The sequence below is a fragment of the Beta vulgaris genome, chromosome 2 (genome assembly GCF_026745355.1).
Source record: "Beta vulgaris subsp. vulgaris cultivar EL10 chromosome 2, EL10.2, whole genome shotgun sequence".
Lineage (NCBI taxonomy): Eukaryota > Viridiplantae > Streptophyta > Magnoliopsida > Caryophyllales > Amaranthaceae > Beta > Beta vulgaris.
In genome coordinates, this window is record NC_079203.1 from 18,668,087 (window position 1) to 18,740,175 (window position 72,089).

Genomic DNA, 72,089 nt, shown 5'->3' on the forward strand with positions numbered 1-72,089 from the left:
TTTGATTGAACTCCCCCGACCAAAGGCTCTAATCTTGCTTTGGCATGAAGAGATATCATATTCTTGGCCTTAACCCTAATTTCATAGTACAGTAAGAGGTCGTGAAGAGTAAAGGCTTCTTCCCAAGACGCCGTCACTCTGTCGATGTCGCTCAGAATTCGCCAAACTTGGGGCATTATCAGCCCTGGGCTGATCTGATAAATCTGCATCAAGTCTCTGGCTAGGGGGGAGAAAGGAAGTCTCAGACCTATCTTAAAGGGGTATTCGTAAAGCACCACCCAGGTGGTGGGGCATGTCTCCGGTAATTCAGACGATTCTACATTCCTAATAACTGTGTCGACAAACAAGTTTCCTAACTCTAGGAACCTCATCATATCTTCCTCAGTCATGGCCGACTGTTTATCCTCGTTTTCACTCCTTTTTTCTACGACCTTTTCTTTTCCCCTCGGCTTTTCCTAGTTTTTCACAAAAGTCCTAATACTATGCCTACTAGGGGCCATGGACGCGATTGAAGAAGAAAGAAAAGTGCGAAACAAAAAAATTAACAAGCAATAGGAATTTACCTGGCACTAGAGATCGGTTTTCCGACGGAGAAACTTATGAAAGTTATGGAAGTATTTTTGCTTTAGAGAGAGAAAGATCGGGTGGATTGAACTTTCAATCACATGCGGTATTTATACCCCTAAGAGTAATCATTACTCTAGGGTAATGGGTAGAAATTAACAGCTCTTTAAAATTATCTTTTTGCGGTGTAACCTTTGGGTTGCCTTGTGGGTATTTTTTATCTAGGTTACACCACAATATCTTTTCCTTATCTGACGCTCAAGATTTTTTAGCTAAATATTTTGATTACGTTACAAACATTTCATTTGACAGGGTTTTTTGATTTTTTAACAATTGTCTCATGGTCTTTGTGTTACCCCGTTTCGGTAATTGGGGGCAAATTGTTATGGCTGATTTTTGCAGGATGACATTGACGTGATGACATAGTGACTTTGACAATAAGACGTGACAGGAAGATGCGAAGACTAAGTCAACTAAAATCAGTAACCGATTGTCCAAGAAAGGAAGGTGTTTTACCCGACGATAATTCAGCTAATGCAGCCGTTGGAGAAAATCAATTACATGAAGAAAGGAAGTAGATTCCGTCAGTTGAAGCTTTGATTAGGAGAAAATATCCTATAATCAAGGAACGGTTACTATTGTAATTGCTTAGGAGATTAATAGTGCATTTAATCAGAAAAAGCCAAAGAGAAATATATGGCATATGATATACAAAAGATAAGAAAAAAGGAGGATTATCCAACTAGACGACATTTTACACTTGTACTTAGAGAAAAACTTAAGCTGTAACGATTGTCGCTCATCTGGAACGACAGTCCTTGATAGTAGATTGGTGGAACCATCTCCACCCGCGGTATTTACCTACCTTCATTGGGGTTTTCCGCGTCACCATCTCTGTGTGTTCATCTTTTTATTCCCCTTTGCATTCATTCCTTGCATTGTCATATTCATAATCTGGTTAAATCGTCCCTAACTTTAATTCTGTCGTACGAGGCGAATTTCAGCATAAACATTCTGGTAATTTCTGCTAGCCGCTAGAGTACCAAGTTTGGAAGCAGAAAGAGAAGTGGTCGAGCACCTGTTTTTTAACAATGAGACTCCATCATGTTTAGGGAAGTTTTTCTTTAATTTTTTAATTATCATAACTCTAACTCTGCATAAATTACTTTATGTGTTCCCCTTGCTTATGTAATACTAGCCTTCTATGCACGCGATGCGTGCGTCGATTGTTTGGGTCTGTTCTGAATAAATTTCATTTAGATATAATTTTAGAAGTGTGATTTATAATTATTATGTTACAAACGAATGGAAAGTGCTTAGAAATTGTAATGAATATTTAGATGTAAGGTCTTATAGTCAAATTTAATTTGTAATTTTTTTAAATTAAATAACCATTTTTATCATTGTGTCAAGTTACTTTGTTAATGCTTATTTAGTTTAATTTATCATTAAATTTTTTACCACATCTTTAAATTAGGAAAGGATTTTATCGAATTACATATTTAGCCAAGGACAAAAATGATTTTTTAAAAGGGGACACCGTAACTCCTCCCTTGGCTTATATAATAGAGATTTGTGTTTGCTGATATGTTAGTCAACATGGGGGAAGAGTTAAAGTTGAGACACCCAAGCAAGTAAACGGGAGTTAAAGGAGTGGCAACTGTGTGGAACTCAAAACACCTTTTGGCAAAAGGGAAGTTCAAATCTTTTAGCTTATTTGCATAATTAATTTTATGTGACCCTCTGCCTAGTATTTGTTATATACTTCAGTTTTGGCCATTATTGTGTTTTTTTTGGAAAATAAGTTAATATATGGGATTATCAACTTATTTAGTTAACCTCATAAGGTGATTGTGGGGGGAGGAAGACAACTTCCGTGGGACTTAATAATGTTTGGAACTCCTGTTTTGTTTCTTTCTTTGAGTTATGAGTTTTTTTTATACTTCTGCTTGTTGTATTCTATATGTTGAATACATGACCTACTTTTGGTTTTTTAGAGTTGCCTTACAGTATTCTTGTAGAGTTTAAATTATGAACCCTGCTTAGTCAACTGGACTTTTGGATTGAGTGAATAACCTTTCGGGTTTAGTAGCTGGAACTCTAGTGCTAAGTCGTGTCTCGAAGTGATACCATACTTGTGTCTATTAGGGTTATTGAATTATTTGAGTTAATTCTTAAGGACTTAGTTTCTTTGGTAAACTTGGAGTAATGATTGGTAAATGTTATCACGTTTCATGTGTTGATTGATTAGAGGCTAGCATTCCTTTTGCTAAGGGTCTAGGTGAGACCATTTGGGACTCCATGTTTGAAAGCAGAAGTTTGATATTAAATGTGACTTTGTGCCAAGTGAGTAAAATCATTCAAGGTTGAAGGGACATGAGGGTTTTAAGAGGATTATGAGTATTCTTCAAACCATCTTTGAGTGTTGTATCTCATGTGGGGGTTGTCGTCATTTTTACCAAGTTATGGCTTGTGTAAGATAAGCTAAGGAGTTTGTTGGTTATTCCCCCCCTGTGTGAACAGGGTTAAGGTAGTAACCTGGAATGTTCATACTGTGGGGTTTCTAACTATGGTTGGATTTCCATCGTTCTTTCGTAAAGATGGCATGAGGATTTAGTTCTCTATGGTTGTTGTTGTGCTGAATCTGATGATGTGTTTATTTCTTCTTGAATGAACTTTGTTGGATGAATCTCATGATATTGTTGATGATTTGTTTGTTACTGTTATGATTGTTCAGTAGTCATGATTATGTGTTTGCTGCCTGATTATCTTCAGTGTCTCTCCTAGTAATGTTGATGTGTAGTTTAGCAAAGGAGTAACAACAGGTCAATTCTCTAAGTTAGCAAAGTCCAGTCTTGCTTGTAACCTTCGTGGTTAGAAAGTTGACATTGTTGATCAACTATGTGAAGTCTAGGGCTTAGTCTCTAGGGGTGATGATCAATTCACAAAGGGATTTTATGACTTATGATTGGGGTTAGTGCTTAGAGAGAAGCAAGCTTGAACATGACTCATTAGTGATCTGTCATACTCGTTGTATATGTCTTTGCCGAACCATAGTTGATACTCTAGCTGTGTGTTGACCTTCAATAGACTTTGAACTTGTAAGCTTGAAAAGCTATGGGCAAAATACATGATTATGAGGTTCATTAATGTTTTGATATTAACCTATGTAGTTATCTCACCTGTTGCTAAGTTTGCCTAGGCCAGTGGCTGTTTTTGCACTTGGGATCGTGTTTTTTGATTGCGTATCAATTTGATTCGTAAAGTGCATACATGAGTGGCATCTTAAAGAAGGAAGACTCATTAGATCTTTCGAGATTTGGAGCTGACCTGTGAGGTTTCCTTGGTGAAAAGACTTGAATGGTCTGTAGGTGGTTTATGGTTTATACCACTATCTTATTTGTTCGGTGTTCACACTCTTGATGTCTTTATGAAAATGAAGGTTTCAACTCTTAAGTCAAGATGGAAGTTAGAGATGAGGTAATCCATGTGGTTCATGGATGGAAAACATGGTTTGAAACAGGTTCAACTTGAAGGTTGAATAGTTAGCATGAAATGCTATGTGTTGTATACATGTTTATGAACTAGTTTCAGAAAGTGATTTTCTAAATGATTATGCGTATATATGTTATCATATTATTCTTGACTTGTTGCATTGTTGAGGAAATGCAAAGTAAGATGTGTTACAGAGTCAACCATAAGATTAAGTTCATTGAGTTGAAGTGCTTGAGTTAAGAAGTCGACGGGTAAGGAAATCATTGACATATAGACACATTGTGGCATACAATGTGATGTTGTACGTGGCATACAATCCAATTTTCCCTCCATCGTACTCAAACTTCATTAACATCGGATGGGTTACAATAACAACTTTGATGTGGTTCAAGGTGGGTCGTCCGAGAATGACATTGTAAGCCGTCAAATCTCGTACCACCAAGAACTTAACAAACAGCGTCCTGGAAGCCTCTTTGTCCCCTACCCTGACGGGCAAGGTGACAGTTCCTATTGGGTGAATGATTCCTCCCCGAGATCCAATGATGGAATGGTTGACTGGGACCAAGTTATTTTCGTCAAACTTCAATCTTGACAGACGATCCGCACTGATGATATCGGTAGAACTTCCCGCATTAATCAAAATTCGTCTTACCCTCAGGTTTGCTATTTTCATCTCTACCACCAACGGGTCGTCATAGGGAGTTCTTATCTTCCCGCGATCCAGCTCGCTGACAACAATCTTAAGGAAAGGGTTTGATTCTGCCTGATTAGTAAGCATTACCTGGCCGAGTTCCCGTAAGTAATTATTATGGTCGCGGTTGGTAGGACCTCCTACTGCAAAACCTCCAGATATCACTAGCACTACATCTTCATCAGTGCTTTCATCCTCCTTTCTTCGGCCTTGATAATTATCTCTCTTCTGAAATTTTCTACCCGCTTGAGGTATATAGAAATTCATCTTACCTTTGCGAGCTAAATCTTCCAAAGCTCTTTTCAAATGCTTGCATTCGTTTGTTTCGTGGCCACAATCCTTATGGAAATGGCAATATTTGCTTTTAACCCTATTTTTGTAAGGAGTCTTCATTTTGGCTGGCGCTTTTAGCTCATACGGATCTTTTATCTCCATAAGAATGGAGTATTGATCTTCGCTGAATTCTATCGGCTCGGCCGATGTTGCTGGTTCAGTTCTTTTGCTTCTCTTAGATGAGGTTGTCATTGAGGTCACCGCCCAAGTTTCAGCTTTCTTGGGGTTGCTTTTCTTTGGCTGAATTGCCTCTTCAATATTTTTTGTTTCCGGATGCTTTGCTTCCGCACAAACTTCCGTAGCATGTATAAATGCCTCTGCTTCTTGAAGAGCTTCGGTTAGGGTGGAGATCTTCTTCTTTACCAACTCAAACTTAAAGCTTCTTGGCCTTAGACCCCTAATGAAGGCGTCAAAGGCCACCCCTGCATTCAGATACTGGATCTGCAATGCTTCTAGGTTAAATCTCTTCACATAGCTTCTCAAGGCTTCTTTACGCCCTTGGATGACCTTCCCCAAATGCATGATGGTCTTCTGCTCCTGCCGGTTTGCTACAAAGTGGCTAGTAAACAAGATACTAAGCTTAGTGAAATTATTCACCGAGTAAGGGGGAAGATTATTGAACCACTTTGACTGCTGCTTGCTTCCCTTTTGACAGTTGCTTGGTCATTTCCTGCCTAGGAGGCTGGCTTGTCCCTGGATGATTCTCCTAAGACTGCCCCCTATTCGGCACCACAGCGGCTGATCTGGGTTAACCTGAAAAAACAGCATGTTGTTTTTGATTTGTTCCTCCATGACAGCGGCCATCCTAGTCTGGAAGTCATTCAAGACAGTTTCTAGATGGGCATCTCTCACTGGACGCTCAGGATTTCCTTGAATGACGATCCCTGCTCCGTTCAGAGAGACGGACAGCAGCAAAGGGCCTATCCCTTCCTCTAGGTGGCCTTTCATCACCCACCGTATCTTCCACTTGAATATGAAAACTTCTATTCCTAATAATATTAGATGAGTGACAATCAGTCATTGTTGCGTCTCCCCATAGACGGGGCCAAATGTTACGTAGTGCTTGACTCGTAAATAATACTAGTATCCTCAACAGTAGGTTCAACAATATGAGACTTGTGCAACAATGCCTGTACTCAAAATCCGATCCTGAGCTCTGCCTTCAAACCTGCAAAAAGGGACCCACCCTGGAGGTTTGGGTGGTATTTCCCCCTCTAAAGCTTAAGTCAGGTATTAGGAGTATAAAGGAACTTTAAGAGAGAGAGAGTATTTATGGCATAATAACAGTACTGTGCTCTGAAAAACGTAGCTTTCCCCTGATTTCAAGGACTATTTATAGTGTTTGAAATGACTGATGTACTTTGTTGTCACCCTAATTTGGGAGCACCTGATTGGCTAAGCAATAATGCTGTGACATGTTGCGATCACTGATTGAAGAGTAGACATCACCCTTTTACACAAAGATGCTCTTTGTGTTTACTGGGCCTAAGTACAGTTTGGGCCATAAGAAGGGCTTTAGTACACCTTTCTTCAGAAAAATGTACTTTAGTCCATACAAGCTTATGATCCATGTACTTTACCACAGTAGAAAAGTGCCAATTGTAGGGCTGCGATGGGGCCACGTGTCACATTTATAGCCGTTGATTTTTAGGCTACAACAAATGCATTTCAATATTTTATAGGAAAAAAAAATATATAAATTGGATAAGCCTATAGTTATAATTTAAATATATAACCTAGTTTTGTACCTAATTATATTAAAGTTTAATTTTGTTTTATTTTTGAAATAAATAAAATAATAAATCGGATTTTGAGTTGAAAATAGATCCTTTTAAACTTAGGATTCTCATCCTATAAATAAGAGAAGAAGAAAAAAAAAGAAATTAAAACCCTAAGTTTTCTAATCAGTTGTAACTTATTTTCTCTCCCAAGAAACTTTTCTCTCTCCTCCTATTCTCCTTTTGTGTTCTTTTCTTTCTTCTCCCCTACACTTCCTCATTCTTCCCTTTGTGTTGTGCTAAGCCTTCAAAAGCATGCGAGGATCTACTGTGGGAGTGTTGTTCAAAGCCATCGAAGGTGTGATGTGTGTGTGTTGTGTGCGAAGCGCTGTGCGAGATTCAGGAGGGTGAAGGTGCGAGGCTTCGAGTGTGGTGTACAGGGGCAGACCTATTAAGGGTCCTGGGTGGCACGTGCCCCACCAAAAAAAATCGGATTCTTTCGACTTTTAAAGTCAAGCGAATTGTTATAATAGCTTAAAATTAAAACGCACGCAATATATACATATGATGCAACTTGGTCTTGTGGTTCTCTTAGTAACTTGTAATTTGCTAGTTATTGCGGCACAGGTTCGACTCCCCTATACGCAATTTTGCTTCCTTTCTTTTCTTTGTCTTTTTTTTTTCTTTTCTATCTTATTTGCTTGATATCTTTTCTTTTCTTTACTTTTTTCTTTTGTTTTTTCTTTTTCTTTTTTACTTCTTACTCTTTCTCTTCTTTATTTTAGCATTTTTTTCTTCGCCATTTCGAATCTACATTTCATATTTTAAATAATATCCATCTTCGTGAATTCTAGCTCTAAGTTTAACCATTTTTTTGGTTTATGATATAACGATTACTTTTTCCTTCATTTACAAATAAATGCAACAATTTGACTTTCGATATTATTCAAATATATTAATTATGACCCAGATTTATTTACAAATATTTAAATATAAATTTTACTATTTAAAATTTTGTTTTGATTTCTATTTATATTAAATAAATTTATATCAGCTTCTTATAAACTTTAGTAACAAATTGAAATAAAAGTTGCATCTCTTGATGAATGTGAAAGTCAATATGTTAAATATATTAAAAATGGAGATAGTATTGAATACTTAATATTATTTATTAAGGTTGTGAAAATTAAAGTGTTGCATTGTTTTAAAATATGATATTATGATTTTTCTTTTGTAATTTGGTGCCCCACCAAATTCAAAATCCTGGATCCGCTCCTGGTGGTGTGCAAAGCGATGTGCAAGAATCAGGAATACCGATATGCGAGGCTTCAAGTGTGCGTGCGAGTCGTGGTCGTGCGAGGCCTGGAGGGTGTGTGCAATGTCGTGCTAGTTGACGAGTGGTGCGGGTGTGCGAAGTGTGGTTCGAGGTTTGCGGGTTGAGTAGAGGATTGTGCGAGTTGTTGTCGAGCGCGAGGTTCGAGTTTCTCGAGTTGTGACTCGCGGTCCGCTGCCTAAGGCCGACCAGTTACAATTTGTACTCGCCGGTGGTGCCGCGTGGTGGTCGGCGTTAGTCGAGTTCTTCGGTGGCCATTCTTTCTCTTTCACTACTACAAAAAATGGCAAAGATAACTGTTAAATAAGGCTTTACATAACACTTATGAGGTGTTATCCAAGTCAATGTAATGTAAAGTAAACATAACACCTGACAAAAGTGTTATGTTTGCCAGAGAAAACATAACAGCCATTTATAATACACGTTATACCGTAGATAACAATTTTGTAAATAAGTGTTATGTTTGCTATTTATATGACAAATTGGAAGAAGGAAAATTTAACACTTATCTTGAATAACTGTTATGTTTTCCTATAATATATTAACATATATTACCTATAACTGTTATCTATGATATTTGTTTTTTTAATTATCATATTCTCACCTGTGAGCAGGCGTTAATTGCAGCAGCTCAAAAATTTCGTACAGTACCTGCTATATAATACAAACCCATAGGATCTTACAACCAACAAATTGAATCCCAAAATTTTTATTTCACAATATAATTCAACGAATATTCATAATTCTAAACATCCAAAAACTACTATATATACAAATCAATATTAATCTAAATCATAAACAATCAAATCTAGACTAGCCACATCCACATGATATTAATATCCAAATCCAAAAATATAATGTACATCCAAAAATGGATTAAGGTAAAAAAAATTAGGCGGGAAGTTAGAACTCATTCATCATTTGTGCTTCTTGTTGATCTCCGACATATGTAATCCACAACTCTTTGAGTTCATCAATTTTCTCGTGAGAATAGGTTCGACCAATGCCGTAATAATACTGCAATAAAGGTAATTACATAATAAGTATTCATAAAACAATTATGCATTTGTATGTATGTGCCACAAATTGTCAAATATCTACAACAACATCTTGAGACTCAAACAATAAGATTGTATATTAATTCAGGTGCCACTACATTCACCTTGAAAGAGACGGGCTTTCTAGTTTCTAAACTACATGCTTCAGTTCAAAGTATTAATTATGAGTTGGGCCTTCATTTCCTTATCACTTCATAGATATATATGTATGGGATGCATTAAGGTTTAAACAATCTCATTGCATGTTTGTCTACTAATGTTCTTTTCATAAGATAAGAAAAGAAAGTAACCTGATTGCTAATCCGAACCTACTGACCTGACATTGTCAACTTCTCTAATTCTTTCCAGCAAGCCTCCTACCTACACCCTCTTAACTCTTCCTTGTGCCCATCAAAGATTCAAGTTTGTCTATAGTTTTGTGGGTGATAACGTCAATTTATTCAAATTAACCATCGAGGGTCCAGTTTTTGAACCTCTAACCAAATGTGATGTAGAAAAAAGGTCGGTTTTTAGCATTATGACGATGAAATTATATAACCTCACATGTTATTGGGAAAAGATTATATACTTGGCCTTCTTTGCCTCCATATACTTCAGATCTCTTTTGTCGCTTTCTTAAACTTTTGTCGTTTTCTTATTAGTTTTTATATCTTGATTCTTCTCAATTCGTTCCTGAAGAGGAATCTGTTTAAGAAAGTTATGGTTTTCTTTTCTCTGCAACTCAGTTTAAATTTCATTCAAAACTCATGAGATACATTCAGATAGACTGCTTTGATATCCATGGGAAACAAAAGCAGACTACCAGGACAACAACATGCAAGAATCACACTTTAGAACCAAATCATTGGCTTATTATCATGCAAAGGGAACAAACCCATAGATTATAAGAAATAAAAACTCACAACATCTGCTTCTATGGTAGAGCCATTTTAAAGTTTAACTGCAGCCACTCTTCCATCAGAACCAGCTTCTAGGTTTTTAATCATATTACCCTATTGCATTTACAAATCACTAGGTGTTATAGTCAGTTGAAATGCATGTAAAATTAAAACTAGATTATAACTAAAACAACCATAATAGAAATGATTTACATATGATGGGAGATAAACATATTGCCAACCTTCACAAATTTGACACCACTTTGCTCATACAGCTCTTCGTACTGCTTAGCTAGCGAAGGAGTAAATAATCTTTGCAAAAGATGGTCTTCAGGGAATATGATGCAATGTTTAGTACTATATAGTTTTACTTGGGGTTCATGAAGATTTAAGCTCTCCACTAGGCACTAGAACGATTGCTGTTAAATAGTGGCTAACTTGGTGGTGGGCTTGGTCAATAAGCTAAATGATCATTTGTCAACACTAGAATGCAATTTGTTCCTTTCTCTCCCCCCTCCCTCCCTCCTTCCCTCCCTCCCAAGTATCTTTCTTGGTGGTGGTGTTTGGAAAGACTGAAATCGTGTCCCTCCATACAATTTCCTCTTTACCTGGTGCTGCCTGAGCAAAAAAGATGAACTTATTTCAATTTTGACAAGCACATCCCTGCATATGAGTAAACTTTTGTGCTCATAGCTGGCTCCTTCTAGTACTCAAGTGTTTGGAGCTGACTTAACTGCATTAAGTTGTAATCAGGACTTGCTGCTATCATTTTTTACAATCTGGATTGGAACGGATAGTTAGACTGGGTCCAGTTAATGTCCGAGGAAAATTTGACTCCAAAATGTTATGTGAGCAATTGGAGTAATAATACAAACTTACTAAAGTTGACCTGTATAACACTATAAACCATAACAAAAGTTGTCTGGATTTCAATATATGAAAATTAACAAAAAAATATTACTTCAAGTTTTAGATGACTCTGTAGACGAATTCTTGTTCATAATATATCTTCAATTTTTGGACTTGAATGGTTGAATAGCACAGTGTTGTATACTTGAATGGTTATTGCATAAACTATATTCACCAGTTATTGAGTGTATATTTCAGAAGTGGTATAACCTACTCTAATGATATGCAGCCCTCTATAGCTGATTTTGAGATTTCTGAAGGCATATTTTCACGAGCTCGAATTGAAGATTCAGATTCAGTGTGCTTATGGCTTGGGGCAAATGTGATGCTACAGTATTCACGTGAAGAGGTGGCCCATTCTTCCTCAATATTCTTGCAGAACCAAATTACCATATTGTGTGCTAGTCTCAATATATGCAAAGATATTTTCATATGGCAAAAGACGGCATACAATGAGCTAGAAACAAAACTGTAGTCTAACAATCAATACCCTGATTCAATTATACTATCCCTGGGAACTGAATGAGTTCAATTATAAATCAACTCATATTTACAATATCCTAATTACAAATTCGAAATTGCAAACTAACAATTTCGAAAATCATGAGTTCATGACCAATTCCAAATACAACCATAAATCCACAATCACAAATTCACATTTCACAAGTATATAATTCACAACCAAACAATGTGAATATTACCTTTAAAAAAAAATTAAAACTAAAACTTAGGTTTGAAAACTTACGGACTGACTGGAGTGACAATGAGTGAGTGTTGGGCGCTGGGAGGTCCGTGACGTCGAATGGATGTGGCGGTGTGGGTGCGCGTCGCTTCGCCTCCTGACTCCATCGCTTCGTGGCTTCGTTCCTCTTCGTCTCTTCCTCACCGCTCCTGACTCCATCGTTCGAAGTTCAAAGTACGTGACTTCGTTCCTCTTCCTCACTGCTCGTCATCGTCGTCTCCGGCGAATGCGAATGTGCTGTCGACTGTCGTCGTTCCTCCACTGCCGAGCTTAGGGTTTCGTTCTTCAATTTCTCTCTTCCTCGGTTTCTCTCTTCCTTTCAGCGTGTTTGTTCTTTTAGGGGAGTAGAAACCTTGTTCCTAAAAGTAATTGAAAATAAAACGGTTCTTTTTTCAACATAATTATTTTAAGTGATTTTTTATTATTAATATAAATTCACCACATTCTCATAAAAGAATAAAATAAAACACAATAAACTAATTTCATAGCAAAGATAACATACATTAAGATAAGTGTTAAGTGGAATATTTTCTATACAAGCTAAGATAACAGTTCTTTTGTTAAAACGTTAAATTAAGACTTTACATAACAGTTGATAAAATAAGAGTTAATTTAGGGGTGTTATCTTTGCCCTTTTTTGTAGTAGTGTTTTCTCCTTTACATCAATTTATATAATCTGATTTGATTATTCTTATGTATTTTTGTGTAAGTTTTGTAATTATAAAATACTCCCTCCGTCCCAAAATATAGTTCCCATTTCTATTTTGGGAGTCAAAATTTAAAATATTTGACCAAAGATTCTCATTAATGTATACAAGAAAACATATTCATGTGGGGTCTTGTTGGATTCGTCTCAACGTGTACATTTATAATATCAATTTTTTTATATTTTTTACTAATATGAAATAGAAGATATAATAGGTCAAAGATACGTCTCGGAGACTGTGCAAAAAGAAATGGGAACTATATTTTGGGACGGAGGGAGTAGTATAGAATAAAGTAAAAGAGATATGATATATAATTATGTTGTAGTTCTTATGATAATTTTATTTGTCAAATCTGATTTTTGTAATAATTGTCTATATAATGGTTTATGTTGGGTTTGTAACTAAAGTATAGTAAAAGTTAAAGAAATTCAGATTCTTGATTCTACTATTAGTTCTTAGGATGATTTTAATTCTCAATTCTGATTTTATCACACTCATGTATATTTGTGTAAGTTTTGTTATTATAAACCAAGTATAGTATAAGTTAACAAAAACCAGATTAACAAGCATAATATTATATATTAAGTCCTAAATATGTTAATTTCAACAAAGTTTATGAAAAGAAAGTTTAAACAACAAGAATGTTTATTTTATTATTCGAAACTTAAGTTTTACATAGTTAGTTAAGCTGATTTTTATTTTAATAATATCAAGGACTTAGCACTTAAATAATTTTATTATTTTGATAGGGTCCCAATTTTATAAGCGGGACGTTTAAGTAGTCAACAAAGATTCTCCTTTACAATATACGTAAGCATATTAGTTCAATTGGATATGTTTGTCTCATGTTAATTAGGTTATGAATTCTTTCATGGGGACCTAGTAACATGATAGGGAACAATTGTATGATTATGATTGAAGAGATTTTTTAGTAACATGAATTCGATTGGAAATTTGTATGTATTTACTGGTTGTATGACTTGTGAATTGGGTTACATTATTATTGGAATGCGTAATTCTATCGTATCACAAGCATGAATTGAATTGTCTTGGAATCCTATGATTTATTGTGGTAGCAAGGATGTTACAAGAGGTTGCCCAAATTAAAGAATTAAGCAATGTAGCTAAGAAAGAACATTAAATAATTATAAGTTTAATGGTATGTAAATGAATAACACTAAGAAGGATATTTGGCGGTAAACTTATAGTTGGAATCTCTATAAGTAATGAACAATAATGAGGGGTTGTGTGGAACTTGTTCTACACTCCGCAGGCATACTGTGACGACAATAGTGTCCTTATAAATTTTAATAACTCAAGTAGGTGGAAGGTTCTGTACGATCTTGGGCGTATGCATGCTAAGGTGATGGGTATGAAGCGGAAATAAACCACATTTGTATTCCATCTAATGGACCAAGTTGTCTATTAAGGATTAAGTAGCCGGTATGATTCTAAAAAGATGACAATACCCGTTGTTGCCAACTAAATTATAAAAGTAATAAAATGTAATACTCTCGTAGTATCATGTCTAAGGATGGTTCTTATTATTTTGATTATGCTTAGTATATTATTTCACTATTTAAGTACGTACTCAGCATAGTAGATGGTTTGTTCATTGTGTTGTTTGTTGACCTATGATGAACCATTGATATTCAATGGGGAGCATATTAGGTATATTGTTGATGTTGTAAGAGTTCCAGGATACAGGGCATACTCTTTGTTTTCTAAACTTTTAAAAGTGTTTTTATTGAACCTTCTAGAGTTTATTTATGAACTACTTAGTTAAAGGTTTTAAATAAAAATGGGTCAATAATGATTTCCGAGTTATAATTAACATTTTATTTCCGCTGCATTTTAGTTTTCATAACAGGGAGTAAGTTAATGTTTTGAGTTAATGTCTTCATTTCAATAAGTCTTGCGTTTTACCGCGACGGTAACACTCCCAAAGTCGATGCCACGTAGTTTAGACGTGTATGGATTTTGGGGGTGTTAGAAGAGTCATTAGTAACGTTATTCACGAGCATCATGATGTGCTAGTTTAATATCAATACACACTTGAAATGGACGTAATAACATCTATACATTTGGGGATTACGCAATCTTAAGTCCGAATAAAACGTTAATAGTTGTTGATGTAAGATTTCACCTATATTAAATTACACGAGTGGTGGTTAAAGTAGCGAATAGCGCGACTAAGTCTTATCCATCCACAACATATGTAGTGGTGTCAGAAACAGATCTGACCCCTGGGTCAACCTGATTCTGACCTCACTTGAACCTGGTTCGACCTGTGAGGGTCAGTCTCCAGATCTGACCGAAACCTGACCTAGGTTACCCAGACATGACCGGCATCCGACAAGATTATATCCTGACCTGTTCAGATAGACCTGCTTTCAAATTTGAAATTGACCGTAACCTAACAAGATATTAACTCAAAATCCAACCAGACCCTGCAAATATGTGATTCAATCCGATTTATTTACGATATACCCGAATTCAACTATAATTCAGTTGAACCAAATAAAATAATATCTATTTAATTTGATCCAATTTTTCAAACCAACCTATTTTGACGACTAAATCATACCAAAATTATTATAAGTTGGTATATCATGCTTATATGCAATATCATTCCTTTATAACTATTTATAAGTTGGTACTACTTAAAAATATATTTCTTAATAACATGATTATTTTAGTATGTTGCAATCGATACATATAAAAACTTATATAAAAATTAAAATATTAAGAAAAAGAGGCAAGTAAAATTCTTTCACTCTTGATATATTAATATTTGACATTGCAACATAATTCTAACTCAATCATTCCAACTCAATTACAACCAACAAATTTGGGACCTAAATCTAAATAAATATTATTATTTTTACCAAATAAATCCAATTTGATTAATAATCAATTATAAAAACAATTACGCAAATTCAAAAATTACAATAAAAAATACACACATTACACAGAAAAATAATAAAAAAATAATTAGCGAAATTAAATAACAATATCCTCCTTGATTGAGATGGAAGCAATTGGGTTCCACGAACCCAACGACACCACCACCACCTCTACCAGCCCAGGTAGTCGCACCACCACCACCTATGCCAGCCCAGGTAGTCGCACCACCAGCACCGCCTACCATACCCAACAACCATCGTTATCAAAAAAATTAGACAAACCCTAATTACCAAAAAAAACTAAGAAAATTTCGAAAAAAAATCTACAACACTAATTACCTAAAAAACTAAGAAAATTTAAAAAAAAAACCGAAAGAATTTCGGTGATTCCGATGAAACAAATTAAAATTTCATAATTCAGGTAGATCTGGTGATTTCATCAACTCCGTATCGAATGAAGACACCAAATCCTTTAAGGTTTCGCAAATTGAAATTTAATAATTCACGAAGATCTGGCGATTTCATCAACTCTGTATCGAATGAAGACACCAAATCCTTGAAGGTTTCGCTCTGTCTCGTCTCAACCAGAGGTTAGCGTCGACCGAATTTCTCACCTCCATCCTCCCCTTCAAAATGAAGGAAAACGCGTTTGCCGGCGATTCACAACACGTTATTCCCAGCGAAGTTCGCAACATCGCCGACGATGTCATTGCTTGAGAAATCTAGGGTTTCCTGGGTGAGAGTGACGTGAGTGACTGCGGTGGTGGAGCGATGCAGGGGAGGGGATCGGAGAGAGAAAGAGGACATCGACAAAGGGATGCGTGTATGGTGGTGGTCGCTGAATTCCGATAAGTAGGATGGAGGGAGGAAGCAACGAGAGAAGAGAGGAAAAGAGTAGGAGTTTTGGGTGGGAAAGATGGATTTCGAGGAGAGAGAAGGAAGAAGGTGATAGATTAAGGAGGATCTAACGGTTCACTTTGTTTTGTGGCTTCTATCCGACGGCTAATATTGATAATCTGTGTGCTTTGTGTTTTTTTTTTTTTTTTGCCTTTGATTGTGATGATCTAACTGTTTAGATATTGTTTATTATATGGTTTTGGATTTTGCCTTAAAAAAACAAATAATCTTACTAAACTATTAGATGATTAGATTTTGATCCTTCTCAAATTAAGGGTTCTAATTCATGATCCATGATATTCATCTTTGGCCAATAGGAAAAGTGAATGATCTAACACATGGATTGATGACTTATCACTTGATTGACAATCTTATATTTTTTATAATCTTACTAATTCTTGTCTTGGTTTAGTAACTTCTAAGTTTAATAATTAGTCAATTATTTTATTAATTTGAAATTTTGTTTATTTTTATTGAAATTAATATGATTAGTATGTAAGTATTATTTAACTAGAGTTATGAATTGAGTTTCTAAATTTTAGTTAGACATTTTATAGCATTACTTATACAACTATCAATCTATTACTCAATTAAGTAATAGTATAATTATATTTACTTAAATAAACTTATATGTAGTGTTACATTGATGTAGGTTATCGACATACAATGATACGTTTGTTGTCAAATAACAACTTGTTTCAATCCAAATACATGTTTTTAGTTTCGAAATGCATTTCACATGAAGACAATTAGATAAAATATTGTATTGTTCTCGAATTAGCTTGCTTATAATCTACATTGATATATTCATTATCTTATCTAGTAACAACTTGTTTTAATTATCGTGGAACAAGTTAGTGAGTTACTAAGTTGGTAGAGTTCTAAGTGAGTAACTGACTAAATGTTAAGTTAACATATGGTTACTAACATGTTACTAACTAGTAAGTACTTGTTAACTTAATGACTTATGATTGTTATGTTTACCATCATTTACATAAACTATTGTTATATTTATTGTTGGCTATGTTTTTATTCTTGCAAGTACATAATTGTTGTGACCATTATTTGTTGATTAACACTATCTCATTATTACTAAGCTGGAACGCTTTAACTTTCTGTAATTTTCACCAACGGAGAACTAAAGATGTTAATGGTCTCGTTAAAAAAAAAAAAAAAAAGATGCTAATGGTCAAAGGTTCTACATTGGCAAACATAAAAGTCAAAACGTTGCAACTAATGAAAACCGGGAATTATTACAATCTCCAACTGCAAAATGTTGCTTTTGTTCTACTTCCCAAGTACTCCTTTCTCTTTGTCTGCATTTGTGCAATACGGACTTTGCAGCCATAGATCCTCCGCTGTTTGAATCTATAGAAAAGTTCAATATGTGTGACTGTGATGGAATCTTTATTTGTGTCTTGTCAAGCATTCTGCACAATACACATTTGGCTAACTCTTCATCTCTTGCAGTTTTCACTACCTTTACCCCAAGGTGGAAGAGATGACATATCCAAGAATCCCGTTTTAAGGGAAGACCAGCTCCCACAGAAGTTCTTGTACCCCAATACAAAGAAGAATCAAATAAGGTCAGTTTGTGTTTTTAACATCAGAGCTCTTTCGAGTTACTACTCTTCCTCTTTTTCCCTTCGCTCTTCGTTCCATATAAATTTATTCTATATAATTAACTCATGCAAGTTTAAAATTGTTTAGGACGATGATTTTTGTGCTATGGACAGCATCTCCCTCAGTCACCATGCTGAAAAGAAAGCTTCTCACAGGCTTCCTGTGAGACAAGCATTAGTTGTCTTTAGTGGTAAAAGAAATCCAACCATTACTCTCGTGCAAAGCATTGAGGTATCGTTGCTGGAAATGTTAGATGTGGTAGGAATATCTTATACTTTGTGCGGTTATCTGTTTCTGACATCTCCTTCGTGCATTCACTACCTGTGTATTGAGCTACATTCGAAATTGGTACCTTGTTTCTAATTGTTATTTATATGATATGTTAAGTATTCTTGTTCATTCTCTCGCTATTTACAGAATGATTTACCATATTTTGTATTACTTTGGCTTAACCATTTGAATAAGTAAGAGTATTTATATTCATTTAGAGATCTGATTTTTCAGACCATCGCTCTCGTATTCCTAACTCATTCTTGATGGATGATCAAGGAGAATATGTCAACATAACACTATAGTTAAGTTTGATATAAGAAATAGCTGGAATTATGTGATTTGGGTTAGCTGTGAAGTTCGCCACTGGTTTTTTCTTCCGAATACCATGGTGAAACTGGTTATATTGACTGATGCTTCTTTTCTATCAGTTGGATTCAATTATGTACATCATTTCTTTCAATGAGAGAGAGTTTGTAGTTTTCATAAGATTTTCCTTACTAAGATTGTTTATATTGATGGCAGACTATTTCCTTGCTAAGATTTTCCATCCAAACATTGCAAATAATGGTGAAATTTGTGTTAACACTTTGAACAGGAGGTGGTGGAGAGGAATAAGTATAGTCGGCTATGGTTTATTTTGAGATTAATAAATGGTGGGACTGTTTATAGAAGATCACCCAAAGGTGGGATTATTCTTATCAATTTTTCTTAATATTATTTGATATAGATTTTTGATTTTCTTTGATTTTTTTTTTATTTTTTTCTGTTTCTAATTGTGATTTTTTTTTCTTTTGTAGGTTTGTTTGAGTTTGATAGGATGCCTTTGGAAAAGTTGAAGATTGAAGATTTGTATATTGAAGAAGAAATGATTTCTTTCTAATGTATTAGATAGATTTTTTGTTATTGTTTATTTAAGTAAGGTTGTAAATTATTCACAAATTTTGATTTATCATTTCTATTTATATTCACTAGTATGGAATTGACTTTTAGCAACGCACCAAAATAGCCTACTGCAACGCTATAAAGCGTCGCCAGCACTTTTACAAGCGCACTAAGAAGTGCTCCTCTTGCCTGTGTCGCTACACCCTGTAGCTACGCTTTATTTCTGCGTCGGTATAGCTAGGATAAATGCGTCGCTAGTTCGAAACGCTTTTAAGAACGCTCCTGGGACACTTTATTAGCGTTGTAATAAGGTAGCTACGCTCCTAAAGCGTTGAACAAGATCTGATACAATTTACTATTTTCTTTAGCTATGGAGACCCACTAAAAGCGTCGTATAATCCTTTCCGTACTTTTAAAGTGCCGCTAGAGTTAATTTATGATCTCAATGCTAAAATTACAAATTGGTTTAACATTTGCAAGTGAACCAAAATATAATATATTGATTAATGAAAAAAATTAATCGTTTAATACTCTATATAAAATCTTCAAACTAAAAATAACCAAAAAGTATAACTCATTTTGACAAACTCAAGGCACAACCTAATGTATGTAGAACAACAAATGTTAAAATTTATAATCCAACTAAATAATAACAAAACTTAATATATCTTCATTCTTGTGCCCAAACGAAGTTCCAATGTCCTCAAATCTTCAACATTCACTTTTTCGTTTTGGTGCATCCAAAATTAATCTGAGGGGCAAAAAAAAATGTCCACAAAAGTAATTAAAAAAAAGGCCACAAACATGCAACATACTAGTTTAACAAACAATAAAAAAGATCTACTAGGAATGTTACCTTTCGACAAAAATTCAACTAGCGAATTAAATAATTAATGAGAGTTGTCATTTCCGGAAGATGAAGCTTTATTAACAGCCTACATCCAACAAGCATAAAACAAACGATTAGCATAGAACATTTATGAATCATATGACAAATTTGCATGCATGAGTATTTTTGCAAAAGTTTGGGTAGCATATCCTCGTAAAAGTGCATATTTTGCAGAAATTTCGACAACGCATCCCCATAAAAGTGGTTAACCCAAACAACTCAAAGTTGTTTTCCAAACCTGTGCACTAAGAATATGAATCCCAGCATTGACATAAACATAATTTCAACTCAATTACCCACATTTACACAACAAACAAGGATTTTTTGTTTCCTATTTCACCATAGGAGTACCATCATTCTTTAACAATGTAAATGACTTCAATTGTACCTCTATACAATCCTACATTGGTAATTGCATTAGAAAAAGAAGGTTTGATCGTACCTTATCAATAGTAGGGATGTCAAAATCTTCTTCTTGGTTTGAATCAGTACCATCTGAACCAGATTCAGTTAAGTCATCACTTAAGTCATCAAATTCAGAATCATCAAAGTCTGAACCTAAATGCTCTTGGAGCTTCCTTCTCAGCTTCAATATTGTTGCCCCCTGATTTTTAACACACCTCCTTAGTTCGCGTAGATAATACAATATTGCTCCTTCATCTTTAGAGGACATCTTTAGGCCTTTACAATAGGAAGGAACAGAAGGTTCTACAAAATTTGATGGCTTAACACCTAACAATCCTAAACCACGAACGCGACCATATTTATCCTTGCCCAATACCTTTGAAACAGGATCATTATCTAAGTTAACTGATTGATCCCCTTGTTCAGCAACAATGTTCTTAATTTGATTCTACAAATCAAATAGACAACAAACTTAATGAATAAAAATAACTCGTCAACATAAGATTAATTGATATTGATATGCAAATTATAAGTCACATTTAAGATCATAGACACGCACCGTTATTTCTGCTTCATTTTCATGTTGGTGACACTCTAAATAAAGTTCAGTTCTTGTTGGACTCCTATTCAGCTTTTGTTTCTTTAAAATATACCAAATTAGGATAAAATGTTAGAATATGGTAGGAATGGAAGAATAAATATGTACTCAAATAAAAAATAAACCAAAACTGTACCAATTCTTCACGAACTCGAGCATGACTCTTTGTACCAGTTGTAGAGATTGGCTTTGCTTTAGCCTTTGCAAGTGATTCTTTTCCCGTTTGCTTCTCTTCTGTAAAAATCAACATGCATAAGAATGTACATGTCATGGTTCCCAATTCACAAAATAATATTCAACACTTTAAATAAATGAACACAAATAAACGCACCTGTCCCTCATCGGATCTCCAGAAATTAACAAGGCTAATCCACTGATTATTATCTACATCCGTTGGACACCGATTATGCAAAATGGTAATGTCTTCATCGTCATTATAATATTTTCCTTTCAAGTAACACTTGTAATCCTTCCATTTAAATCCAACTGATTTCAATATCCAATACTCACTAGCTTTTGGATAAAGAAATCGTGCCTGAAAAATACACGAGTAAAAAGGATACTAGTATATAAGGGAGTTTGAAACAATAATTAATGTTTAATCTTTCGATAAGTAAAAATATAAAAATTGATATTGTAATTTTGATTACCTCGACTTCCTTCAATATCATCTTTTCATTGTTCTTATTGCAGCCTTTTTTCAGATGATCCCATCTTGTATAGCTTAGAGAGCAAAGATCCCCATTTTTTGCAATTGTCCCTAAAAAAGCACCAAGTACCCCCCCTTCTTCTCCTACAGGTTGCATCTCCTTATTGACATCAACAACAATTTGATGGCCTATAGGTAGATTCCATATATCTGCTAACACAGTTTTTCCACGCTTTCTATTTCCATTGGAATCTGTTTTCATTAAAAGTGCAACATAGATATCTATACTTTAAATACTCTGAATAACTAAAAAGCAATACTCTGAATAGAAAGAGAACTAGGGAGGGGGGGTGAGAGAGAGGGAGAGAGAGAAGGAGAGAGATTATGGAAAGGAGTGGTTCATTTGTAAAGCACTAAATTATTAAACTTCAGCACACATATCATAGATATCTATGATATTATACAAATGGCAGTTCTTTTACACATTACTTGAAAGTTAACCAAGAACTTTCTTTTTGAAGCATTCCACTAAACCAACCACATGAAGTGCATGTTTTGATTGTTCTCACATCCTCAAAATACGACCCATGAGGCCATTAATTAAAAAATGTCTGGAATCTACAAGGCATTGCAAGTTGATATACCATATTTACATTACTTAATATTTCCCAACTTCTTCATACCCACTAATTCCATTATACGAAGGCATCACAGTCAAGAAAGAATAGAGTTGTTCTGGCTTTAATTTAACACTAGTGATTTTGTCTACATTTTATCCCTTCGAGCACAACTCTGCTGGGAAATGGGGATGCAAGAGTAAACTAGGGAGCGGAGCTCCTTAATTAGACTACAAAAGCGAGGAAGAAATTCAATCACTTAGAACATTACTAGTTAAAAAACATCACAAGAATTAACTTAGAGATAGTTAAAAACCTTGCACAATATAATCATAAACTCGATGTTCTTCAGGTTGATCATGAGATGTAGACCCTTCAATATTTCCTTGATTTTGGGCAGAAGAAACACTTTGATGCTGCTGAATCTCATCCCTAATTCTTGAGTTATTTGACTCTAAATTGTTTGGTTGCACTACACTTCTACCACTTGTTTCATTCATAGTTGTATTAACCGCAGTCCTTCGCAACCTCTTATTACTCTTGTGAGTAGCCATTTACCTATAAACAAAAATACAAGATAATGACAGAAACAAACAAAAATACAAAATAATGACATAACACTAACAATAAAAATTAGATTATCAACATATAACAGTGTCATAAAACAAACAACTAAAATGCACATAACCTAGATAATAAATAGTTTTCATCATAATGTCCTAGAAACTAGAAAACTATAACCAAATTAAATAAATATATCCATACAATCAATATAATTATTTAAAACTACTCATCATCAACCTCAATTCCTTCCACACCCGTCCTAACCCATCTAGTATTCCCATCATCATCACTAGGTATGATATTCAAAAAAGAAACATGGTATGGATTTGTCTCACAATCTTCCTGCATATCCTCTTCACCTAAGTTATACACATCCTTGGGCTTCATCTTTATAGCAACTGACCAATCTGCATCAACATGATCTTGTATATAGAATACTTGTTCCGCTTGTGTTGCAAAAATATACGGCTCATCTTCTAATCTTTTCCCCGTGTGTGTCAAGCGAGAGGTATTGACAAGTGTATAACCAGAGTTGTCCTTTTTTACTCCCCTTCCAATGGTAGCATCAAACCAGTTACATTTAAATAATATCGTTGAATACCCTCCTAAGTATTTCAATTCGATGACATCTACTATTTGCCCATAGTATGCAACATCTCCCAAAATTGGATTCCTATCATTTGCACTCGCATAACTTGATGTCTTTGCAATTACAACGACACCACTATTTTGAGTACACTTGTCATAACATTTGGCTCTATAAGTAAAACCGTTGACATTGTATCCTTGGTATTTTGTGACAACATCAAGTGGACCTCTTGCGAGCATGCGTATTTCTTCTCTCAGAAAACCTATGCCGTTTGTTCTCTCCAATTTATCCACCTATTCCAAATGTAGTACCATTAATTATCAATGTAATGAATAAATTAAAAGAAGTCTTAATTATGATGCTTACATGTTGCTTAAACCAATCATGAAAGGATTCATGTTGTAAACGCTCAATATCTTTCAATGATAAGCGTCTTGGACGACTACGTCTCTTAAGTTCTGAAGCATGTTCTCTACATACATAATTATATGTTAGGATAGAATTATTAGTAGGTCATTAAGTAGCATGTTACATAAAATTCAAAAGATATTAAGATACTAACTTGAGATATTCAGCGACTTCTGAACAATTGAATAGCACGTAACGATGTGCTTGTATCTTGCTCATTTGGGTAATAGTGCGTGTCATACGCTTCCCAAGAGGCTTTCCAACTTGTGAGAAGAATGAAAACTCTCCTGGAATAACTGAAGACTCTACTTGTGCAACATCATCAGATATTCCCAAAAGTTTACTTAATCTAGAGTTGAATCCTTGAAGGTAACGTGAACAAAAATTGGCAAATTCAAGAGCCGAGATCGCTTCGGCAATGGAAGCCTCAGGATGAGCCTTGTTACGCACATGGGACTTTAATGATCCAAGATATCTTTCAATAAAATACATCCACCTAAACATCACTGGTCCTGCAAGCTTAGTTTGGGTTGCTAGATGAACAACTAAATGCGCCATCACAGTAAAGAAACTAGGTGGAAATATCATCTCGAGGTGGCACATGATGACAGGTATTTGTTTCTCAAGTTGTTTAAGGTCATCCACACGTACATTCTTACTACATACTTCTCTAAAATAGCCACATAAATCAGATAAAACTCCTACTACATCCTTTGAGAGAAGCCCTCGTAACGCAATAGGAAGGATTTGTTGCATTAAAATATGACAGTCATGGCTTTTTAGCCCAATCAACTTGGCTTGTTGAAGATTTACACATCGAGAAATGTTTCCAGCATAACCATTTAGCTCCTAAAGGCTATTTTTCTAGTAAATATTGTAATTACTTTTATTACATATAATAATAATTATAATTTTTTCTCTAAATTTGCATTATTATATTTGATAGTGACAACCAACACAATAATCAAGGAAAAGTGGCTACAGAAAAGTCTCAACATTGCACCATACAAATACAAGCCTGAACATTACATTTGAAAAAAAAAAAGAGAATTACCGTCTGAATTTTCTAATTTAGCATCCGACTTTAATGTCGGACGCTAATTAGCATCCGACTCTAAATTCGGACGCTAATTAGCATCCGACTTTAAAGTCGGATGCTAAATTAGAACATTCGGACGCTAAATTTTTAGCGTCCACTAAGCGGACGCTAATCTAAGAATTAGCGACCAAGGGTTTTGCATCAGCCGTTTAGCGTTCGTTGGCGGACGCTAATATATTTAGCGTCCGATTCCGTGTTTTTAGCGTCTGATTTTTGCGGACGCTAAATGCTGACATTCTTGTTGTGGTTATCATTGTACAATATATTAACTCTCGTTATAAGCACTTTGGCGGTTAGGCCTTATATGAATCGTTGTAAATATATGATTGTCATTTGTTATAATATCATAACATATCAAAAGTTGTGTACTAATTTATAATTAATGTAGTTTTACAATTACAATACATTTATAACGTGTTATGTTTGTTATTGCTATTATTAGCATTGTTGCTACTATTACTATTAGTATTTATATTGTTATTATGATTCGTTTACATATATATACAAAGTTAAGAAAAGACCACAAACACTATACTAATATCAAATTATAGTATAACATAAAAATAATTAACTTAAATAATCTTATAACTTATATATAAAGATAAGGGAGTGTTATGGTTGTTCATCTTATACTAGTATTAAACTATATGGTTGTTAACAAGGTACTACTTGTTAACTATTTTACTTAACTTATGGTTGTTACTTGTTAACAATTAACTTATTTTAATAAGTTATGGTTAGCTTTATTTTATAAGGGATAATGATTTCGGGGTATAATTTATTATTATTATTATTATTATTGTGCAACATATGAACCCTAGTTATAATCACTTAGGCCTCATATGAACCATCGTTGTAAACATATGAATGCATGATTCATGATTATATTATTATTCTCATTATTGTCATAGCTATTTATAAACTTATATATCAATCATATAATACTTATAATAATAAATCATTTATATAAAGTTTGGAATTGATCGTGTACTCGTTATTATTGTCGTTAGTTATAATATATAATATTAAAACATATGAAGAGTCGTTCTACTCCTTTACTCATTAGAGTGGTTTGACGCAGTTGATTATTCCAAATAAAAGTTGTCTAAGAGAATATACTAAACATCACGGTAATCAATATAGTGTTTTTATTGGTTTTTCGTTGTCATTCATATATTTATCGTCCACACACATACGATAATCAATATAGTGTTTTGATTGGTTTTTCGTTATCATCCATATATTTATCGCACACACAAATATATATATCGATCTTAATACTTTTATTAGTATGATTCATTTACAAAATAAATAACAAAATCGAGGTGGCCCGATTAGGAGTTACTCGAAGTTGAATTGACGTTCAATAGCGAATGGACCCGATGTTTCACAATGATCGAACTAAGGTCATTACTATTTCAACCCGAGTACATTTGCTTAACTCAACCGTACATGAAACCTAAATATGACCTACGCAAACCCGGCAAAAAAATGTCAACAGGCGATCATATAACCGAAAATGGATCGACTTGTAAATGGAACACTCAGACCTGTCCGGCACCCGGGAATCGAATGATTCAAATGTGTTCGACCCAGTTGAACAAAACCTGACCAATCATGACCCGGGGCACTGACAATCAAAATCCTGACCTGTCCGAGTCTGACTTGGTTCGCCGTAGGTATATCCAAAACCTGTTTGAGAACCTGTTTTAACACCACTAAACATATGATAGTATTGATAACTTTAGAAATACAATACTTCAATTTGATTTAACTCGCACAAGAGAAAGTAGTTGTATTAAATGGGTGTGGGACTCCGGGCCGCGTTCAGCGCTAACCATGGGAAAAGGGAAGTCAACTTCACAAGATCAATGAAGTTCCACAGACAAGGGAAGTAGATTTTTTGCCTTATAAAGTTAACACCAAACTTAGCGCAACACACCTCACGTTTACAATTTGTTCGTTGTGGGATCACACTTTCACATGTGGGTTTGTTTATGGAATCTCAATCAGTTGTACCTAGGGGTGCTTATCGAGCGAGCCGAGCCCGAATAGTACTGGGCTCGGCTCGAGCTCGTTTAGCTTTTCACGGGTTCGGCTCCGCTCGTGAGCTCGCCGAGCTTGGGGGAGCCGAGCTTGTGATTAGAATTTGCGGCTCGAGCTCGGCTCGTGAGCTTGTTTAGGCTCGGCTCGTGAGCTCATTTAGGCTTGGCTCAAGCTCGGCTCGTGAGCTCGTTTAAGCTCGACTAGTAAGCTCGTTCAAGCTCGAAGCCCAACCGTGTAGGCCCACGTCAATTCTAAAGCAATACTTAGGTGGTAAGCCCAATCGTATAGGCAAAGTACAAAGTAGATAAGCTTGTTCACTCATCCATCATATGCTTTTATAACTTGGTTTCCCTCTTAGCATTGCTAAGATTTCAATGTGGGATTCCATGGTTTGTTAAAGGAAAACAAACTCATTATACCCATGTTTTATAACTTGGTTTCCCTCTTAGCATTGCTAATATTTCAATGTAGGATTCCATGGTTTGTCAAAGAAAAACAAACTCATTATACCCATGTTTTATAACTTGGTTTCCCTCTTAGTATTGCTAAGTTTTCAACGTGGGATTCCATGTTTTGTTTATGATAAACAAATTCATTCTACATATGCTTTTATAACTTGGAATCTCTCTTAGCGTGGCTAAAATTCTAACGTGGGACTCATGTTTTGTTAGAGAAAAAAAACTCATTATACCCATGGTTTTATAACATGGTTTGCCTAGCTAAGATTTCAATGTAAGACTCCATGTTTTGTTTAAGATAAACAAACTCATCCTACATATGCTTTTATAACTTGTAATCCCTCCTAGCATTGTTTAAATTTCAATGTGGGACTTCATGTTTTATGAAAAAAAAAATTCATATTTGTACCATTAACACTCTCAAGTGCATTTAAATAAACAATTACCAAATATTTTAAGTATTAATCAATCAAATATTTAAAAATATACTTCATTCCCTTTGTGAAAAACATAAAGTATAGTTTTTGTTTTCCAACCAAGGGGATACAAAATTAAACTTTAAGTTGAACAAACGAGTAGTAGCTATTTATAAAGGAAATAGGGAAAATTCCTCAGGTACCCTTGAGGTTTGGCGTAATTCCCAAATTACCCCCCACATTTGGGAAATTCCTCAGATACCCCTAAGGTTTGTGTTTGTGCTCAAAATACCCTTACTATGGATGGAAACCTAACACCGTTAGGTTTTCCTCTCCTTCTCCCCAATTTTCTTTTTCTCTCTCCACCCATCATCCTCTATTGATGAAAATGGAAGCTTCCTCTCTCCTCCCACCCCACTCTAAAGCCCTAACCACCCAACCCCCACCACCTCCCCTTCCCCCCACCCCCACCACCTCCCCTTCCCCCCACCCCTCCCCTACTCCCGCAGCCCCCCTCCCCCCCACCCCCGCAGCCTGCGCCCCTCCCCTTCCCCGTCGCGAGAACCCCACCCTTCCCCTACCCTACCCCGTCCAAATTAACGCCCATAACCCTGTCAAAATTGACCCCACCCTTCCCCACCTAGTCGAAATCGATGCCCAGTTCAGTTTGGTTAATGAGCAGTGGCGAAATCGATCTTCTTCAGTCGGAGATTTGGGATTTGGAAAAAAACAGAGGAGAAGAGAGATTGCGAAAATGGGGGTTGCGGCTGACAGGGGTGGGGGGGATGCGGGGGTTAGGGAGGGTGGGGGGAAGGGGAGGTGGTGGGGGTTGGGTGGTTAGGGCTTTAGAGTGGGTTGGGAGGAGAGAGAAAGCTTCCATGTTCATCAATGGAGTTTGATGGGTGGAGAGAGAAAAAGAAAATTAGGGAGAAGGAGAGGAAACCTAACGGCGTTAGGTTTCCATCCATAGTAAGGGTATCTTGAGCACAAACACAAACCTCAGGGGTATTTGAGGAATTCCCCAAATGTGGGGGGTAATTTGGGAATTACGCCAAATCTCAAGGGTACCTGAGGAATTTTTCCAAGAAAATAAGGTTGATCCTTGTTTTCTTAACCAATGTGGGACTTTAGTGCCTAGTGGAATAGAGGTGAAGTTGGATCACAAATTAAAATATATAATTTGTAATCTAAATTAAAATATAAATTTGTATTAAATTTTTTTTAATGTAAAATATTTTTTTAATATAATTTTTTTTAGTATAAAATAATAATCGAGCTGTTCACGAGCTTTACGAGCCGAGATTTGCCTAGCTCAGCTCAACTCGTTTAACTCTCAAGCCGAGCCCGAGTTCAAGTCGAGCTTCAACGTGCCGAGCTTTGACCGAACCGAGCCCGAGTTACTCACAAGCTTGTCAGGCTCATTATCAGTTTATGACCCCTAGGTGTTCCAATCCTATAACTTATATTTTTTTTTTGATTCATATGAGCCACGAAGGCGGTACAAAGTACAAAGAAGGGGGAGGGGGGATTCGAACCTGTGACCTATCGTTCACAGTACCTCAATCTTAACCACTAGGCCAAGACATCCTTGGTAATCCTATAACTTATATGGTTCTGATCTTCTTCAATATAGAGCGATGTATTCGTAGCAGCATTGATGGGGCATCTCCATTTAGGCTGCTAAATGCATTAATCAACCAACAGAGGAAAAACAACAAGTGTCGCATGTGTACTGGAATCAGCAAAAGATAATGCGATGAAGGGGGAGCAAAAATAAAAAAAAAAAAGGGCAGGTGCAAGTGCTGCAATTGTCAAGGAAACAATTATTTAAAAATTGATTATTGACTATATAGTTTCAGTCTTTCACCTAAGATCTATGATTGTTGTGACTTTTTTTTATCAATTATTCAGTTTGTGAAGATTGATCTTCAAATTCCTAAAGATTTTCTTTTAACAAATTGATCTTCTACGTATCTTCTTAGTGCTACTGATGATGTAATTGTCGTTAACTTCCAATAACCAAAGTCATACGCTGATTGAGGTCACGAGTTCAAGGTTTTACATCAACAGTTATTGTAATATTTTCATTATCAACCGTTTTTAGTATTTTTACCCAGATTATGCCCCAAGTCAGTTCAAGGTGTTAGAGATAAAAAAACTTGTCTATTTCTTTATAATTACGTATAATTATAAGATCTTATTATGTTTTACTTTGAAACATCAAATAATTAAATTGTACTCGATTAGTGGTTAATCTCTCACATTTCATTTCAAAAGTCACGTGTTCAAATCCTAGTTACTACTAGGGGTGATAATGAGCCAGACAAGCTCGCGAGCAGCTCGGGTTCGGCTCGGTCGAAGCTCGGCTCGAGACTTGAACGAGCCGAGCCGACTCGTAAAGCTCGTGAACAGCTCGATTATTATTTAATACTAAAAAAATTTTAAAATTTAAAATATTTTATATTGAAAAATTAGTTATATATTAAAAAATTATTTATATATATTAAAAGTTATATTAAGTATTTCTTTTATGAAATTAACCAAGGTATATAATAGAAGAAAGATAAAAAGAAAAGGCAAAAACAATTAAAAAGAAAAAGAAAACAAAAAAGATAGAGAAGAGCCGAGCCTAAACGAACTCACGAGCCTAATCGAGCTCACGAGTCGAGCCTACAAGAGCTCACGAGCTTAGCCTAAACGAGCTCACGAGCCGAACTTAAGCCGCAAATTCTAATCACGAGCTCGGCGCCCCCAAGCTCGGTGAACTCACGAGCCAAGCCGGATCCATGAAAAGTTAAACGAGCTCGAGCGGAGCCCAGTGCTATTCGGACTCGGCTCGTTCGATAAGCGCTCCTAGTTACTAAACATTGTTAATATTTTTAATGAAATCATAAACATGTATATTAGAAATTTGAGAAGAGTGTCACGTGACACTATTCCATTGATAGGAAAACCTTTTAATATATTTGTATAGATAATACACATATTCATAATCTAATGAACTTGGACCTATATTTTATACATATATATATGTATGTATCCTGTCTACAAGTTATCTACTAGATTGAATTATTCACCTCTTCCTATAATAAAAAGGGTTCAGGTTTTGTTTTTTTTGACTTTTAATGTGCAATAGTGAAGATTTTAGGTACCTCCCCCCTATTTTAGAATATCTTTGCACCCATACATACACACTACAGGAAATCAATAATTGGGCAGTGACTCTGATAAAATTTGCAACATTCCTAGGTGAATCGGACGATAGATAATTGTCATCTTTTTGTCCTAGCCCGCAAGGTTTTGATGGTTTTGCGCGGGTTCTTCAGTCAAAACTATTCTCCTTAATTTATCTAGTTTCATTATGATTTGGAGCTGAAGCTTATCACTATGAGTACTAGAATTTTTTGCACGCGATGCGTGCTTGAATTTGTTTTCGAAACAGAAACTCGATTTTTTTCGGCATAAGAGTTAAAAATTTAACATTAAACATACGAAATATAATTGTTTTTAGTTGCAAAATTTGATTGGTTTAGTCCTCTGTCACTTAAGTCTCTCACCATTTTTTAATTTTTTTTTTTACTTTTCAAAGTTAAATTATATGAACAAAATAGAAATTTTATTGAATTTATTTATCATTTCTAATATTATAATTTTTTAGTTGATTTTTGAATTAAGTACAATACTTCATAAATTGTAAAGAAAGTGGACACTTTGATTTCAAGTAATTTTTTCATAGGTAGTAGTTTGTGAGTGATTGTTATAATTATATTTTTGGTATTTTTGTTTGAAGCCCCATTTGATTTGTAAGTGAATTTGTAATTTAGATTGGGAAGGGGGTAATAGTCTCTTCATTTGGGAACACCATAGCTCCCCCCTTCTCTTATATAATAGAGATATGATGTACTTTAATTCTTAATTGATATTTTACATAAACCTTTTTACCTTGATAATTAATCGCTATTATATAATAGAAAAAGATAGGTTCAAATATATATAAATTTTTTATTATATATAGGAAACACTATAGTAAATAATTTTTTTACTTGTCTAACTTCTAAATTCTGATTTCACTACAAATACACCTCTATTTTTTATCATGACCCACATTAATTGTGAATGGTTCTTGAGAATAGTGATTTGTAAGTAAATTTTTGTAAATGTTTTTGTATATATTGACGTTCTAGGTTATTAGTTTTAGGTTAATTTTAAGTTTTAATAAAGTTTCCTGATTATTTGAGTGATTTGCGTGATTTTTTATAATGTGATTTTCTCAATTGTATGAGTGATTTGTAAAGTTTCTTCTTTAAGTGATTTGTGAGTGAGTGTTGAAAATCAATTGTCGGTAGTTTTCTTTGAGTGCCGATTTTGATTTTGACAATCCTTTTGTAATTTAGTAAGGAAAGGGGGCAAAATAGGCATTTCAAAAGAGGACACCATTGCTCCCCCCTTCCCTTATATAATAGAAATATTTCTTCCTTGGAGATGAAGCCTGAGATCTCGGGAATGGACCTCTTTTGGCTTGATAACACTCTCTATATCCATATAATCTCTGTATTGAAGTAAATACTCAGGTGATGATTGGCATCCTCTGAGGTCCTTACTCTTGCCTGTGGTTAATTCAAATGCTCATTAATGGATGGTTTTATTATGGAAAATGTTTAAACAAGGAATAATAATAATATGAGAAAATGTATTTTTGTTATTATTTGATATATGTTTATAAAATATTTTGTTACATTATATAGTAACACATTATCAATTTGACTAACGGTTTAAAATTGTTTTCTATATCAACCATTCAATTAACAGCATAGCTATATATAGTGAGTGTTGATTTTAACACTCTTCCTTGACACTTAATTCTGGCATCCCAAGCTTGAGTCTTAGTCCTTCTAATTTTTGTTTTGCTAATGCCTTTGTGAATATATCAGCGAGTTGCTCTTGTGTAGGGCAATACTCTAAATTTTTTTCACCTTCTCTTTGTGACTCTCTCACAAAGTGAGACTTGATTTTGAAGTGTTTAGTTCTTTTGTGACATATAGTATTCCTTGCAATAGCAATTGGTAACATGCTGTCACAAAGTAATTTTGTGGGAGTACATTGTTCTTTCCGATCCCCATATCTTTGAGCACTTTCCTTAACCAAATTACATGCATGATTCACAGTTGCACGCGCGACTATGTATTCTGCTTCAGATGTGCTGCGTGTGCAACATTATCTTGGTTTTGTGATTGTCATGCGAATATTCCACTTCCTAGAGTAAATGCATAACTTGATATACTTTTCATATCATCAATAGATCCACCCCAATCACTATCATGGTACCCAACTAATTCTGAATTATTAGTTGTTTTGTACCAGACACCTAATTCTCTGATGCCTTGTAGGTACCTTAAAACTCTCGTTGCAGTGGGATATAGAAGTTGACTGGGATTTTGCATAAACCTTGATAAAAGGCTTGCTTGAAAACATAAGATCAGGTCTTGAATATGTTAGATATAACAAGCACTCAATGATACCCCTATAAATGCTAGGATTAGCCCTTTCAGCTCCATCTTCTTTAGAAAGTTTCTAATCTACAACTAGTGGTGTTAACATAACTTTGCACTTATCCATCTTGAATTTCTTTAGGATAGTGTTATGTAGTGTAAAACTAGCAAACGTATATCACACTCCCAAAGATGAGTTCTTGAAATTGGAGACTTGTGCAACAATGATTGGTCCAAATCCCGAAGCAAACTCCTGACCAGCAACCTGCACAAAAGGGACCCACCCTGGAGGTTTGGGTGGTATTTCCCCCTCCGAAGCTTAAGTCAGATGTCAGGGATGTAAAGGAACTTTTAGAGAGAGAAAACAGAGAGAGAGAGAGAAGAATTTATGACAGAGTAACAGTACTATCCTCCGAAAAACGTACCTTTCACCCTGAAATCAAGGACTATTTATACTGTTTGAAATGACTGCTGTGCCTTGATGTCACCCTAATTTGGAGCATCTGATTGGCTAATCAAAGTTTTGGGACACGTGGCAGCTGTTAACTGGTCAGTACACCTCACTTTCATATAAAGGTGTAAATCAGACTTACTGGGCCTAAGTACAGTTTTTGGGGCCAGAAGAAGGTCTTTTTAGTACGTTTTCAGAGAAACGTACTTTTAGGCCTGTCACCTTCAGGCCCTTTTGTACTTTTATTCCCCTGCATATATGCCACATGTAGGGCTCAGATGAGGCCACGTGTCAGTACCAGAGCCGTTTATTTTTTAGGCTACAACATTTGCCCCTTAAAAGAGAGTTATTATCTTTTGGGCGCCAAGACGGTTAATCTTCCTCTTTTAACCGACCTGGAACTGCTCTTCTCTTTTTCAAAAAAGAGGCGCCATTTTGCCGGTCTCCACAGGTCAACTCCTATGAACAACGGTTACTTTTACCGGATGAGGGGGTCATTTTCACCCCTCTATAAATATGTGCCTTAGTCGCTCCTGGAATCATTTTAACTTTGCTGAGAAAATTTTCTAGAGAGAGAGACTCTGCAAATTTTTACTGAACTTTTTAGAGAGAAGAACACTCCCGTCCAAGCTCTTGCAATTGTTGTTTTGCTCGTCCGAGATTTCAAGTCATCTTCAACATTCGTCCGAACTTTCTTCTACAGGTATATTCTCAACTCTTTTCCTTGATTGCACACATATTTTAAGAAAATGGATTCGTCCTCTTCCTCGAACAATTTCGGCCGCTCAAGGGTTGGTGCTAACCCTAGAACAGAGGGCCTAACTTCTTCGGCATCTTCTAGAGTTGGTCCTATCTTGGCCGGGCATGCATTCTTTATCTTTAGCCATGGACGGCAAAGTCAGACGACCCAGTCTTTACCTGTGCAGGGTAATCTGGCGCGCGTCAAGCAAACGGCTCGCATCAGAAGAGGGGTAACCATGCCGGCCTCTAGCTCTGAAAGGGAGGAATCAACTGGGCGAATTCCAGCCGAAGGAGAACGAGAGACCCAAAGCGCTCGTCCTGCCTACCAAACTCTTTCTCCTGAACATGCCGAGGAGGAACCAGAAATCAGGGGCTCCCCAGAGGTCAGCCCGTCCATACATAGGACGATCTCAGATGAGCCGAGGACGGCTAGCTCTTCTGACCCTGCTAGTGGCTCAGAGGAGCCATCAACCACTTCGTCTGAAATAAGACGGCGGCTAGGTCCCCTTTCTGACCCTAGGTTCATCCTGGCCGATAACTCATGGCTGGGACGATTAGGCTCGGACCTTAGACCTTTTTCAGTGGTTATGCCCATGCCTGGCTACCACTTTGTCCTTCCCGGCCGAGAGGACACTATTTTCAGTGCTCCTCCCGGCCATTTTGCAGTTTATCGGCTGGCATTAGATGCCGGCCTGCGCTTTCCCCTTCACCCTTTCATCAGCCAACTTCTTCAGTATTACGGCATAGGACATAATCAGCTTGCCCCTAACTCTTGGCAAAACATCCTTACCTTTCTGGCCGTCTGCAATTTAAAGGGAAAGGACCCTTCTCTGGCCGCTTTCACCCATATTCACTACGTCGCCAAGGTCCCTAGGACCATTGAAGGAAGCTGGCTGAGCGTGTGCAACCGTCAAGGATTCTTGACGTCTTGGGATAAGACTTCCAAGATGCACTCATGGAAGGGCGAGTTCCTCTTTGTCCAGGCGCCCAGTAAAGCGGTGGCAAACCGTCTTCGGTATTTTAGCCGGACAACCACAAATACTGGACGGATGGCCTCATACCTGGAACTGGAGAGTAACTCTGCCGAAGAGATGGTGGAGTACTTCCGGGTTTCGGAGTATACTATGGAAGATGTTTCTTTCAAGGGTCCGTCCAATTGGATTCCTTTTAAGGAAATGTTTTACCATGACAACTTCCTAGTCGCTGCCGGCTTACGGCAGGACGAGGACAGAGGTATATCAACTAAGAATCTTCCAAGTAAAAATTTCTATACTTGCTTATCATTCATCCAACACTTGTTTTATTCCCTTTTGCAGATTCAGCCAGGAGCAAACTAAGGAAGTCTTGGATTGGAGACATGAGCTCGTCCAGATTTGCGGATACTCTATGGAAGGAGTACAGTAAGTCAGGTGCCGAAAAGAGGGCCGACACTCTGGTAAGCTATTGTATATGTATACACAAATTTTTTTTTTTTTTTTTTTTTTTTTTTTTTTTTTTTGCCTGGACGACTTGTCTACCCATGGGGCAATTCGTCCAGAGAAACACAGGACGAGCTAACTTCTCAAGAAGCAACTCGTCTAGATTGATTTCTTGACGGCTTGCCTCTTAGGGGAACAGTCCGTCTGGAGTAGCATAGGACGAGTTACTCATCGGAATAACAATCCGTCCTGGTTGATATCTTGACGGTTTGCCTCTTCGGGGGGCAGTCCGTCTAGAATAGCTTTGGACGAGTTACTCATTTGAGGAGTAATTCGTCCTGGTTGACACCTGGACGGTTTGCCTCTTCGTGGGGCAGTCCGTCTAGAATTGTTGGACGAGTTGCTTATTTGAGGAGCAATCCGTCCTGGTCGATATCTTGACGTGCATTCTAATCTTTTCCTTTTTCAGAAAAATGCCCCAACTTCTAAAGCTTTGGCCGAGAAAGCCGCCGCAAAGAAACGGCCGGCCGGCACCAGTGAGGCTCCTCCCTCAAAAAAGGCCAAGGGCTTTACTGCTAAGAAGAGGAAGACCACACGGCCGGTTCCCAAGGTCGTCATCGAGCTACCGGCCAAGGAGGAGGCCAAAGAAGAGCCGGCTGAAGCCGACTCCCGGGCCCTCGTGGCCTATACTGGTCCGGCTGAGCAGCCCACACCTTCACAACCTGACGAGGTTGTCATATTGGAGGATGCTGGACAATCTTCTCAGCCGGACACGGCTGTGGACGGTTCCGCCTTTTCTGGGCCTGTGGCCCAACTCGTAGGCCAGATGCCGGCTGCGTATAGGACGGCTTCCCGTTCCTCTGGTGAGTCTTACTATTCCAACGTAGTTAGAACACTACGGGTTGGCGGGCGTCCGATGAGTCCGTCCAACAAACAGACCGTGGTTATTCCCATCAGGTGTACTGACGAGTCTAACCTTTCAGATAAAGGGAAGGGTCCAGCTGTTGACGGCTCCCCTAGCCTCTCTGACGATGAATCTTCTCCAGCTTTTGGAAAGATGTCTTCGTCCGATCGTGAGAAGCTCAAGACGGAGCTGTTTAAGTGCTTTCCCGAACCTTATATCAAGGGGTTAAGGGGAGCATCGTCTGGGCATGTAGGTTACATGTCTCAGCTTGCTGCCGAGGTACGTCTTTCTTTTTCTAGACGCTTATGTTTTATACTTGACATTTATTTTTCCTTTTTTCATCCGTCCTGACATGCCTTATCCTTTCATGTGTTCAGCTTTTTGCTCGCAGCATGATAACAGAGGACTGGGCAAAGGAGCTCAGAAAAGAGAATAAGAAGCTCGTCCACGATGTGACGGCGGCTGCTGATCATGCCCAGTTTGCTATGGCCCAGCAAGAGGTGCTGCATCAGCAGACCAAGGTTGCATTGGAAAAACGGTCTGCCGAGCTAGAGTCTCAGATCAAAGTCTACCTTCTTCGGTTGACGGAGATGCTGGACGAACGGGCTTCATTGGAACGTGTCCTGACGGACGAGAGGAACTCAGTCATGACGATGGCTGCTGATTTTTTCAAAGAGAACCTCGTCCTTAAGGTCAAGAACCAAGCCCTTCGTACTGAGGTGGCCGAGACCATTGCTGGCGCCAAAGAGGCTATGAACACCGTCATAGATACCTCAAAGGAATGGGCTTGCAAGCTTTTGGCATGATGGCCGAAGAAGAGGATATCCCCAGATATGCTCGTCGGCTGGCGTTCCAGGAGGCTTGCATAAGGCGACTATATCCGGAGCCGACCCTCCCGTTTTTGAAGAATCTTCTGAAGATGAAGAGGGGAGGACGATGCTGAGGCCCAGGATGAAGAGGACAATGATCCTCCTGCCGCTTAGTTCCTTTGTTGTATCCTGGCCGTGAGCCATTTGTAATTTTCCTCCTTTTGTACTTAGATGAATTTTAGGTTGTAATCATCTTTTTTACATTTATGAAAAGCTATCTTTTTCAATCTCTCTTGTTCTATGCTGTACTGTTTTTGACATATTACCTTACAACCTCATATCTATTACAAGTACAAAAACAATCCGTCATAATATTTGGCTGGTCTAACCAACTCTTTTGGCCGATCTCATCCATTACTATTATTAAGGCTAAGTATAAATGTATCTCGTCAATCATTCTGATCTGACCCAGTAGCTCTTTTCTGGACGTTCATAACCAGATGCTCAAGCATACTTGTAATTTTTAAATTTCCAAGTATAGAAGTTTTGCTCGGCCAGAGCCCGGGTTCCGTTCGTCCTTGGACAAAGACTTAGTTAGTTTATAAATTATGCCCCTATATGCCCCCCTTCTTGGACGAAGATTTTTATAACTTTTTCCTGTTCAAGAAGGAGTTGAGAAGATAATTTTTAAACAAGTTGGACAAGTGGTCTATGCGAGAAGCAACTCGTCCAAGCTAATATTCTGACGGGCTGCTTCTTTGGAGAGCAACTCGTCTGAATGATAGTTGGACGAACTGTTTCTTTTGAAAACTCGTCCATCATGAAATAACTTGTTCCTTTACTAAGGTTGTTATTTCGAAGTTTTGTGGCTTTTGGACGGACAGTAAGATACCTTTACTAAGGCGTCTTATTTCCAGCCGACCTTGTTCAGGAGATGTTTAACTCTTTAAGTAAACAACCGGCCAAATCTGACATGCTTTATCCGTTTAAGAATGATAACATGTTCAGCCGAACTCCTAATGAAAGGTGCATTGTCTTTTTGCTTTGTAAAATTAGTTAGCTTTTGACGTTAGTATGTAACTTTAAGCAAACAATTAAAACAAAGTCATAGAGAAGTAGAATTGTATTATATGAAGTTTGCTTGACGGATAGTCAAGGTACATGTCTACATTCTACTTTTTCATTGTAATGCATTAGGAAAAGATTACAATTTAGCTGATGCTCTAAACAAAGTATTTCTTCAAAGTGTCAGAATTCCACGTCCTAGGAATAGGACGTCCGTCCAATCCTTCAAGACGAAAGGTACCATTCTGAACGACTTCGATTATCTTATAAGGGCCTTCCCAGTTAGGAGTAAGCTTGCCTAACTCTTTGGCTCGGCCGACCGCTTCCATTTTTCTTAGGACGAGATCTCCCATCTTTAATGGACGTCTAGCAACTCTTTTGTTGAAGTCTCTTGCCATTCTTAACTTATATAGTTGCATCCTCAGCAGAGCATTGCCCCTGACTTCAGGAACTAAGTCCAAAGCCGTCCTAAGAGCTGCCCAGTTAGCATCTTCTGAGTACATCATTACTCTTAAGGTGGGTTCCTCAACTTCAATAGGAAGGACAGCCTCAGAGCCATAAACCATCATAAAGGGAGTCTCTCCTGTGGAATTCTTGGCCGTCGTCCTAATTGACCATAAGACCAGCTGCAATTCTTCTACCCAAAGCCCCTTTGCATTGTCTAACTTCTTTTTTATTCCGGCCGAAAGGATCTTGTTGAAAGCCTCCACTTGCCCATTAGCCTGTGGATGAGCTACTGCTGCAAAGTGAGCTTAATTCCTTGGTCGGCCAACCATTGACGAAGCTTGGGTGTTCAAATTGTGGCCCATTATCAAAGACGATCGACTGGGGCATGCCAAACCTTGTAATAAGTTCTTCCAGATGAACCCTTTGACATCATTGGTGGTGATCCCTTAATGCTTCAGCTTCAACCCATTTTGTAAAGTAGTCTACAGCTACTATTACAAATTTCTTCTGGCCGGCAGCAATAGGAAAAGGCCCAAGAATTCCATCCCCCATTTAGCAAAGGGAAGAGGAAAGAGAATGGGCGTCAAGAATTGGACGGCTTTTGAGGATATTACCATGCTTTTGGCAACTATCACACTTCTTGGCATAGAGGAGTGCATCTTCTTTTAAGGACGGCCAAAAGTAGCCCGTCCTGAGAGCCCTTTCTGCCAAAGCTCTTCCTCCAATGTGAGAAGCACAAGCTCCCTCATGCAACTCCTTCAAAACGTCCAGACCTTCCTTTCGGCTGATGCACTTGAGAAGAGGCCGATTATAGGATTTTTGTATAAGGTCTCATTCCACAATTCAAACCACTTGTCCCTAGCTCTCACATACTTGGCCTTAATGGGATCAAGAGGCAGACGGCCGTTTTCTTGAACTCAATGATTGGACTCATCCACTCATCATCTCGGCTGAGAAACAGCACTTCTCCGGCCTCAATGCTCTTGGCCGCCTTCACCTCCCAAAAGACTGTTCTAGGAACTCACCTTCGGCCGAGCTGGCCAGTTTAGAGAGGGCATCAGCTTGATGGTTTTCTGATCTGGGCACCTGATCTAGGACGAACCTCTTTAAAGACTTGATCTCGTCCTTGACCAAATTCATATACTTGCTCATGGACGCTTCCTTGCATTCAAACTCACCATTGACCTGACTGACAACCAGCAGAGAGTCAGTTTTAGCTTCATTTCCAAGGCCCCAGCCGCTTTACACATTTTTATGCCGGCTAAGAGAGCTTCATACTCTGCTTCTTATTGGACGCCTGGAACTTGAATTTCATAGCATATTCAAACTTATCCCCTTCTGGAGATTGAAAAATGATTCCTGCCCCACATCCGTTGGCAGTTGAGGATCCGTCCACCATAAGGGTCCAATGACGCCTTCCTGCTGCTGGATCCTGGACGCTTTCTATCGTAGGCCGAGTAAGCTCTACGATGAAATCAGCCAAAGCTTGGCCCTTGATTGCCTTTCTAGGCTCAAATGTTAAATCAAACATATTCAGCTCAACAGCCCATTTTAACATTCGGCCAGAGGCATCCATCTTATGCAACACTTGCTAAGGCTGATCTGTATATACAAGGATGCTGTGAGCTAAGAAGTAAGGTCTTAACTTCCGGCTAGCCATCAACAAGGCCAGGCCGAATTTCTCGATGGTGAATATCTGTTCTCAGCATCTTTCAGCACATGGCTCACAAAATAGACGGGTATTTGCACCGCGTCTCTTTCAGCCAAGAGGACTGCACTGACTGCGAAGGTGATACAGCCAGTATACATACAACTTTTCACCTTCGGCCGGACTGATCAACCTAGGCAGCTGCCGAAGATGGTCTTTGACTTGCTGAAGGCCAACTCAGCTTCTTCCGACCACTCAAACTTGGCATTCTTTTTGATAGTAGCAAAGAAATGGTGACATTTGTCTCCTGATTTTGAGAGAAACCGTCCAAGAGCAGCCAAACAGCCCGTCAACCTCTGAACTTCTTTGACTTTGGACGGCGAAGACATATTCATAATAGCCTGAATTTTGTCGGGATTTGCCTCAATCCCTCTCTGATCAACCAAAAATCCCAGAAATTTCCCAGCAACTACGCCGAACACACATTTTTGCGGATTAAGCTTCAACTTGAATTTTCTCAAGGTGAGGAAGGTTTCCCTCAGATCGTCCAGATGATCTTTCTCCTCTTTACTCTTGACGATCATGTCGTCTATATAAGCTTCCATATTTCGCCGAGCTGCGGCTGAAATACTGTATTAATGAGCCTCTGAAATGTAGCCGGAGCATTTCTTAGGCCGAAAGGCATCCTGAGCCATCCATACAGCCCTTTCTCAGTAACGAAGGAAGTCTTATCTTGATCATCCGGCCACATAGGAATCTGATGGAAGCCAGAGTAGGCATCCATAAAGCTCAGCAGGGCATGGCCGGCCGTAGAATCAACCAGACGATCTATTTTTGGCAACGGGAAGCTGTCCTTAGGACAAGCCTTGTTCAAATCTGTATAATCAACACACATCCTCCAAGTGCCATTCGGCTTTGGAACCATCACAACATTTGCTACCCAATCTGGGTAGTATGTTTCCCGGATGAATTTAGATTTAAGCAGCTTTTGAACTTCCTCATCAACGGCCTTATTTCTGGCCGGCCCCAGATGCCTCTTCTTCTGCCGAATAGGCTTTTGCCCCGGCTCAATGTTGAGCTTATGGACGGCCACCTCAGGGTCTATCCCAGGCATCTCTTCTACAGCATAGGCAAACACATCTTCAAATTCTCGCAGCAACGCAACTAAGGCGTCCTGAATTTCCGATCTCAAAACTGATCCAATTTTCAATGTCCTTTCCGGACGCTCTGGATTCAAGCAAATCTCTACTGGATTTCCACAGGCTCTGGACGTTCTAGTCCCAGACTCATTATAGCCATTATCTCAGATGAATGCTTTTCTTCCTTAATAGCCAAACACTTTCTCTTCTTGCTAGGCAAAAGCATGGACGGATTGTTTTCAGGAAGAGGCGACTCCTGAACCTTCTCAATTTCCTCCTTAAGCTCACAATCTGGCCTTTAACTTTTTGGCCGAATCATCTCCTTGTCCCTTGGACACTCTGCTTTTTCCTTCCAAGATGATGGTTTGAGTGTGGTGAGATAGCATTCTCTGGCAGCTTGCTGGTCTCCATAAAGAGATCCAATCTTCCCACCATCACATTCAAACTTCATCAGCATTAAATGGGTCACAATGACGCCTTGATGTGATTTAAGGTAGGTCGCCCGAGAATGACATTATAAGCTGTCAAGTCTCGTACTACCAAAAATTTCACAAAAAGCGTCCTGGCCGCATCTTTTTCTCCAACTCTGACGGGCAAGGTGACGGTTCCCATAGGGTGTATGACCCCGCCGCCAAAACCAATTATAGGATTGACCGGCATCAAATCGTTTTTGTCAAACTTTAAACGAGACAAACAATCAGCACTGATGATGTCAGTTGAGCTTCCAGTATCAATCAAAATTCGCCTAACCCTTAGATTGGCAATCTTCATTTCCACAACCAGCGGATCATCATGAGGCGTCCTAATATTCCCCCGGTCCAACTCGCTGACCACTATTTTTGGAAAAGGATCAGACTCGGCCTGGTTGGTGAGCATAACCTGGCTGAGTTCCCTCAAATATTTTTGTGGCCACGATTTGTCGGACCTCCAGCTGCAAATCCTCCTGAGATGACCATCACACATCATCATCCGTGCTATCTCCGTCCATCTTTCTTCCTTGACGGTTATCCCTTTTCTGAAACTTCCTTCCTGACGAGGGTAGGTAATTGTTCATCTTTCCTTTTCGAGCCAACTCTTCTAGTGCTCGCTTCAAATGCTTGCATTCATTGGTTTCATGTCCACAATCTTTGTGAAAGTGACAATACTTGCTCTTGTCCCTGTTACGTAAGGCGTCTTCATCTCGGCCGGCGCCTTTAGCTCATGCTGATCTTTTATTTCCATCAAAATGGAATATTGATCTTTGTTGAACTCTATTGGTTCAACTGAGGCCGCCGGCTCTGACCGCCTACTTCTCTTGGACGAAGTGGTCATAGAAGTCATGGCCCAAGTCTCAGCCTTCTTGGGCGGATTCTTTTTTGGCTGAACAGCTTCTTCACTTTCTTCACTTCTGGCTGTTTTGCTTCAGCACAGACCTCTGTGGCATGAATGAATGCTTCAGCCTCCCTCAGTGCTTCCGTCAAAGTAGTGATTTTCTTCTTCACCAAATCAAACTTAAAACTTCCTGGTCTTAGACCTCTGATGAAGGCGTCAAACGCCACACCCGCATTCAGATCTTGGATCTGCAACGCCTCCAGATTAAACCTCTTCACATAACCTCTCAAGGCTTCCTTAGGACCTTGGATGACTTTACCCAGGTGCATGCTTGTTTTCTGTTCTTGCCGATTAGCCACAAAGTGACTGGTGAATAGAATACTAAGTTCAGTAAAATTATTCACTGAATTAGGCGGCAAGTTGTTGAACCATTTTTGCGCTACTCCTTTCAAAGTAGCTGGGAAATTCTTACACCAAGTAGCATCGTCCACCCCTTGGACATACATCTGATGCTTGTAAGCTGATAGGTGATCGTCCGGATCAGTAGTTCCGTCAAAAGGATCAATGGTTGGGAGCTTAACCTTTGGGAAAGGAGGGGACTCCATGATCCTGACCGAGAAAGGAGTGGGCCAATTGATCTGGAGTGCCGCCACCTGCCCCTCAATGGGTATGTGCTCCTGACGGTACTTTTAAAACCGGATTAGATGAGGTGTTAGCTAAGGCTTGACGCCTGTACACCATAGGCTGCAAAACTGTCTTCTCTTGCCTGGGCTGGAAAGCGATGGACCACGGCTTCGCACCACTGTTCTGGACGGGAGCCTTAAGGACGGATCCTTCATATATGGCGTGGAGCCAGAGGCTGAACGCTGCTGCGCTGCCGCCCTCTTGGCCTCCAAGTACTCCCGAGCATCAGTCTCCATCATGTGACCAGTAGGAGGGATATTATCTGCTGGACGGACCACCAGCTTCCAGTCCATCTTCCTCCTAGAATCACTGACTGCCGGCTGCTTTCCTTTGGAAGGCCTTAGTCAATTCTGGCCGAGGTGGCCGACTAGGTCCTGGACGACCCTCTTGGGATCGCCCTTTAAGTGGCGCAGCTGCCTCTTCTCTCGGACTCATCTGAAAAAATAGCATGTTGTTCTTAATCTGCTCTTCCATAACAGCGGCCATCCTGGCCTGGAAGTCATTTAACACATTTTCCAAATGACCAGCAGTCACTGGACGGTCAAGATTTTCTTGGATGACTGGAGTTACAGTCCTACCCTCGAGTGAACGGCAGCATGGCCCTGATCCCTGCCTCGAGGTGGCCTCTCGTCATCAACGTATCATCCACCTGAACTCTAAAACTTCTGTTCCTTGCCACATTCGAAGAGTGACAGTCTGTCATTGTTGCGTCTCCCCACAGACGGCGCCAAATGTTATGTAGTGCAAAACTAGCAAACTTATATCACACTCCCAAAGATGGGTTCTTAAATGGAGACTTGTGCAACAATGATTGGTCAAATCCCGAAGCAAACTCCTGACCAGCAACCTGCACAAAAGGGACCCACCCTGGAGGTTTGGGTGGTATTTCCCCCTCCGAAGCTTAAGTCAGATGTCAGGGATGTAAAGGAACTTTTAGAGAGAGAAGAGAGAGAGAGAGAGAAGAATTTATGACAGAGTAACAGTACTATCTCGAAAAACGTACCTTTCACCCTGAAATCAAGGACTATTTATACTGTTTGAAATGACTGCTGTGCCTTGATGTCACCCTAATTTGGGAGCATCTGATTGGCTAATCAAAGTTTTGGGACACGTGGCAGCTGTTAACTGGTCAGTACACCTCACTTTCATATAAAGGTGTAAATCAACTTACTGGGCCTAAGTACAGTTTTTGGGGCCAGAAGAAGGTCTTTTTAGTACGTTTCAGAGAAACGTACTTTTAGGCCTGTCACCTTCAGGCCCTTTTGTACTTTTATTCCCCTGCATATATGCCACATGTAGGGCTCAGATGAGGCCACGTGTCAGTACCAGAGCCGTTTATTTTTTAGGCTACAACAGATAGCTTTTGCATACTTTCTCTATGTTATAAAATGCCTTCATTTGTTTTCTTTAGGATAGCTTTAGGATAGCTTTAGACCAACCAAGAAAGAAGTTCATTAAGCCTAGATATGTCATTTCAAGTTCTTGTTTCATATGCTACTCAAAGTTGGCAATCATTGCTTCATTATATCCCGTAATGATTAGATGATCAACATATAGGGATAAAATCATCAAAACTGATTTTATATGCTTTACGTAAAAAGTGGGGTCACTTGGACTTCTTTCAAATCCAAACTTCAGCAACTACTCATCAATTCTATTGTACCAAGCTCGTGGAGCTTGTCTCATCCCATATAGCGCTTTCTTAAGCTTATAAACTTGATTTTATTTTCGACACAATCTCTTCTTAGAGATAGCCATTTAAGAATGCAGACTTTACATCATTCTGGAAAATATTCCATTTAAGTTGAGCAACTAAGGCAATTAAGATTCGTATTGTATCCTCACAACAGGAGCAAATGTCTCGGTGTAATCGGTAACACAATGTTAAGGTTGGTTCTATAGACCCACTTGACTCCAACTACATCTTTATGTTTTGGTCTCTATGTGAGATCCCAAGTACGATTTTTCTCCATCATTTTTATCTCATCCTTCATCGCATTTCTCCACTCTTGATGTTTTCAAGCTCTAATATAGGTGTTAGATTCATAAACAACAAGAATAACATGATTCAAATTGAATTTTGGTGACTTGAGCTGATGCATTATTTTTATATAAGTCAGCTACAAGTCGTTGACCTTTTGGTCTTGTAGAAGATTCAACATTATTTGGAGTTCTAGGGGGATCCATGTAGCATTCTAAGAGAATTTGGTCGTGACATATCCTCTGGAATTTCATTATTGTTATTATTCCCTTGTGTTTCACTGTTCTCAAAAACATTTCAAGGTATTGCAGGTTGCGTTTTCACTTTTTCTTCATTCTAACTCCAATAAGAGTTCTCATCCACTTCCACATCTCTATTGATTGCCATCTTTCGTGTGTTCAAATTTAAAAGACGATAACCTTTGGATTGCGAGCTCTATCCTAGAGAGATGCCACGTTATGCCATGTCTTGTAATTTGTGTCTCTTTTCTGCAGGAACATGTATATAGCATGAAGAGCCAAATACACTAAGGTAATGTTTGGGAATGTTGATTTCAATTGAAATCCTGGATTTCAATTTAGGAATTATAAATTCTAATATTCAATTCCAAATGAATTGTTTAGGAAATTTAGATATACTAAATCCAATATTTCAAATCCAATTCTTTGTTTGGATAGACTTTAAAATTCTAATTTCACACTTCATCAGTACAAGCGAGTTTTTCACCAATAATGAATTATGGAAAAAAAAAATAACTACAAAAATCAAAATAAAAAACAACTATAACAAGGCTCTAGTTTAACATTATAAGAAAATATAAAAAAATTGGGAATGAGGAAGATGAAGTAAAAACCATGACTACTCAATCATATGAACATTCAAATTCATAATGATCAGATGGTTGATATATTATTCATCAAAATACACAAAATTGAATCCAATTTGAATATGGTGGTGAGGTATAGGAGAGAGAGTGGACAAGGAACCCTATATGTTTATGGCCGAGGAGACAGATAATATGATTTTTTGATTTTAAAAAATTAAAAATTTCAGCAAAAAGGAATAAAAAAGGAAAAAAAAATTTGAGGAGAGAAGATGAAAAAAGAGCACTAGTGTAAGTGTGCTGTGATTTCAAATGGCATGGTCTGAAATGTCATTTCAAATCCTTTCTTGTATGGGCTCTTTTTTTATTATTATTATATGAGGATTTGACCCAAATACAATATTGAAATTCTTTGCCCATCCAAGCATCTCAATTGTGCAAATCCAACATTTCAAATGAAAGCTCATATCCAAACAGATCATAATGAGGTGTTTTACAATAGGTTTCTCGCCTACCCATGCTTCACATGGTGTTTTATCCCTCACAACCTTAGTTGGACACCTATTCAGAAGATACACGACTGTATTAATAGTCTCCGCCCAAAGTCCTTTTGGCATTTTCTTCTTAAAAAGTATACATCGTGCCATTTCCATAACTATTTTATTCTTACGTTCAGATACACCATTTTGTTGTTGTGTGTACCCAACCATAAGTTGATCTGTAATGACTTCATGGTCACAAAAAGAATCAAACACATTTGATGTGTATTCCTTACCTCTATCAGATCAAATTCTTTTCATTCTACATGCTATTTGATTTTGAACCTTGGCTTTGAATTTCTGGAAAATGGTTGGAACTATAAAACGTTATTTGAGAAAATATACTGTAACAACCCGTTTCCCGAGCTGCTAGGTAAATACACTTAAGATCCACTAATCACAATCAATGCTTAATAAACCTCAGATTAAACATTTACTCGCAGCGGAAACATAACCTATAAAACGATCCTGAAACCTGTGGGTTATTGGCCCACAAAACAAAATCCTTAAAATAACACAAATATCTCAACTAGATTCCCAAATATTATATACAAAGAAACAATAAATAACTGTTCTCTAATCAACTAACTAGAATACAATCTCAATCCTTTACAAGACGTAATCCTATTCTTGCTCCACTTTCATTCCCGAGCTCTTGATACCAAGCCTGCAAATTCAGGGAAGAAATACAAAACAAACAAAATTCCAAAATGAGTGAAAAACTCGTAACCTTTACTTCAGCCCGTTATAAACATTTTATTTCTCAAACCATTTTCATTTCGTAATAACGCTGGCATAGCTCACTCTCTTAAACAAATCAGTGGCAAGTACAAGCTTTGGACAAAAGGACAAATGACAAATGCTGCCTCCAAGTTGCGCTATGGAATCCAGCAACACTACCCCCAAAGTTCGCAATGGAGCGTAGCCGACCTGTACCAGGTCAAATGAGTAACCCTCCTCCACCCATACCTTGCCCACTTACTATTTTCAGTTCATAAACTAAGCCAGCAAAATAGTTTTCGTATTCATACTCATCGAATAATATTTCATAATCAACTCACAACATCACATTCATAACTATGGCCATAGTACGAAGTTATTTATCAAAATCAGAATAGAGATCCACACACATATAGGCATGAGTAAATGATTTTACTGAACCTAAAAGTTACCTGAATCGCAATCCAAATCCAACAACACCTTCAATAATCTTCATCTCCAAATGATTCAATTCCATAATCATTCTCCAACTATTTACCTCATAACAATAACGATAATTAATAACTAATCTCAACTACCGACTAAAACCATAACCAATTCTAATCAAGAAATTATTAACCTTCAGCATCCTCATTCCATAATCGTCAAATCATAATTCAAAATTATATATTTGAACTAACTAAACTTAACTTTTGCCAAACTAATTCAACAGCATCTCTTCTTTTATAAACCAACATAATTACAACACCAACAACAACACAACGACAACAAAAACAGCCACCACAACGACTCCACAACTACAACAACTCCACCACCAACAATAACCAATAACAACCACAATTAACAACCACTTCAACTCAACACCACCACTACAATAATCCTAACAACAACTGAACAATACCAATAACAACAACGCACTGCCACGACCACAACAACGCATACCACCAACAACAACAAAACAATAACCAACATGACTACTCCTATAATGCAACAACCTTAACAACAGCACAGCAACGACAACAACTTGGAAATTTACAAATAGAAAATCAGGAAACAAAAAGGAAAAAGGTATATTATACCTCTGCTCTTGAAGCAGGGGAGACCACGACAAAGGGGGGAAAAGACTTGCCTCCGGCAGCGGCGGAGATCACCGATAAGGGGCAGCAGGTACGGTGAGCTGCGATGGCAAGTTGGTGGTACATCGCGTCGAAGCACAACCGCGAACGGAGCAGTGAGCAGCGGCAAACTGACGCACCGAGGAACAATAATAGGGCATGAGGAATACAAAGAGGAAGAGAGAGAACGCGAAGAAAAGCAGTGGAGATCGGCGCAGCTCCAGCGAGCTAAAGACGCCGGCGAACAGAACAGGCGAACAGAGGAGAGAGAGACATGAATGGGGTTGGGGTTTCACTGGGTTTGGGTTTTTGGTTTTGTCGAGCAAAAGAACAAAGGATAAGGATTTAGTTTTGAGTTTGGGAGTTTGGGCTTTATGATTCATTAAACCGACAAAAGGAATATGATAAGGGTTTGGTTTCCAATTGGTAAACGGCAAGGATAAAAATAAACAAAACCGACTTTGACTTCCTATTTGACCAAATACCGCACAATTTAGTCGCACATAAGACCCAAATTAATTTTAATAATAATAATAGAAATAATCTCATATAATTAAATAAATAAACATATTACAAACACGATAATAATATAAAACACATTCCACAACTCAAATAAAATAAAAATTTTCGAAACATAATTAACTTAATAAATATAATTAATATTTAATAAACGCACTTAAAAACAGGGCTATTACATATACCCATTGCATCCTGTGAAATCATCTATAAATAGGATGCAATATTTGTTATTCTCATAAGTAGGTGTCCTCATAGGACCACATAAATCGATATGTACCAACTCAAGCTTCTCTTTTGGCCTCCATGCTTGATTATGTGGTAATGACTCTCTATGCATCTTCCCCAACTGGCACCCGTCACAAACCTATTTTTCTAAGGTCACGAGTGGTAGATCTCTAAGCATATTCTTTCTATAGAGAAGTTGTAAAGCATGAAAATTATAGTGGCTTAGCCTTTTGTGCCATAACCAATAGTCATCATGCTCCATTCTATTTACCTTTTCTTTTGGATTTTTCCATAAAAGAGAAAAACCCTTACTTTTTATTTGAACTTGGGCAATCTCTTTCCGTTGTTGATCATAAATGTTGTATGAATTCCCCTCAAAATTAGTTGGGTATTGTAGGCGTGTTTTTATTTCGCCTACGCGGTGTGAGCGCGTAACATATTTAAATACCCTATTGTTAAGGTTTTATTGAAAATTATTTTGAAAAAAGTTGCCAACAATTCTTTTTAGGAAGAATCATAAACCTAATTGTATATGGGAAAATTGTAGGGAGAAATTAGGGACTTATCCAATGTAGATTTTCCCGTCATGACTCCATAGATGGTCAAAGTGAACCAAAGATTGAGTTTGGAGTGAGGGTATAATACAGCCAGGAACCATATTGCACATTGTTGGCCTCTACTAAATATCGATTCATTACAGATTTTATGCCAAAGAATAATCAAGTAATATGTTAAGCATCCTAAAAATAATTAATCTAGGTTGGTTCTGGAAACACGTAAAAAGACTATTTTTGAATGATATGTTATTATGCAATCAATTTACAGGAAACCTAGCAGGTTGTCTAAATTGATCTGATTAATGTTAAAACAATTCTTTAGGTCTTTCATTAGCAAAAATCTCATGTGTGAGATAAAAGCAATGAAGCAGGACAATCATATAATATGCATATAATGATCGGGCAAGCATATAATATACAAAGGCATGACCTATAATGATATAAAATAAAAATATATAGAAAAGAGTAAGAATATACAGTAGAGCGATTTTATATTAAAGATCTACATCGAGAAATAAAAACTCTTAGTAATTTCAATATAAATATAGAGAATTTATTCAAGGACCCTCAGAGATCATACCTATGCGGTTTAGATTGAAGAGCGCAACAATCTATAGGCGGAGCAATCGTGAAACCAGGAACATCATGTGATTAGGAAAAGAAATTGATTTGAAGTATTGAAAGTATTTGAGTGTTTGAGTATTTGGAGATTCGAAGTGTATTTTAGAGATATTCATAAGTCAATGTATACGTAAAAGAATAATGAAAAGTCGTGTGTAGTTCATGAAATCACGAGTATTTCTAGGCAAACACAGGTGTGTGCCTCACGCAAGCCCTACGCCAGGCGCATGCTTACGTGACAGGCGCACTGCCACGCGTCAAGCGCATATTCCAGTATATTCCAGCATAAATTCGCTTTTGATTATGCGCGTCTTTTGAAGATACTTTTTTATCCCTAAAATCTTGAAATTGAACTTTACAAATTAAAAATATGATTTTTTTGATAAAAGCATTATGAAAATATTCATTACAATAATAAATATTCAATTAGATTTTTAAAATACTATTAATCATCATGACCAATTAATTGGACTTCAAAATACCATTTCAAAACACAATTTTGGAATGGTTCTTTAGATTGCTCTTCCGTTGGCTCGCGCCAACTGATACCGCAGTATATTCCATCATTGGATCCTTAAATGGGGATCATGTATCTACAAAAACTCTCCCTTTGACTGAGGTTCAGGAAACCTATAGTCAAAGTATATGGTCTTGGGACACAGAACGATTCTAAACGCTTTGCAGTTTAGAACTGATCTATATATGTCAGTCGCTGCAAAACAAAGTTAGTATTCAGTACAATAACTACAAGCAATATGTACCTGTAGGGAAACATGTTAGCAAATAGGTGCAAACAACTCAGACAAAGCACGTAATGATGCAAAAATACAAACTTAAACTCTCTAAGGATGCATGAGACGCTATGCAAAAATTAATGTTATGCAAACCTACGGGTTGACACGTCATGCAAGGTAAGGGTTATGCAAAACTATAACGTATGAAATGCACTGAAAGGTGAGGATTTTGTAAGGCTAGGATATGTGTAGAATGATAGAATGATTTTTGAAAATCGCTTTTAGTATATGAGTGGGTTCCGTAAACGAGGTATGCAGATTACAACTCTTCAGGAGTTTGATTCCACTTGGAGGCACCACCACATATATAGGAAGCCCCAACTTTGGATGAGCTTACCTTGAATTAGGTTTGAGCCCTAATTGAAATGTATTTACTCTGATATTAAAATGTAGTTAGTGTGTACTTGAACCTTTAAAAATTTTTGCTGGGGATTCTTATTTGGAAGGCAAAGTCAAGTAGCACCATAGGCCATGGAATTATTGGAGAATCCTTTAGAGAAAAGGAGAGTTTGGATTGAAAAAAAAAAAAGTTTGAATTTGTGACTTAAATGAATATAGTTGGGAAAAGGCTTTGATGATATTAGGTGCAGACTCGAATCTATGTAGGGATCTAGAAAGAGATTATGCTCCTAAACTCTAGAAAATCAAATCATTAAAACTTGATTAATTTTATTTTATTGAAGCGGTCGGACCTCAAGATGAGGATTCCTACGTATCCTTGCGGAATCAGACCCTTCGTAGTTCAAGATCTGATATCTCTTTTTTATTATATTTTTTTGTGTCCTAACTTTTGCCTAGGTCGCCCTTTTGGATTTTCAACCTATCGGGATCGGACATACCTTGGATAAGGAGTTTGGGTTGATGAAAGGTTAAAATGTTCAAGGCTTTAGGTTTGATGAAGATTTAATTGGATGGGCTAAGGTAGGATCATGGATTTGAATTATATAGACTATGATTTTGATGGGTTGAAGGATTTGAATTACCTAGCCCTTTAGCTTGACTTTTTATTTCTTTTTGTCTTTGGCCTTTTCTTTTAGCATTCTTTCTTTAGGTCTTGTGCGTTTTGTTTTGCTTTTGTCTTTTTATTTTTTCGCACTTTGAATATTTTTTACTTTTATCTTTTTAAATTTTGCCTGGCATTGATGTTTTTTTATATAGTAAGGCTTGCACACAAGTTTGGTTTAAGGTATTGGAAGGCTTGAAGGATATTTATGAAGTTTTATATTGAAAGGCTATTTGGCTAATGGAGATGATAGTTTAAATGGTTTTTTCTTTTTCTTGGTTGTGTGTAGATGGGGTATGAAGGTTAATGGAAGGGAGAGGGGAATAACTCTTGATTCAAAGTATGTCCTCTTTTTTTTAGTCATTTTTTATTTCATATCTCATTTTATTATGATTAGTCAGCTTCATTAGGTGATTTAAGTTTCATCATTGAAATGGAAGCATAAATAACATGATGTAAGGCCAATGAGAATCAAAATGCAATTATTTTATTAATTAGAAATAAATAGAATAAGGCTTGTTAGAAATAAAAAAAAAAAAACTAAATGACATAGATTTGACAGGACGGGAAATGAAAGAGCTAGGGGAGGGACTCTCCGACTAAACCTAAAAAAATAACGTTAGATGACCATGCACCAACATGAATCAGGCATTTCCCAAGGGGTTGCCACTATTGCTTTGTTGTAGGCGGAATTGTCAATCTACCATTTTCAACCATATCCTGTAGATGATGCTTCAAAGTCCAACATTGTGACGTCGTATGCACGTTCCCTGGATGGTACTTGCAGTAGGCATTGGGATTCCATTTACTTGATCTTTTCTGAGAAGGCGGGTTCGAATTAGGGCCGATAGGCTGAAGTGCTCCTTTTGCATGAAACCTAGTGAAGGCCTCTACTAGAGTCATGTCTAATGGAGTTAATGTCCTTTGAGGTCCTTGATAACCTCTCTTGTCAGTAGTTAGGGCGTTTATGTCTTTTGTTTTAGAGGTAGAAAGGATGTTATTACTTCTCTTAAAAGAGTTCTTGTTGTTGGAACCCTTGTTCTTGTCGGCATGTACCTCTTCTTCAATCAACATGCCTACCTTATAGAGCTTCGTGAAAGACTCTATGAGTTGGAATTGGATATGATCCCCAAACTTAGGCTTCAGGTTACGAATCACCAGTATGACTTGATACTCCTAAGATGGCCTATTAGTCATTTGTGCAGCCTTTTCCATTCATTTGTTAAGGAAGGTGACGAAATCTTTGTTGGAATTTTATTTAGTTAATTACAACTCATGAAGGCCAATGGGAAGCTGAGTATTGTATATGTACTGTTTGTGGAACTCTTCTCTGATGTAGTCACAATCATTTAGCTTAGGTTTATTCAGTATTCTGAACCATATTAATGGATGTGCATCCAATGTTAAAGGAAAAACATAAGCAAACAGAAAGCTCTCAAGTGGTCCTATAGGCCTTCGACTCCCTTTAGTTTTGGGAGGTCACCCAATGTTACCTTATTAGGGAGTTCTTTCCCCAGTTCAGGATCAATAATGTCATGGCCATAAGCCTGACCCTCGAGCGCAAGGATTGACTGGATCCATTGCTCGATTTTCTCAAACCTCAGTTATGTCTCAGCCTTATCAGCAGGTGGTGGTGGCAGAGGGGTGTCACCTTCCGCTTCTTCCTCAGTCAGTTCTCTCTAAGTGCTTTAATCTCTTTGTCTTATATATTCCGCAAGACGAGAGTTCATCACTTAAAGTTGGGTCATAATGGCACTGAGCTGTTAATTAGCATCCCCCATTTTAAATGATGATTCAGACGAGTTAAAGGATTCGTCTGAGAATGCACTAGGGGAAAAAAAAGAAAGGGCTGCGCAAGAAGGGCTGCGCTTTTCTTAAAAGCGCAGCCCTACTAGTGAAGGGCTGCGCTTTTTTTAAAAAGCGCAGCCCTACAAAACAGAAGGGCTGCGCTTTTTAAAGAAAGCGCAGCCCTTCACTAGTAGGGCTGCGCTTTTAAGAAAAACGCAGCCCTTCTTACACTCAGAAGGGCTGCGCTTTTCTTAAAAGTGCAGCCCTACTCAATAAAGGGCTGCGTTTTTTGGGACACGCGCAGCCCTTCATGGGCTTTTTTTTTTTATTTTGAAAAAAACACATTGGGCTTAAAAGACAAAGTGACTAGGGTTTATTCCCACCCTCCCTCCTCCCTCTCTCAGTCTCTCTCGCGCCTCTCACAAATCTCATTCTCTCTCTCCTCTCTCTTCATCAGAAATTTTATCAGTCATTTTTTATTTATCTCAGTCCCTCATTCTCCTCATTATCTCTCGTCTCTCAATCTCGTCTCAGTAATTTCCTAAAACTTTCATGGCATAATTTCGGATCTTCTATAGAAATTGTCCATTTCTTATATGCTTAACTGACGCCATTTCTTATACCAATTGGTTTTGTCTTATAATGTAACCACCTGAATCTTCCTCTTCCCTTATTTTATTTTTTTTTATAAAAACCATCATTCTTTCATAATGAGTATAAATAATAGAAAGTTTTTGTTTGTTTATTGCATTTTGCTGCATCATTCTACAATTAGAGCAGCCTTTTTCTGTCCAAATCTGGAGGTACTTCACGGCATTTTGCACGAAGCAACGCAATATTCGAATTTTCAGTGAGCACGAAGAAACGAAGAAACTTCCGGTGGTCTTACTAGAGATTTCAACTTCAGATCTATAATTTTAGGGTTTTTTTCATTTTCGTTTATTTTTTTCATTTTTTGTTCATTTTCAGATTATTTTATTTTTTAGCGTTATTTTTTTTCATTTTCGTTAATGTTCATATTAGTTCCTGTTCAGATCTATAATTTTAGGATTATTTTTTTCATTTTTTGTTCAGTTTTGTTAATTTCTGTTTCTATTTTCGTTCCTTTTTTTTTCTATTTCCGTTCTTTTTTTTTTTCATTTCAACACAAGATTTCTGGAATAATTGTTGTTTTGTTATATCTGTTGTTTAATTTCAGTTGTATATTACATTATTTTGGTTGTTATGATATTAATCACGCCTTTGGTTGTTGCTGCTGCTTTATCAAATTATATATTATTTCAATTTTTTTTTATTTTTTTGGTCTAAAAGGGCTGCGCTTTTTACCTAAAAACGCAGCCCTTCACTTGTAAAAGGGCTGCGTTTTTAGGTAAAAAGCGCAGCCCTTCACTTGTAGAAGGGCTGCGCTTGAAAAGCGCAGCCCTACTTAAAAAGTGAAGGGCTGCTATTGAAAGGGCTGCTGTCAAAAAGCGCAGCCCTAAGGGCCTTTTTTAGCGCAGCCCTTCCTTATTTTTCCACTAGTGATGTGAGAATGCGTTTGACGAGTCTGGGAGTAGGTTGACCTTATATCATCTCTGTTGGGTATTCCCAAGTTATAATATCAAGATCCGCCCTGAACAGAAAACGAATGAACCTCATAACTTTTAAGAAATGATGCTTACGAAATAAGACATGGAAATGAGGGATGAAGATATGGGAATAGAGATGGTAAATGAGAAATGAAAAAAAAAAGAGATGAAAATGAGGATAAAATTGGACATGGTAATGGGAGTGAAAATGAGAAATGAGTAGAAATGGCTATGATTATTGTTCTGATGGCGACATGGGCCTAACTATATGCAAATGCAGATATGGACTGGGTTGGACTAGACTAGACCCAAAAGGGTTGCTTATGCTAGATTCGCTAGACCTCGGAAGGAATTGTCTTCGCCAAACTTGATGATTTCGGGCCATTATAGACTTAGTGTAGACTAGCTTCGCTAGACTCGAGGATGTGGACTACTATAGGTATAAGGTAGGGGTATCTTGGCTAAACTCAGAGCGTGCCTTTATGGTCTTAGGGATGACTAGCTTTGCTAGGTCAAGCTGTCGTCATGACTTACATGGTGCCGCTATAGACTTAAAGGGAAGACTAGCTTGACTATGTCAAGGTTCCATTATAGTTTTAAAGGGTGTCGTTATGGACTTACAGGGATGACTATTCACTAGGTCAAGGTGCTATTATGGACTTAAAGGTTATCGTTATGGACTTACAGGGATGACTAGCTTCGCTAGGTGAAAGTGTCTTTATGGACTTAAAGGGTGTTAGCTTCGCTAGACATAATGGTTCTGACTTCATTCTATATGGTTTGGAATTGGACTTAATTAAACTTAAGAATTGAGTTGGGCTTTATATGGACCTAATTTTGGACTTCGTCCTATATTGGGTTAGTTAGACTTGAAAAATGTACATAGGATTGACATTGGAGAGGGATTCGAATAGACTTGGATTAGACTTAGACTAGGCTTGATATAGACTAGAGTTCACTATAGAGATGCAAATGGACCTACTTTGTGACATGGGCTGGACTTCTATGGGCCTAAGATGGACTCTAATGCTAGCGGGTCTAATATGAATGCATGGACTCAAATTAGTTGACCTAATATGAATGTGAAATGGACTCTAATTAACAGGGGCCTAAAATAAATGCAATTGAATTTGACTGTAATGCATACGAGCCTAAAATGCATGAAGGATGTATTGGAGTGGGTTGATTGAATTGAATGAAGGTGTTTGGACTGGGATTAGAATTTTCGAATTTTTTTTTTTGAAAGAAACCCCTTATTTTCTCTTTTGTTTGGAAAAGATAATGGATTAATTTCGAAAATATATATTTTTTCAAATTTCGTGTATGATGATGATTAGTAATTTTTTTAAAAAAAAAAGTCAAATAGGAGTAGGTTTAGGATTGATTTTGAAAAATCTATGTTTTTTGAAATTAACTGAATATGGTAAGGTAAGATTGGGTAGAATTGATAGGGAATATTAGTTGAACAGGAGGGAGAAAGTGGGAAGAGTTAGACATACATGACAACTCTAACTCTAAAATTACCACTTTAGATGCACTTTTTTAGGACAGACTCGACCTTGCATGAAAAGATTCATTTGTTGGATTATGTTAGACATCTAAATGACCATATTTCTTTTAACGTGAATGCAGACAGACAAACATAGGACTAACTGTATTAGTGAAAACAGTGCGACGCACAGACTGCGTGTCGCGCAGCATTGCTGTGCGCCGTGGGTCTGGCCCGAGAGCGGTGTGGCAGACACAACTTAATGCGCTTGGCGCACTACTCCCCGACACGTTTTCGGGGATTCCAGCGACGTATTGGGCAATTGACGATTTTCTTATTGTTCGTTGGACGGGATCTTAGGAACGACGCATAGTAAGGACAATTCGACAATATAAGAACAGGTAAAAATTGCAATCACAGGCAAATGTCATATAACATGGATGCAAAGTTTCAACCTAAAGTACAGTTTTATGTTTGAAACTATTGGTCAGGTTTAAGTTCAGTCTGAAAAGGGACTATGACTAAAAAATTGATCCCACGCTTCGTACTTTTGCTTAAAAAGGTGGCCACGTGTAGCACTCCAGTTCTCAAGTCAGGATCAAGAGAACAATGCCATGGTTGGGTAGGTTTGCTTATAACTAATTAAGATCCAAATCTCTATCGTTCAGACAGCTTTTTAGAAGGACAAAGCACAAAGCCCTCGGGGGTGACCTCACACATAGAGCATGTGCTGATGAGGCAAGGTAGATTGTACTTATAGTGGGTTAAACAATATGCACGCATACGCAAAACTGTATATTATTCAAAGGCATAAAAATAAGAATGAATCGTATTTTTCAGTTGCACTCACTCATTTTTAAAAAAGTATTATTAAAAAAAATCCTCCTCAGTGAAGTCGCCAAATTGTAGGCATGTTTTTCTTTCGCCTACGCAATGTGAGCGTGTATTATATTAGACTAGCCCATTGTTAAGGTTTTATTGAAATTTATTTTGAAAGAAGTCGTCAACAATTCTTTTTAGAAAGAATCATAAACCTAATTGGATACGAGAAAATCGTAGGGACAAATAAGGGACTTATCCAATGTAGTTTTCCCCGTCATGACTCCATAGATGGTCAAAGTGAACTAAAGATTGAGTTCAGGGGTGACGGTACAATACATTCAGGATCCATATTGCCCATTACCGACCTTTACTAAATATCGATTCATTACATATTTTATGTCAAAAAATAATCATATAATATTTTAAGTACCCTAAAAATAATTAGTCTAGGTTGGTTCTAGAAAAATATAAAAAGACTATCTTTAGTGATATGTTATTATGCAATCAATCTACAGGGAGCCTAGCAAGTTCTGCAAAGTAATCTGATTAATAATGTTAGAACAGTTCTTTAGGTCTTTGAGTAGTGAAAATATCATGTCGGTGATAAAATCAATGAAGTAGGACAATCATATAATATGCATATAATGATCAGGTAGGCATATGATATACAAAGGCATGAATTATAATGATATAAAATAAAATATAGAAAAGAGGTTAGAATATACAGTAGAGCTTCTATAATAAATTTCTACATCAGGAAAGAAAATTGTTAGTAACGTCAATATAAAAATAGACAATTAATTCAAGGATCCTCAGGGTTTATACCTATGCGGTTTAGATAGAAGAGCGCAACAATCTTTGGGCAGAGTAATCGTGAAACCAAGAACGTAGTGTGATTAGGAATATAAATTGATTTGAAGTATTGAAAGTATTTAGTGTTTGAGTATTTGGATATTCGAAGTGTACTGCGGAGATATTCGTAAGTTTGTGTATACGTAAAAAAATAATGAAATGTCGTCCGTAATTCATGAAATCATGAGTATTTATAGGTAAAGAGAGGTGTACGCCTCACGCAAGCCCTACGCAAGGCTCAGTCCTATGTGGCAGGCGCACTGCCACACGTCAGGTGCACATTCATGTGCCTAACGCAGCCATCCACTAGTGAAAAAAAGTGCTTGTGCTACTTATCAAGTGCTTGGGTTGAGCTTGAAAACGGAGCACATGGTCTTCATTTCTTTTTGAAAATAAAAAAGGATCTCAAGTGCTCCGATTGGGTCGAAAAAAGGAGCATGGAGTATTCTTTTGGACCCCAAAACTCCCTCCCTCTAAGTCTTGCACCCGCATTTACTCTCTTCCCATCTCAATTCCTTCGTTGAACTTGAACCCCTCTCTCAATCTCTGTCCTTTCATCTTCTTTCTTCCATTCATGGGGGTCCCCTCTCCGGTTCCCAGGGTTGTGACGGAAACAACCAACAAACCAAAACCCATCCCGATTCCCTCGTCACTCTCGTATCGCTCATTCACACATCGTCCTCTTCCCAAGACCCAACTCAAAACCCTAATGCGAGAGCAGACAACGTCACGGCGGACAACCGCCATGACTCCTTGATGATGGAGTGACAGACACAACCAGCATCCTCTTCTCCTTCTCTCACGGTGGCAGGTAAATTTCTTTTTTATCTACTTTTCTCGATTTTTAGGGTTTTTGCGAGATTCTTGCGATTGTGTTTGAATCGAATTTGACTTACTTTTAATTCTAAGGTTTAGGTTTTGATCTTCTCTTTGTTGTCGAAATTGTACCTGCGCAATCATCTGACCTTTACCTGCGTTTTCTGCATAAGATGCTAGAGGTAACTACGTATCTATGAATTTTCTCCTCACATGTCAAACCCTAGCTCTGCTCTTCTATCGATTTCTCTGATACTCTCGTACTCGTTCGTGTCTCTCTCTCTCTCCTCTCAATATTATCTTAATTGCTGTGAATTTTAAGCTACTCTTTGCGAATTTTGAGCTCACATTTGAATTTTGGTTCTATTTTAGCACTTTTATGATTGAATGCAGTGTTTGAATAAGGCTAATAAATCATATTTTCGTTCGATTAGTTTGATTATTTTATTATATATTTCTTGTTATTTTTAGTGTTTGATCAGTTCGGATACAAATTCTAAGCAAAGTAGGTTCAGTGAAATTTGAATTTGAGTGAATTATTGTTAGTAATGTAAATTACCTGGATGTATTCTTCTATATTCTGGTGCCTGTCAAAATTTTCTATTATTGTCTACTTTGAAGAAATTACAATGTGATCGTCTTTCTGTATTATTGCAGAAACGCTTTGACGATTTCTCTACTAGTGTCGTTATATCGTATCGAAACCACAATGAAGTTATACAGTCATTAGGTTTTATGTATTTATTGTGCTGTCAGTTTTTCTAATTCATCTACATGATAAATTGTCCTGCGTGCCATTCCAGCAATTTGATTTCTTTTTGACTTGTATGATGATCAATTCAATGATATCGTCCGACTCATTTGAGGCATTTTTGTTGATAAATTGCCCATACTAGAACAAGATGATGTACTTCGGATGTTATGGTGGTTACCACAATAGATGACATATTGATATGACTATGTTTATTGTGTTTTCATGTTCTTGATGCTATGTTTTCTAGCTCTAGCCTAAACAAGAAGAATTCCGCCTAAAGGTGGTCAAGGTGGTGACCACGATGTATTGTTTTAGTTACATAGTCCTGCATATTTCAATTCTAATTCCTAATAGGCTTTCATCAAATGTATCTATCCTTTTAAAGTTATAGCAGTATCAGATGTTGTGAAGTCGTTAGTGATGCTACTTAATATCACTAGACTGAAGATGCGGCCATAAAATTTGTGGCAACATTTGCTCTATTCTTCTGTTTCTTCATTTGTATGGAAATTCATGATATGAATGCTATTGTCCATGGTGGTGGATCTCACTTAAATGCTCCTATATGTGTAGCTTTTCCTTCTTCCTTTTGCTTGTAATATAGTAACATTAAATTTTGGATAATGCTGAAATATATGAATTCACTTAGTAGTGCTTTAGTAATTGTTGGTAGCTTAGATGTTAGATGAACTACTTTCTTTATTTTCAATGATATCATCACATGGTAAATTATGTAGAGAAAGGGCTTAGATATAAATTTAATTCTGAATAGTAATTTGGTGGCAAAGCAAATTGATGGTAAGATTTAATAGGACCAAATTTTACGGTTGGCGTTGTGAGTTTGATAAATCTGAGCATCCATTATTCATTTCACTTTTACACTCGGTAAGATAAGAATTCCATTGAATGCATTTTGCTAGATTTGATGTGATGTTTGTTTCTTGAGTGAGTGAATGTACTTCCAATTCTCCAACAGTTGTGAAATGAGATAATAAACATTCTTGAATAGATTGGAAGTATTTATATTTATCTAATGTTGAGCATTTCGGTAGTTGCTTCAATGGATGCTGAATGGACACCTCAATCTGACAAAGTTCCCTTTCTAATATAATTTTGACTCACGCGTAAACTGTCTGACTTGTGGTGTGTTTATCTGTTCTATTTCATGGAACTATCTGTAAAACTTCCTAATCTAAATACATAATTCCAACCTTTATTTTATTTTCTTGTTTTTTTGTTCTATATGGTAGATTGGCAAAGATGTTGCAACCCAATATGTGGAGGGTTAGGATTGGATGACTCCTATCAGGTGACTCTCTGTCTTTTTTTTTTCTTTACTTTGAATTCATAATTAGCGGCTTTGCTTGCTTTGGAATTAGAGGCAGATCTCCTTATTTTTTTGAGTGATGTCGACGGCCTTTACAGTGGTCCACCAAGCGACCCCCAATCTAAACTTATCCACACATATGTTAAAGAGAAGCATCAGACAGAAATAACTTTTGGAGATAAGTCTAGATTGGGCTGAGGGGTATGACAGCCAAAGTAAAAGAAGCTGTTTATGCTGCCAATGCTGGAATCCTTGTAATTATAGCTAGGTGCGGCTCTATGTAATTCGTTTGTTTTGGATGCCTAATGGCCCTTTGTTTCTGGTTCGATTTTATTACTACTTGTCCAATTCAGTGTCATTATTGATTTAGTCACTTTCTATTTTAGGTGTCTTTAAAGCATATGTCATGCTTGTTTCAATGTATTTATGGTATTGTTGTACTGATTATGGTGTATGCGATCCAGTTTTTTGCAATGTTACTTTGGTTTAGACATTGTTCCCATGTTATGAATTTGCAGCAAACTTTCATTGAGTAGTAAATGAAATATTTGACTAAGTTGAGTTGTGAATGTGTTCTTGAGCAAAGGCATGTTGAAAACCTGTAAGCAATCATTAACGTCTAGAGTTTCTTTTAAATGGACAATCTCTTTGCCCTTATTTCTCAAGACTTTTAAATGGATGATCTCTTTGCTCTTATTTCTCGAGACTTCCTGTGAATGATAACATAACTAGCTCATGGCCAATACTTGTGCTAGATTGTGATGCAAATATGCAATATAAGTGCTCCCTGATGCTTCCGCTTATGATTGGTAAGAGCATCACTTGAGCAACCTAAACCTTATATTCCTACATTTCTATTTCTTGTACCATCTCTATTCTGCAGATTTGCCGACTCACAACTTTGAGTATGTGTATAGGTAAAAATTATAAGAAATTATATTTTGAAGATATATATTGAGCTTAATCTAACAAAATCCCGCAAGACTATGTCTTTCTCTATGTATAAATAGTACAAGATGGTTAAATTTGGGTATGTGCATAGTGTCAAAAGTCAAAGTGGTGAAAAGAAATGGAGGAAGTAATTATCTATTGTTGTTAGATCTTATCCAGAACTACAATAACTTGCTATTCACAAAATAAACGAAACAGTGCAAGTGAAACAGTTGATATTATATTGATGTAATGAACATTACATGTTTAAAATAGCATATGGAGACGATAAATTATAATGCTAGAATTGGGACCAAGTTTGTATGTAGCATTCTACTTTTTTATGGAGGTAGATAACAAGAAAACAATCATATTCTTAAAATATCAATTATTTTTTTGAAGCGTTTATTATTTTTATTTCTCTCTCGAGAGTTACTTGTATGTTGTTGAGGGTTCGACATTCGAATTGAAATATTTTGCTACTTCTTGAGTAAATTTATCTTCTTGATTTATCTTACAAAGTTCCCTTGACCTGATTCTTTTTTGTAATCTTTTGGAAGTGGGAAGGCAACAGACAATATCATCAACGTACTGAAAGGCTACCGTGTTGGCACTCTATTTCACAAGGATGCTAATTTATGGGCTCCAGCTAAAGAAACTGGTGCACGTGAGATGGTAGTTGCTGCAAGAGAGTGTTCCAGGAGGCTTCAGGTTATTTTCTTCTCAATATGATTATTTTATGCAGATCATATCATTTTTTAAGATTTGAGCTACTTTACATAGAATTCCAACCACTACTACAAAAAAAGCCTAGGAGACCGGTTGAAAACGGCCTAGGAAACCTGACGACAACACGTTTCCATCTCACATGTGTCCTAGGTTAAGAGACCGGTTATAATACATGATTTTTTTTGATTCTTTGAGAGACCAGTTGATAGGTAAAATCGGTCTGTTAGATAAGGTAAATATACTACGAAAAGAGGTTAGGAGACCAGTTACCATTTATAACCAGTCTCCTTTACCCTTTGAAACGAGTTATTTACCACAACCGGTTTCTTAGGTGTATTACATTTTTTTTAATTAAAATGTTACAATATACATACATCTGCTCCTGTATTTGCGGTTCCATGTATATACGCTTTAAAAAAAACAAATCTATAAATAACCACAATAATAATAATATTATGAAACAAAAATTTCTGCTTGCTTTATTAATAATTTAAAAAATATGTGCTACATTTAATTTACATACAAAATCAATTTCACTAGTCAAAGCATCCATTTATTTCAATAATTAATGTCTTTAAATTAAAATTTCTATTATCTAATGATATCTACTAAAATTAAAATTCTAACTTGAGCAAATAATATATACAATTGAAACTTGACTATTGTCTTCAATCTCCATCGTCTCGTGTTTGATTGTTTAAATATTTCACCCACGTATCTCTTAGCTCGTCAATCATCTCTTGCGAATAAGTGGTAGGAATCCCTGGAAAGTACTCCAAAATAATTACAAAGAATTATAATTAGAACTAGTATATATATATTGTATAACTTCCATATATACAAACTCGACAACAAAAAATCAACGCAACAACAATCGAATTTCCAAAGTAATCAAAGTGCAACTGAAGACATATGTTGTATGTTGTATATCTGAGATCTGCTAAAAATCATTAATTTGCTAATATAGTAGAATTAATTATAGGCATATTTCGTATTTGAGATCTGCTATATTACTATAACATCACATCATCAGATAGCTTCCTTAGAGGCATATTAAGGCTGTTTAGCGCTCGTCTCACTACTCTTGCACATCAAAAACCAAAATCAACTGACAAATGACAATGCAGGAGAATCCAAATTCTGAATCCAATGATTTCATTCTCTCTCCTCTAAATTGAAATGCAGCCAGGATCATCATCAAAGGGAGGTCTACCAAATTACTGTCTAGCACCTAAGGAGCCTGATCTATTAAAGTGGGGTTGACATTCAAAGTCCTACACCAAAAACAAAAAACAATTCACGTTTCATACTATTTTGAATGTACTTATCTAACTCTTACCAAAATGGACATGGGCATAAAAGTCACGACAAAAACAACTCAGTTTCCACCACATTCTTTACAAAAATCATCATCTCCTTGTTTACTGGAACGACGAATGAAGTGAAATAGTAATGGCAAGCAAATAGTAAATACAACAAACATGCATATCACACAAAAAGACGCTCAAATTGGATATTCAAAAACCATTAACTTGTGAAAACTTGAAAAAATATCCAAAGAAGTTACGAAGTTACCTTATTAGGAATTAATTGTCATCTACTTGCAATAGTTTTTATCATGTAACGACAAACATAATAGCCACAATCCAGGGAGCCCAGGGCTTGACGAGGATACTGTCATGAAAACGTTCACATAAATTAAGAACATAACTATTCCTATTTAAATGTGTCATTACATGCAATATATTTTTATTATACAAACCTGTATCTTGTTCTACCTTATAGAGCAGTATTCTTTTTCAATTTCTTGACGTCCTTTCGATGAACCATGCTAAATTTTTACAATGCCTCTAAGAAAATTTTACCTAATTAGATGAAGACATGATAATAGGATAATATTAGTAAACTATTACTAGCTCACATACTCATTGATGATCTATTCGGAAAATTCACGAATATGATCTGCTCCACTAGGATCAAGCCAAAAAACAGTTCTGTTCCAAGGGCTTATGGCAGCTAACATCCAATGTCTCCTATGTGCAACTTATTAGCGAAACAAATACTCATATATGCTAATTTAGTTCAAATTGCAATATATTATGCATACGCACTTACTCTTCATGAAATGGTGCAAAAAATAATTGATTCAGGTTTTTGCCTCCATTGCACCCGAAAACACGACATAAATAGTCAAATCGTTCTTCTTATATAGTTGGAGTCCATGGAGCTAGATAATTAGGATCACAAAATCCATACACCCCGGATATGCCATCTTTCTGACATGATTCACTTAATTTCCTATAATACCAAAATGAGCTCATAGAGACACTTATTGAAATCGACAATTATTTAAAAAATAAGACAATTGAAAGTCGACTAAATACGTACTTCATGAGAATCAACATGTGAGTTGATCCCATCTCTCTTTGGAAGCACCAATCCAATATGTCTTCAGAATCAAGCCTTACCTCTTGCTCATTGTGAAATACGCTATCCGGGATCGATAATATGATGCATCCACGCGTCTTTTTCATCACCATAGCTTCTTCCTTCAAAGTCCTCAACAAAATCAGTGGTCACCTTAGCATGATCCTTATCAGTAGTGTCATACTTCTGAGTGGTTAATGTTTGAGAAGCTGGTGATTGTGAGACAACGGCCTTTGCTGCCTGCTTTTTATACTTAGAAAAAAAAATGATTAATTGAGTTGCAAAAGCTACAGTTGTAATTAAGGTATTTGTAGTTGCAAAACCTTGACATATAAGATGAGTGTACCTTTGTCTTTGGAAAAATTAAGTGAGCAGGCCAAGAAACAAAGGTACACTTTGCTTGACACACTACACTACACTCCTCATTGGGACATGGTAATGGTGCAGTTGGCACAATATCTTTGGTAATGGAGACTCAACGATAGTCTTGTGATAAAGAGGTGAAATGATTCAAAGTCACTTCCGATGACCCCGGTATGTGCACTTGTCCAATTGCAACAATTTGAATCTCAAATTCATTCTCAATCGCCAAGCAACAATCATGAATACCCTAATCCATAAGAAAAATAACACTTACTCAAGTGTAAACAAGAATCTCCATAACTTGAAATAAAGTAGGAAAGATCAACATCATCAATTAAGATCAAAATGTAACCATTTTGTACTATAGGTGAATGTTCTTAGATTTTATATTCGCTGTGATTTCAAGATTTTTTTAAATGAAATTTCAGGGGAAAAGGTGCAGTTTTCTAATTTAGTCTAGGTAAACTGTTATTCTTCTGCTGTAACTTTTAGATGCAAAGGGCAACAATTTAAAGGTTTTCTAGGTAAACTGTTGATGATAAGTGTGAACATTATCTTTTACAAGGAGCAGCTAAACCTGATAGTGATCCATCTTTTTTACTTTCAAACAATCAAAAAACATGGAACGTGGTAACTAAAACAATAAATTTGGAAAGAGATATAAAGTAATTAATTTATTATGAAGAAAAAATGTGAAAAAAGAGGGTATTGAAGTTGATTCAGTTTATCATAAGAGATCTGACAACGTAAAGGTCACTTTGTAACTCTAAAGATCCTAGAGGCCTGAGGGGAAAAAAACTAGTCTCTCACTCAAAGAATATGTTTACTCCCTTAGTTTAGTAGAGAACCAGAGTTTCCAAGTTTTTCACTGGGAACATAACCTCCATCAGAGTTTCTGTGCTACAAAGTACAGGTTATGGATCTTAGGATAATAAGTTTGACCATGAATACAAATGTAGCCATCCAGCAAGGTTGAGAAGTGCACCAAACTGGCTGACACCCCAAAACTAAAATCTTGGGTCTACCACTATCCCAAGAAAGTGTAATAGAAAATAAGAATCCACACATAACTATTGGTAAAGTAAGCTGGATAAGCCTGATCATAACTGAGCTACTACGATGTTGTTTTCTCCGTTTTTCGCTGAGATAAGTAGTATGGGTGTTCCAGTGCTATCTTTATTGTATTTGCACGTACTCCCTCCGTCCCATAATATAAGTCCCATTTCCTTTTAAAGTGTCCCAAAATATAAGTCTTGTTTCTATTTTCAATCAATACTTTTACCCAAAATACCCTCATAAAAATAATTTAACTCCCAAAATGTCCTCATAATTTCAGCTTCCAATGCACCATTATTAATGATAAAATAGAATCTCGTAACCCATTAAACTCCTCTACACATCAAACTATGCAATATTAATGTTAAGGTTTTTATTTTTTGTTAAAAAGAAAAAAATAATGTAGGTGTTTTCCAATAAAAATGAATCTTTTTATTTAAATAAAACAAAATTCTAATTTACCTTAATTCCCGTGTAAAAACAGAATCAGGACTTATATTATGGGACGGAGGGAATAACTGGCAAATTGTTGTTTATCAATGATGGCGTGGCTTCCACACTTATCATAGAGAAAGACTCCAAGCTCATTTGTTTAGTGGGCGAGCTCATTCATAACACTATTCATCATCCGGTTATTACTAGCATTGATTCATCCCTAGAGTCCATTGTTAGTATAGTTACTTAAGTTATTTCACTAGGCTTATGTAACTTAGTTTATTTCCAGCTTGTTTAGTTTACTTAGCTTGCTTAGTGTGTGTGCTTGCTTTCGTATGTTTAATTCCAGTTAGTTCGAATGTAAGTAGTGGCTATTCAACTTAAGGAGAACGTGAAGAAAAGGAGTTGGACGTGTGCTTTGAACAAGTCCATGATGCATCTATAACTACCTCCCAAAGACGTGCAACAAGCATGAAGTAAGGCGCCATGAATGTAGGATTAGTTACTAGGAAACCCGGTTTTCCTAGGTGGTTGTATTAGCCAAGTTAAACGTGTGTAGTGTGTTTCATTTCTTTTATTTAGTTTTCTATTTTATTAATGTAAGAAAACTTTCAGTTGTAATAGATACATTGCCATATAAAGCAATGAGATGAATGAAAGACACAGACTTTTTATGACTGAAAAACCGTGAACATTTACCTTTGTTTCTTTCGTTTCTTGGATTGGAAACTATTGAAATCTTCCTATGCTAACTTAATCTAGCACATTAAGTGGTGACCTTAGGACCTTTAATTGATTCAAGGTGGTGTGACTTATCTTTGGATTAGTTAGAGTGCTCGAGTTTCGAATTGAGTTCCATTGATATTCGAAGCTTGTCTATTATTTTATGTGAGAGAACCTTGTATGCCTCGTTTGATAACCACGCATACAACATCTTGGTATCAGAGCTACAACCATTACGGACCTATTTACTATCCCAAACACAACCCCAAACACCCACCCAAACCATGGCTGCTTCCAATGACCCCCCGGAGAATTGGCGTGAGTTCCTTCAAAGAGTAGAGGCTGAGAAGCGCGAGTCTACAGCGCGCATGGCCCTATTGCAAGACCAAGTAAGGCAACTCTCCTTGAGGTTGAGACTCAATAGAGGAGATCAAGAATTTCCAGAGGATGAAGGTAATCCCCACTCCTTTAACAATGATCAACCTGGTGCTACCCCAAGAAGGAACCACAACCCAAACAACTCGAGTGATATTAAGGTGGACATCCCAGACTATGATGGGAGGCTTGATGCTGATGGTTTTATTGAGTGGCTTCGAACAGTGGAGCGAGTTTTTGATTACAAGCAAGTTCCTGAAGAGAAGAGGGTCAAGTTGGTGGCTTTGAAATTGCGCAAGTATGCATCTACTTGGTGGGCAAGTGTGTGTACTAAGCGAGAAAGAATGGGCAAAGAGAAGGTGAGAACGTGGGAGAAGATGAGAAAGCTCCTCAAGCAAAAGTTTCTACCCACATATTACACCCAAGAAAACTTTGCTAAGTTCCATCACCTACACCAAGGAAGTAGTAGTGTAGAAGATTATGCTCGAGAATTTGAGTCATACTTGATGAAGTGTGATGTGAGAGAAGATGAGCCACAAACTTTGGTGCGGTTCCTTGGAGGATTGGAGTCTCAAATTGCTAATGTCGTGGAGCTGCATACCTATTCCACATTGGAGGAGTTGGTGTTGTTAGCACACAAGGTGGAACGCCAACAAAAGGCCAAAGGTAAAGGGAAATGGGAGCCCTCACGTTCATTTACCAAAACCACACCTTACACTAAACCAAACCCTACCACTCAAAAACCTACCCAACCTACTACATCTACCCCTAAGACTAATCCAAAAACCGACACCCCTTTAACCCTAAACAAGGCACCAAGAAGGTGTTATAGATGCCAAGGGTTGGGTCATATAGCCAGTGAGTGTCCCAACAAGAAGGTTGTGAGTCTTGCGGAGTATGAAGCTTTGGAGGTTGAGTATGAAGAACAAGGAGATGAGGAGTCTGGAGAGGAGTATGAACTAGGAAGGATTGTTGGACCAGATGAAGGAGAGTGTTTGGTGGTTAGGCGAAGCCTTAGTAGTCTCCCCATCCATGAGGATCAACTACAACGAGAGGCTATATTCCATACACGCTGCACCATTGAAGGGAAGGTATGTTCTTTGATTATTGATGGTGGTAGTTGCACAAATGTTGCCTCTCAAACTCTTGTAACCAAACTGAACCTAACAACTAAACCTCACCCCTCACCCTACATTATTCAATGGCTTAATCAAGGCAAAGGTCTACATGTAACCTCTCGTGTCCTTCTTTCCTTTAGCATTGGTCGAACTTATGAGGAGGAATTATGGTGTGATGTTATTCCCATGGATGCTTGTCATGTACTTCTAGGTAGACCATGGATGTTTGATAGAAGAGTGAGTCATGATGGCTACAAAAATACTTATTCCTTCACTAAAAACCACAAACGAATCACCCTCACCCCTCTCATTCCTAAACTATCCGAGAACCAAAATGTCCCTACTAAGAAAACCCTATCTCTTACTACCTTGATGAAATCTGCTCATCAAGAATATGATTCTTTCAAAGAGTTGATATTGAGTGGCCTTGATGATACCCCAACACCACAAGAACCCAAACACCCTCTACTCATTCCTCTACTTGACCAATATACTCACGTTTTCCCTTCACAAATACCTCCTGGCCTTCCCCCAAAACGTGACATACAACATAAAATTGACCTCATCCCAGGTGCTAGTCTTCCTAATAAACCAGCCTATAGGACCAACCCTAAAGAAACTGAGGAGATTAGGAGACAAGTGGAAGAATTGTTGTCTAAAGGAATGATTCGAGAGTCCTTGAGCCCTTGTGCTGTTCCTACCCTATTAGTGCCAAAGAAAAATGGAGAGTGGCGTATGTGTGTGGATAGTAGGGCTATCAACAAGATCACAATCAAATATCGTTTTCCTATACCTAGGTTAAATGATTTATTGGATGACCTACATGGTGCTAAGATCTTCTCTAAGATAGACCTAAGGAGTGGATACCATCAAATCCGTATACATGAAGGGGATGAATGGAAAACAGCCTTCAAGACAAAGGAGGGCTTATATGAATGGCTAGTTATGCCATTTGGATTATCAAATGCCCCTAGCACTTTCATGCGCCTAATGAACCAAACATTGAAGCCATTCTTGGGGCGCTTTGTAGTTGTATACTTTGATGATATCTTGGTCTATAGCCACACTGAAATGGAGCATGTGGAGCACTTGAAACAAGTTTTCGAAGTATTGGAGGGAGAGAAACTTTATGGTAACTTGGAGAAGTGCCAATTCTTTTCTAACCAAGTAACTTTTCTTGGCTTTGTAGTTTCTCATGCAGGTATTGAAGTAGATGAGAAGAAGGTGCAAGCCATCCGAGATTGGGCAGTTCCTAGTTCCATTTATCAAGTTAGGAGCTTCCATGGCTTGGCTTCCTTTTATAGGAGGTTTGTTCGAGATTTTAGCTCACTCATGGCACCAATTACCGAGCTAACTAAGCTAAAACATTTTCAATGGAATGAACAAGCACAAAAGGCCTTTGAAGAGGTTAAAAGGAGGCTCACTACAGCTCCTATCCTTGCCCTTCCTAACTTTGAAGAAGTCTTTGAGATTGAATGTGATGCCTCGGGAGTAGGCATTGGGGCTGTTTTATCACAAAATGGGCGCCCTATAGCCTATTTTAGTGAGAAACTCAATGAAGCAAAACGTAAGTACTCTACTTATGACAAGGAATTCTATGCCCTTGTGAGATCTCTTGAGCATTGGCGCCATTACCTAATAGCAAAGGAGTTTATCCTCCATTCTGACCATGAAGCCTTAAAATATCTACAAAGCCAACAAAAGCTCCAACCAAGGCATGCTAAATGGGTTGAAACGATGCAAGCTTTCCACTTTGTGATCAAGCAT

General features: G+C 37.3%; 2 protein-coding genes and 3 long non-coding RNA genes across 5 annotated transcripts; 3 read left to right on the plus strand and 2 right to left on the minus strand.

Annotated features, from left to right (window-relative positions):
- Positions 1 to 17,252: 17,252 nt before the first annotated feature.
- On the plus strand, positions 17,253 to 19,087 carry LOC104894260 (uncharacterized). The gene is made up of 3 exons (XR_008967972.1): positions 17,253 to 17,817; positions 17,942 to 18,810; positions 18,925 to 19,087. It is a non-coding gene; the product is annotated as an uncharacterized LOC104894260 (long non-coding RNA).
- A 402-nt stretch (positions 19,088 to 19,489) lies between these two features.
- LOC104897261 (uncharacterized) lies at positions 19,490 to 21,461 on the minus strand. Its single transcript, XR_008967971.1, has 6 exons — positions 21,233 to 21,461; positions 21,038 to 21,135; positions 20,863 to 20,943; positions 20,341 to 20,751; positions 19,866 to 19,944; positions 19,490 to 19,760 (listed from the first exon to the last, which is right to left on the minus strand). It is a non-coding gene; the product is annotated as an uncharacterized LOC104897261 (long non-coding RNA).
- Positions 21,462 to 21,492: 31 nt separating this feature from the next.
- LOC130589404 (uncharacterized) lies at positions 21,493 to 22,774 on the minus strand. Its single transcript, XM_057392901.1, has 3 exons — positions 22,484 to 22,774; positions 21,552 to 21,802; positions 21,493 to 21,504 (listed from the first exon to the last, which is right to left on the minus strand). The coding sequence occupies exons 1-3, from the start codon at positions 22,719 to 22,721 to the stop codon at positions 21,493 to 21,495; spliced, it is 501 nt and encodes a 166-aa protein (XP_057248884.1). The 5' UTR covers positions 22,722 to 22,774.
- Positions 22,775 to 34,313: 11,539 nt separating this feature from the next.
- On the plus strand, positions 34,314 to 37,556 carry LOC125494732 (uncharacterized). Its single transcript, XM_048638481.2, has 5 exons — positions 34,314 to 35,661; positions 35,745 to 35,863; positions 36,316 to 36,709; positions 36,830 to 37,029; positions 37,128 to 37,556. Exons 1-5 carry the CDS (start codon positions 34,437 to 34,439, stop codon positions 37,554 to 37,556), a joined length of 2,367 nt encoding a protein of 788 aa, XP_048494438.2. The 5' UTR covers positions 34,314 to 34,436.
- A 22,116-nt stretch (positions 37,557 to 59,672) lies between these two features.
- Positions 59,673 to 62,694, plus strand: LOC125494802 (uncharacterized). Its single transcript, XR_007271044.2, has 3 exons — positions 59,673 to 60,080; positions 60,179 to 60,267; positions 62,090 to 62,694. It is a non-coding gene; the product is annotated as an uncharacterized LOC125494802 (long non-coding RNA).
- Positions 62,695 to 72,089: the final 9,395 nt, after the last annotated feature.

Coding starts and splice junctions, on each gene's coding strand:
- LOC125494732 (XM_048638481.2), top strand. CDS start 34,437: ATGGATTCGTCCTCTTCCTCGAACAATTTCGGCCGCTCAAGGGTTGGT. Junction 35,662..35,744: donor ACGGCAGGACGAGGACAGAG/GTATATCAACTA, acceptor TCCCTTTTGCAG/ATTCAGCCAGGAGCAAACTA. Junction 36,710..36,829: donor GACGGCTTCCCGTTCCTCTG/GTGAGTCTTACT, acceptor CTAACCTTTCAG/ATAAAGGGAAGGGTCCAGCT.
- LOC130589404 (XM_057392901.1), bottom strand. CDS start 22,721: ATGGCTACTCACAAGAGTAATAAGAGGTTGCGAAGGACTGCGGTTAAT. Junction 21,803..22,483: donor TTATGATTATATTGTGCAAG/GTTTTTAACTAT, acceptor TAATGAAAACAG/ATTCCAATGGAAATAGAAAG.